General features: G+C 35.3%; 2 protein-coding genes across 2 annotated transcripts; both read right to left on the bottom strand.

Moving 5' to 3' along the window:
• LOC105172245 (GLABROUS1 enhancer-binding protein-like) lies at positions 27,797–29,375 on the bottom strand. The gene has a single exon (XM_020697218.1). It carries the CDS (start codon positions 28,846–28,848, stop codon positions 27,985–27,987), a length of 864 nt encoding a protein of 287 aa, XP_020552877.1. The 5' UTR covers positions 28,849–29,375; the 3' UTR covers positions 27,797–27,984.
• On the bottom strand, positions 32,238–46,266 carry LOC105172201 (cytochrome P450 734A1). The gene is made up of 7 exons (XM_011093563.2): positions 45,809–46,266; positions 44,986–45,185; positions 42,459–43,001; positions 42,039–42,189; positions 40,040–40,222; positions 38,808–38,950; positions 32,238–32,835 (listed from the first exon to the last, which is right to left on the bottom strand). Exons 1-7 carry the CDS (start codon positions 46,143–46,145, stop codon positions 32,701–32,703), a joined length of 1,692 nt encoding a protein of 563 aa, XP_011091865.1. The 5' UTR covers positions 46,146–46,266; the 3' UTR covers positions 32,238–32,700.

Raw genomic sequence — 72,089 nt, 5'->3', positions numbered from 1 at the left:
TTTAGATTATAAATTAAAAAATTATATATTATTTAATTTTTTTTTAAATATTTCATAGATCTTTTTTGCTATAGATTATTTATTTTATCCACCTTTAAAATAATTATATTTTTTTCAAATATTTATTTTATTTTTTTAAAAAATTTCAACAAGAATATAATAGTTATGTTTGTTTCACGTTTAGGGGCTAATAATTAAAGATAACCGTAATTATATAAAATTTTAAGGGAGATAGTTGTAATTTATCCATTAGATTATGTTATTTAGTTTCTGGATCATATATTTATGCGAAATTTAAAATTTATAATAACAAATATTTTCGGGTTGTATCTGAAGCGATTGACTGGAAATAGTGGATTTTAAATCTTTAATAATAAATTATTTAGATAATTTTAAATTCAAAAATATATTCTTTTTTTTTTTTAAATTCTTCTTTCAAATTCATTTATAATATATATTTGGACAATTACACGTTATAAATACTTTCAAATTTTTAAACTTTTATTTTGTGCTTTAAATTTTTATTTAACACGATATTATATTTGTATGGAATAATATTCAATCTGAATGAAGAATTTAAAAAATAAATAAATTCAAATGTCTCCGTACTAAATATATTTGAAATTCATCGCGATTTCATAAAATATTATTCAAAATAAAAGATCAAGAATTAAAAATTTCTTATAATATGAAATTATTCGAACTTTTTCAAAAAAGAAAAAAATATTATTACAAATTCAAAATTCATAATTTTAAATTTATGAATTCAAATATAAGATTAATAATTTGGAAAAGATAAGATAAAAAGTTGTTGAATGTTGTTGATCAAATTCAAGTAACCTACTACACTTATTTTGTTGAGAGTAGGGCCATTATTTCCTTCATCAATAATGCTTCTCCCTATAGCATTGGCGCCCATAGAAAGAGCATGACAAAGTTGTTGGTGTGTCAAGTTTGGTAAATTCTTATAAAAAAAAATTGGATTGTTTATGGGGTGAATAGCTATTTATCCTCTGTCATATTAAAAATGAGCATATTATATTTCTATAAAAAGAATATAGCAATTTACCCCATTGTACTTTTTAAAATGAAGCAATTTACCTCCTTATACAAAGAGGTAAATTGCTTCATTTTAAAAAAAATATAGGGAGGTAAGTTGTTATATTTTAAAAAATACTAAAAAGGTAAATCACTATTTATTTTTTCATAAGGGGGTAATTTGCTCATTTGCGATATCATAAGGGGGTTGCTTGCATTTTTCCCATTAATTATGTAATATGTATTAATTGATCATTTCATTAAATAGTTTTTTTTGTTGTCGATGACACAAAGTTTAATTGACGAAGTTGAGGTCCCATGACTTTAAGGTCATGGATTCGAAGACATAGTTATGTGGTGATATTAATTATTATAATTGATTTATTCAATAAATAATAGATTATTGCTTTTATTATATATATATGTGTGTATAGTTCCCTCATTATGTAATTAAATTCTATAATACCTTATAGGAATTAGATTTCCCTAATATTTAGTTTAGGAGTTGGAAATAGTTAGGGATGATAATGGGTTGAATCTGAGGTGAGTTTGTCAAAAATCAGGACCCGACCCGCTAAAAAAGTATTTGGAGCCAGGACATGACTCAATTTAGAATTTTTAAAAATTAAAAGAATTATATTTTTAAGAAATAATTCTACTATAAATTTATAAATATGGGACAATAGTGTATTACTGAAAGACTAAAAAAGAATTATAAATTTATATATGCATGTTTTGGATTTTAAAATATTACGACTTTCAAATATATATTACTTATATATACATTAAAATTATAAACCATTTTATGTAATTAAATTTGATTTGTAAATGTATCATTTTTACGTCATATATGTAAGTATAAATCAGACACATATTTTTCCATGTCTGTTATAAATATATAAAAAAAATAGAAAAAATGTAAGGAGTCCCTTATGATATTGTAAATGAGCAAATTGTCCTTTTTATAAAAAAATAATAACAACTTACCTCCATGTGTTTCTTAAAACATAATAATTTACCTCCCTATATTTTTTATAATGAATCAATTTACCTCCCTGTATAGGGAGGTATAAGCAATTTAACTCCTTAAATAAACAGAGAGGTAAATTGATTTATTTTAAAAAATATAAATAGGTAAATTGCTATTTCTTTTTTCATACGGTGATAATTTACAACATCACAGGGGGATAAATTACTATTCCCTTTAAAAAAAATATAACACAAAACAGGATTTGAGTCATGTCCGAATCCAAAATATAAAAATACAAGATCCGCTACAGAATTTGATGTTGAGTTCAAAACACGCTTCATTCTTAACATGAGCCCATTGTTGCCCCTAAAAAGAATCAAACAAGTTATGGGATGATTAGAGGAGGGAGATTAATGTTTTCAGAACCAGTTCGGAGAATGAGTCGATCAAGTTACTAGATCATTGATCTGATAGGTCGAACCGAATTTAAAAAACTAGTTAACTCGGTCATACTATATAAATGTATATAGTATTATATAAACACATAATATATTAATCGATTAAGCTAAAAGGCAAAATGCATTTAAATAAGAAAATTTATAAGATTTTGAAATAAATCCATTCAATTAATAATAATAATAATAATAATTTCTAAACAAATTTTAGCAAAAAATACGAAAAAATAATTCAAAAATTTATAAAAAATAATTTATAACAATATTATATAATATCTTATAATTTATTCTCCATAACTATTAAAAAATATTAAGTATTTAACTATGATAAAAATTATCACTAAACTTTGTTAAAACATAAAAAATAAAAAACTAAAAAGCTAACAATTAAAAATAATGACATAATGAATCACTGGGTTAATTATTTTTTATTAATAAAAAATAAATAAATTATATAAATATAATTTAAATAAAAAGTATAATATTAATTCACGGTATAAATGTACGTATAATAGTAAATATCATTTACCTGATCCGTCCGCATCTTATCCAATATATCTCTTATCACTCGGATGGCTCATACTGTTCTGGTAAACGTGTTCTCACAATTTCAAGTAGTACCATACGGTGTTGCTGGGAGCCAGATTGTTGTCTGTTTGGACTTGACCCATACGTAGTCGTCCCGCACCAAGTCCTGGACAAAGTAGAGTAATTCGTGACCACGCCCAAATTTGTACGAATAATATAAATATGTGTTATTAATTAATATTCATAACAAAAAAATTGTGTATATGTTAATAATTAAATTTTACCTGCAACAATTGCAGCTTTGCCTTTTGTGCTACCATTGCATAATTCACGATGTAAAAATGCCAGCATAGCACTCCCCCAACTATAATTCCTGGCCGTTTCTATATTCTCTAATTTTGAAAGATGTAGAAATGATATTAGGTTACTGATAAATTCAGGCACATTATCACACCCAATAGGAGCAATGCAACTGCACGGGCGTACTGGACGACGATTTCTTGGGGAGTGTTATGAGTAATTTCGACCGCGCTAAATATGATAATTGCCTGCATTTGCAATTTAGAATCCTTGAACGCATTTGCATTCAGGCTAAAGCCTAAATAAGTCAAGCAATATTCCCACTATTGTTGTGTTGTTAGGTCGAAATCAACTCCTGTCATTGGCTCACCATCTATTGGGAGTGCCCACATTATTTAATTATCTTGTAGTGTTTCGGATCGCCACCTCTCCTCCAATGCAGTGATGAGATGACAATTTAATTGAAGGCGTCCGCACCTGTAGACGCTATAAAATTCTATTTGGTGTAGGATTTATTGTACATGTACGAAAAGATTATGTTGTTGAAAATGGGTCCAAAAAGTACCATCCGCATATCGCACCTTTAGTACGGCATCTAGGTCATTTTCAGGAATATCATCGGATCTGTGTTGAACTTGTTGGGACAACACAGTTCGATCCGTGGACCGTAGATTGCTTCTCAATTCATTTGTATGAAAAATTAATTTGTCTAATCCTACACGAGATATTTGTAAGAATATAACGTGATAAACTCTTACGAATGAAAGTGTATGAAAGTAAAATGAAAGAACGAAGTGAAAGTGAGTAAAATGAAAGGATGAAGTGAAAGTACAGTAAAGAATGCCTCGTTTTATAGACAAATAATACTGGATTTATTTAAATTTAAAGTGATAATGATGTGTCACATTGATTGACCCATTAGTCTTTATGGCCTGGCCTCTGGCCACCGCCAGCCTTGTTTAATTTCAAGGCTGACGATGTGTTAGCCTTTTTTAAGAAAAAAACTTGTCGTGGTTTCAAACCACGACATGATAATTTTTTTATCCGTGGTTTAAAACCACAACTCGTGGTATTAATATTATACTTTTTATTTACATTATATTTATATAATTTATTTAATTTTTATTAATAAAAAAATAATTAACCCATGAATCACTCCTCACCACACATTTGAAATAGATCTTTATCTCCCCCACCAAACTTCTTCTTTTACCCCCACCACACATCTCCGTCTTCCCCAAGTTCCTATTTCCTAAACCCTCATAGCTCTCCTCAATCTCCAACCAACACGACACAGCTGTCGGTCTCCATAACTCAGGCATCTCGCTCAAGAACATGGGGTCCAAAGCTGAACAGAGGCACTTTCGTCTCCCCCTCCTCCTACTTCTTCTTATTTTTTCTAAACCGAGTTAATCGGGTCCGATTTGACGAGTTTGAACTGGTCCTCACTGGGTTTGTATCTTCATTGACGACGTGAATTGTCGGACAACAAAGACATAGGTTTAATTAAGAGTTGGTGATGGGACCCACAAAAGTAGGTGATAAGGTTGGTGAAACACATTTGTATACAATGGTGTGGAGGTAGCAGGATGCGATGTGGGCCCCACCTTTATGTTTTCCATTTTGGGCCAACACCCTTGAATAAGATACCTCATGCATTTAAAGTTGTACCAACTATGTATGTTGGGAAACTTGAATATGGGACCATAATTAATTACATTTATTTCACATTCTATATGTGTGTAACTTTTATAAATATTATTTAAAATAAAATATTTAGAAAAATAATAAATTAATATTAAATTTATTGAAAATTGTGATAAAAAAAGAAAATAAAAAAATTATAACTGTCAAAAGATAATGGGAATGAGAAACAAGATGAATTCTTTTTTTAAAAAAATATATTAAGTATAAAAAAAATGGAGAGATATCAAGAAGTTTTCTACCTTAATATATAGTATAAATTAGTGGTGAGTAGCAGAATGGATGTGTAAAAATATCCTAAAAAATATAAATAATTAAATATATTTTACTAAAAATTTGGTGTATGTATTTACTTGATTGAATTTTTAATGGACGAAGAAAAAAATATAATATTAAAAGAAATAATTATATTTACAAACTACTTATGCTTTGTTGGGGATGGCAAAATAGGTTAAGGCCTATGGGTTCAACCCAATCCAACTCAACTAGTTTTGGATTGGGTTCGATTGGTTATATTTTAAATGGGTTGATATGGATTGGAGTTAAATAAAATTATTTTGTTTGATTTGATATGAGTTTTAATGGGTTCAATCCATGAACTAAAATAATAAAAAACGTATGAGTTGATATGAGTTTTAATGGGTTCAATCCATGAACTAAAATAATAAAAAACTAAAGGAATCCACTGTTTTCTCTTTCCTCATGTACACACACTCTCACATCTCTCTTACACACAATTCTTTTTTTTCTCACACACACACAAATAAGAAGAAATTATTTAAATAATACAAAATAATTTTTTTATAAAAATTGGTGTTGTTTAAAAAAAATTATGAAATTAGGCAGAACTGCCATTTATTATTATTATTATTTTCTTTGAGTTTTTGTAATTGCATGCACAAATTCAGAGCTGCAATTTGAAATAATAGTTCTGAATATTCATTATTTTTAAAGTTTTTAAAGTAGAAAAATATATATATATATATATATATACTATATAAAAAGTTCATTTTTACTTATAAATAGCAGTTACTTATACCGTGTAAGTAATCGTTATTTGTGGGTAAAAATATGCCTTTTTTTTTTTGGTATGGTATAGATTTAAAAAATTGATATCGCGGTATAAGTAATGAGCTATTTTTATTTATATATATTTTATTTTTGAATTTTCTATATATTTAATTTTATATTCAATACTTTATCAATTTTATACTAAAAATTGACCATATATTATAATTAGTACTCAATATCATACATTTTATTTTGGATAATAATAAATTATGGAGCTTTTATTTAACATTTAATCTTTATACAAAAATAAATTTAATCAACAATTTGGTAAATTATAATATTTTTTATAATTAAAATTATTATTTAATATGTCACATATAAAATTTATATTATGTTTTAATATATGTTTGTATTACGTTATACTTTTTTTAAATTGACAAGTAATTCACTTATGATTTTTTTTTATCTATTTATGAATTTTATATTTATATCAAGATACATACTATGCATTATGCAATCTATTTTGTTATTTATAAACTTATATTAAAATTTAATAATTTTATGAATTAACCTAAAAATAATGATAATAATAATAATGGTTGAACACTTTTAGTTATTTTAATTATTATTTTATTATCTATATAAAATGAGATCAAAAAGTTTAATCAATAATTACTATATTTTCAAATTCGGACACCCGATACATACTAAATTTAAATTTATACAAGACTGTGTCAATTAGATCTTATAGGCGGTATGATTTAAAATCACATGGCTTGATTCAAGGATACATTGTCTTGAATTATTACTCATATGTTTCGACTTTCGAGTACGATATCTCGACATCTGTATATCTAATACAATATCTCGAGATATCGTATGTCACAATCTACAAAATTTAGGGTGTTTTGGTCATTTGGTGTTTTGACAACACTATCGTCAAGTACCTCTTTGTTCCTGTGATTTTTTGTGGTCTTGGTACTCATTCACTCTTGGACGGTTCACTTTTCTAGTATCTTTCCTCTTGGTTGGGTTTTGGGTTAGTGTTTTTGGTGTGTTTTATGCCATGAATGGGGCAATCCGTTTGATGGATTCGACCCTCTCGTTAGCAGAGGAAGAGGAGGAGGGTATTTTGTTCTGTAAGGGCTTTAGGCAGACGATGCTTCCCAGCATGCTTATACTATGGTGAGGAGATTACTCACTCACAGATTGATTAAAGCACTGTCGCATACACGTATTCACCTCATTCATCTGGTGAGGGGTAGGGATCAAATGAGTCGAGCTTGGCCAAAAATCTTAGCTCGAGCTCCGCGAGCTGGAAAAAGTAGGCTCGAGCTCGATCAACACGAGTCAAGCTCAAGCTCCAAACCATGTTGAGTCAAGCTTGAGCTTGAGCTCAATTAATTTTTTTTTTCTGAAATATCTGAATTGAAAAAAAATATGGACTATTGTACCATTTGGAATATATTATTCAAACATCTAAATAAGAACCAGGAAGAAAATATTCAGAAGAAGACCAAAAGAAGCAATACGATGAAAGAAAATTGTCAAGCATGAAAAATCATTCGATCTAATTATTTAATGTAAAGTAACCTGTAGCACCCCCTACTCGCTACATCTAATTATCACTGTTTCATCATTTTTTTTAATTAGAACTCATTCTATAAGTAATTCTCTTTCAACCCGTAAAATAAATTCTAATTTATCGGGATAATATATATCACAAAAGGTAATAGATACCGCCAAAAGTTTATATTTACCCTCACTAGATGTCCTCATGTACATAACCTCAAGGAAAATCATACCACAATTTAAAACACAAATCCTGATAAAAGATCAGAATATTTAACAACCCTACAACCAAAAACTCCGGCTTCAGATGTTCCGACTGACCCACCTAATAAAGACCACGCCATGGCTCGAAGTCCGATGTGGCTAGTCAATGTGCCTATCTCCTGAAAAGTACGTGGCAATGAGCTGCCTACTCAATAAGTATAACTAATCAGCCTCTATATATATATACAAAGGCAATGATTCACGTATATACAGTCACATCGACAATAGTCATTCATCATATAGCAACATCAGATATAAGCAGTAATACATACTCAGAATTATAAATCAATCCATGACATAATATATGGCGTTATCGTTTATTAGCTAAGGGCCCCACTTACTCTAGTTGGAGTACATAAGTCAATGGTTTCACCGGCCATCATCATCTCATCATCATATCATATACAACACAAGATACTCGTTGTATGTGATATCCCCACATTCTTTTACTTCAACTGTGTAGCAATATCAGCACAGGACATCACAACAAACATGGTATCCCACACCACCCCAGTGTGTAGCTAGCAGCACAGGATATTCCCCGCTGTCCGGAATACCCCGGTACCCTACGCGCCATGGTACCTAGCTTAATTCATATATTTTTCATATCACATTATCAATCACATCATCATCAATCACATTATCATAAACCATTGATTGTGTTCCCAACTAGGTAAGTATCATTTTTTATTTCAATTCACGATCATCATTCTATTCTTTATAATAATTACTTCCTCAATAATAACTCCCAATTTGATTTCATACGACAATCAATTATACGATCACGTCATCATACCATTCTCACGTCCAACTATTACAAATACATATGACACATAGTAGCAATTCCACTAATTTAAGGTAATCTAACAAATAATTCACAACTAATTATATAAACAATCGATATACGAAAGCCACACATAATAATATAAAGCCAAGTCCACGTTCGCATCCAAGAAATCAATATATATAATATATACAATACTACACATATAGATATATAGATAAATCCAATTAGCTATATTTACCTTATATCCCAAAATGCTTCGATTTTACGAGGGACTGGTCAACCCTCTACTTTGTCGTCACGTCCTATAATAGAATATTATACGTATAATTAATATAGAATATCATAAATTCTAAATAAAATATTATATAATGTTCGTACATTCTCCACCAATCTTTTAATATTCTATTTATATTAAAGTCCAAATCCCTGTTCTATTTTATTTTAGATAACTACACTTTCTAAACTTCTCAAACATATATTTAATTTATCAACTAATTCATAAGAATTCATTTAATCAAACCCCTTATATATTTATAACTGTCATTTTAATAACATCCCAAAATTGTATTATTGTTGAAACCTCATTTTCCCTCTTTAATAACATAATATTTCTTAAATATAATTTTTCGAGACATTTCTATGAATTTTCTACCAATTTATCGTTGCTATATAATTTAATTAAGCAACAATACATAGAATTACATATTTGATTAATCATTCCGATGGAATTGTGTAAATTAGCTATAATAATAATTAAATTTAACAAATCTAATATTTTAATTACCCAACCATATCATTTTTATAGTAAATGTGATATTTAATTCAACACTAATTTAAATAGCCAAACTCGTAAAATATTTCGATTAAATAGTACATCGCTCAGTATAATCAATATTTAATAAACGAACTAATTAAATAATATAATTATATAAATTAATAAAAATTAAAACATAAATCCTTACCTTTCTGTTTCTTCTTCGCCCGCGGTGAGGAATTGCAATTTTTTTTTTTCTGAAGTAGTAATTGTATTATGTAAAGTATATCTTACATATATATGTCATGAGAGAGAGGAGAGAGATGTGGGGTGGGCGGTGGCCCCCACTCTCACCGTCTCCCTCTTTTCTCACCATAAATATATATATTTATATATTATTATATGTATATATTTATGTATTATATATAATACTATTATTATTTTATTTATTTAATTAAATTTTTCTCAAAATATCGACTACGTCCTTTCTAATTTTCTTAATTAATATAATTTGCCTCCAAATATTATAACGAACTTCAATTTAATCCGTTCAAGTTTTATTATATCCCAAATTCAATCTATAATTTATTTACTAATTAAATTTAAATTTTTAATAATTACCAATTAGTGTCCCAATTACGTGAAAAATTTTACGGACGTCACAATTCTCCCCTCATAAAAATTTCGTCCCGAAATTTAACTAACTTGCCCGTTCGATAAAATAAATAGGGATACTTCTCTGTCATATGCTTCTCAATCTCTCAAGTAGCCTCTCTCGGGGAATGATGACTCCATCTCACTTTTACCATCGGTATATCTTTATTTCTCAATTTCCTTACGTCTCTATGCAAAATCTCTGTTGGCTCCTCGACATATGTCAATTCCTCAGAAATCTTTATCTTCGGCTCACGAATAATGTGGCTAGGATCAGATCGATAACTTCGCAGCATCGAAACATGGAAACATCATGTATTTGTGACAACTCTGCTGGTAATGCTAGTCGATACACTAGTGGTCCGATTCTTTCAATAATTCATACGGCCCAATATATCTCGGACTCAACTTCCCTTGCCTGCCAAACCTCAGAATTCCCCTCCAAGAAGATATTTTCAGAAAAACCTTATCACCTACATCATACGCCATCTCCCTTCGGTGTTGATCAACATAACTTTTTTGTCGATCTTGTGCTGCATTCAGACACTTCTTAACTACTTGTATCTTTTCCACTGTTTCCTACACCAATTTAGGACCTTCTAGTTGTCTTAATCCTTCTATATCCCAACAAATTGAACTGCGACATCTTCTTCCATATAAAGCTTCATATGGGGCCATACCGATACTAGAGTGAAAACGTTATTATATGCAAACTCCATTAGAGGTAAATGATCATCCCAGTTGCCCTTAAACTCCATTGTACAAGCTCTCATCATATCTTCTAGGGTTTGAATTGTTCTTTCTGACTGGCCATCTGTTTGAGGATGAAATGTAGTACTGAAATGTGATTTTGTGCCTAATGCTCTTTGTAAACTTTCCCAAAAGCGTGAGGTAAATCGGGGATCTCTATCTGACACAATCGATACAGACACTCCATGTAATATCACTATCTCAGAAATGTATAATCCAGCTAACTTATCTAGTGAATCAGTTATTCGTACCGGCAAGAAATGAGCAAATTTTGTCAATCTATCCACAATTACCCAAATAGCGTCGTGCTTTCTGACTGTACGTGGTAACCCCACGACAAAATCCATAGTGATCCTCCCACTTCCATTCTGGTATTGATAGAGGTCGCAGTTTACCTGCTGGTGCCTGATGTTCTGCCTTTACTTGCTGACATGTTATACATCTAACCACAAATTCAGCCACATCCTTCTTCATTGTCTTAAATTTCAGTACAGTTTTATTGTACCAGGGTGCATCGCATATGGCGCATTATGAGCTTCTCGCAAAATTGCTTCGCGCTACCTATCCGTATCAGGTACACAAACTCGTCCCCCATTCACTATTATTCCATCAACTCTTATTGAAAAATTTATTTTCTTACCATGTCTTATTCTTTCCAACATTCATAATAAGAAAGGATCTCGAGTCTGCGCTTCTTTGATCTGATCCATGAAGTCTGGCTTAAGTTGCAAGGCTGCCAATAAACCCGCTACCTGATCAACCTCCAATTCTGTATTCATAGACCTCATCTCCAGTAGCAATGTCAGATTGTGACTCCTCAGATTGGCTAATGCACTTGAACTCTTTCTACTCAAGGCATCTGCTACCACGTTCGCTTTCCCTAGATGAAAGTCAATAGTGCAATTATAATCCTTCAGTAATTCTATCCATTTTCTTTGCCTCAAATTCAATTCCTTTTGCGTAAAGATATATTTCAAACTTTTATGGTTAGTAAGGATTTGAAATTTTTCTCCATACAAATAATGTCTCCAGATCTTCAGTGCATGCACAATTGTGGCTAACTCCAAGTCATGTGTGGGATAATTTAACTCATGGTTCCTCAATTGGTGGGATGCATAAGCAATTACCTTTCCGTTTTGCATCAACATACATCCCAAACCCTGTTTAGAAGCATATGTATACACTATATATCCACCGCTACCAGACGGCAAAACCAAAATCGAATTGGAAGTCAGTCTCTTCTTCAACTCATCAAAACTTATTGACATTGTTCCGTCCTCTGAAATTCTACCCCCTTTCTGAGCAACTTGGTTAGAGGACCGACAATTATAGAAAAACCCTCAATAAATCTTCTATAATATCCAACTAAACCTAAGAAGTTTTGGACTTCAGTGACATTCTTTGGCACTCTCCATTCCATAATAACCTTTACTTTTGAAGGGTCAGACATAACCCCATCACCAGATACTACATGCCTAAGAAAAATCACCTGATTCACCCAAAATTCACACTTGCTTAAGTTAGCATATAACTCACTCTCTTACAAAATCTGTAATAACATATAAAGGGCTTTTTGACTTGTTTTGTGTCTTCCTTTTGCCATTTCTCACCTTAAAAAATAAGTATTAAATTTTGTCATATTAGATCTAAATTAAAATATTTAATTCTATTTAATTTATTTAATATTAAATATTAAATTAATTTATATTTAAATTCAAATAATTTTATAATTATTAATTATTAAATCTAAAATTATTTTTAATTAATTAAAATATATATTTAATTACAATAATTATTATTAATTAGCCAAAATATTTAATTATTATAATTATTTAAAATATTCGTAATTAACTAAATATATTTTTATTAATATAATTAAAATTAATTAAAAATTTGAAAAAAAAAAGAAAATCTGCTATTTCGCCCCTTTTTCGCCGGAACCTTGTTTCTAAGGTTTCAGCGTTGTCCGGATGAATTTACGACGGCCAATGGTACCATTAGAATCCTCTCTTCAAGACGAATATTTTCATATCTTTAATTTGAGTTTTCGTCAATCATAAAGAGTGGGCTCAAGTAACGATTGCTGAATATATTTGCCGTTGATTCATCTCCGTCTCGTCGAATCTTGATCTTAGACCACTACCATCATAATCGTCTTTTCAAGATGATTCTAACGAGACCAACCTCACTTAATTTGATAAAATATTTATGGAGATATGATGATTTTAACAAAATCTCGTCGCCGGCGATGAGATTTTGGGGGGGAAGCCGGGGTTAAGTGGGTGGGAGTGGGGGCGCAGCAGGGGGGTAAAGGGGTGGGTGAGGGGATTATTTTTTTTTAATATATAATAATATTATATTTTAAAAATTTTAAATTATTTATATATAATATAAGTTAAATAATTTGTTGAATCTAAGCCTTTTATGTTTTTAAAATCTAACGGTTGAGATTAATTGATTAGATCTAACAATCAATATTTGAGAAAAAAAGATCCAACGGTCATTAAAATAAAAAATAATATATATTAATTAAGGGTATAACGGTCATTTTTTAAAAACATCGTTAGTTGGATTTAACGGAAAGGGGGCGATTGAGTTGAGTCATACAAAACACATGGGAATTTAACGGAAAGGGGGCGATTGAGTTGAGTCATACAAAACACATGGGAGCTTTTAGCCTATTCTCATAATAGGAGGATTTTTTTTTTTGTAGACTTTTTAAAACACAGGGGGATTTTATGCATTTTGTCCTAATTTTATTGATTGTATTCTATTAAATTAATTCTTAAAATAAAGAAAAATTGAAAAACGTTATTTAAGATATGCATTCTAAATGCAAAGCAGAAAATAAGTAGATTATTGCAATATTATTTGGAATTAAGACTTGAATTTTTAGTCGTTAACTTCTCCCACTATTTCTACAAAATCCCACCATTTTCAAGTAGAGTTTTGGAAAATCCTTTCCTAGTGGGCTTGGGATCCATAAGAACAATTTACTATGCCCCACTTTTACAATTCACATGGAAAAAGCCTTGTGGGAGGCAATGATGCCATTCTCATTCCATGAGATTCCAAAGATATTTTGCCTCACCTCTTCCCGAGGACTCCAAGAGAATCATGCTACTCGATGTTAAGCCCGAACTATCAACCAAATCACACCTTAGTTGTCACCCCCCACGACTCATGAGATAGGAAAACAACGAGCGTTTTCTTATTTTTCATAACAATAATGCAACTTGCTTTTTATTCCAAATGTGCCACGACTCGTGAAATCACATTTGGATAGCTGTAGCTTCCTCTGATATTGTTATGGATGGAAGGCCTGAATAGATGGAAATGCCATTTCGATCCAAGTCCATTATGGTCTTAATATTTAATTAGTGTTGAGCTCAATTCATCAATCAAATCTCACCCCCATGACTCGTGAGACAGGAAAATAGTGAGCATGTTCCTTTGTTCATAATAATGGTGCAGCTTGTCTCTAGTTCAAATATGCTATGACTCGTGAGACCACACTTGGGTAGTGGTAGCTTCCTCACCACATTATTGTGTATGAAAACCTTGGACAGATCAAATCATTTTGATTGAAGTCTATTATGGGCCCTAACACTGTAACTTGGTCCAACCAAGTGAGAGTTAATTTTGAGTTGTTTGACTGGGACCTCATCACATAATTGTATTGCATGCATAAACATCAAATGCTAATGCAATACATAAATAAATCGTTGCATGTAATGCAGTTAAGCACGCCCCTATGTGATGATCACGAGCACAACCTATGCGGCCCATTAAGCCCGCAATGAGTCTATAGTCAGTCTAAGGTGGCTTTATGCTATTACAAAATATTTTGTCCATCAACATATAGATGGGCCCTGTAATATCTTCGTGGCCACCTTCTCCATGGGCCTCCTCTTCCGTGGACCTTCTTTCTCCATGGGTTTGCTTAAAAATAAAACCACACCAAAATTTCTATACTACTCGTATTATAATTAAAAAAGAAACCCCGATCAGATTCGGGGGGAGTACATATGGAGGGAGATAGCAAACCTTATTTTTCAAGGCTAAAAACGAGAGGGAGAGAGAAGATAGCATTCCAACCATAAGCATAAACATACAAAAGGTCGTAGGCTTCGTGATCATCCATCTATACATTTTGAAGTATACATCCCATGTAATACAACAATCCATAAAATAAATCATATGAAGAAAACACAAGTTCGTAATTTGCAATTAAAGGATGGTCGAAAATATATGCATCAATGCACATAATAAATCTAATCAATTATGCTATTTTTATTGTTAGGAAAAAATCCAATTTTATCCAAAAATTAAAAATCAGCATAATTAATTATGAAGAAAAATTCCAAAAAGTTAAATTTTCGAAAAACGGTATCGTTGACGCCTGCGCTGCAGCGCGAGCGCGCGCTCTGGCCCCTCTGCTAGCATGCACTAGCCTGCGCGCAGGCCTCCGCCCTCGCTTGCTGTCCCCTGCACTTTCTGTTGCCTGCGCACATACCTTGCCAACTGCGCAGGCAGTGCGAACACCAGCTCAGGTTGCGCGCAGGCTCCCCTACCTGCACGCGCGCCTGGCTATGCGTCGGCAGTAGACTATTTGCTGCTATTTTTCTTCTCCTTTTTTTTTGTGTTCAATTTGGAACAACAAAATAAATTATAAACCCAAAAAAATTCCTAATTTTTCATATTCTTTAATTATCCATAAATTGCAAAAAACAAATTTTTCATATTCTTTAATTATCCATAAATTGAAAAAAACAAACGAGCCATTTTCATCATATTACCAAAAAATGAAAGTGATAAAACATGCTTCAAAAGTCGTAAAAGCACGTTAATCACATAACCATCAGCACCTACATCGGACTGGGTTCTAATACCACTTGAAGGATCGCGTGGTATGGCCCGGGAACATGCTATGGAAGCAATAATAAAATGCGTAATAACGAAAAATTAAATGCAAAATTAGACGAATCCAAGGGGTGTACCCTTGGAGTTTCCGAACGTTCAATATAGTAAAATAAAAACAAATATGGGGCTGATGTAAAATCCATAGGAATAAAAAAAAAAAACATGGGTGAAAAATGATACCTTCGTTTTTCACGGTAGCTTGAAATTTTCTTCACTTGAGGCTCCAATGAGCAGCCTGTTTTTCGATTATAATTATTTTCCAAACAATTATATTTCATATATATATATATATACATATCGTTTGATAATTAAGAATGTTTCTGAATACATTCTATTATCTACAAGGCATATTTCGCTTTATTCCAAATAAAGAGATCCCCAAAATGGCTAGAATTACACTTTCAAAAAATACTTTGCTAGCCATTTATTTCCTTCCATGAAATTTTTCACGGGCTCAAAATAATGGGCTTGACCGATTTTTACCCTTAAAAATACAAGCCCAATGAATTTATTTTATTTAAATCCAATTTAATAAAAAATATCCAATTTTATTGAGCCTACTTTGTATTTAATCTAATTAAATACATAAGGCCAAATTATCTTTAATATTTAATAAGATCCAACTTATTAAATTAAAAGGACAGACCCAAATTAAATTAATGCCATTAATTTATTCTTGGGCTCTTTTCCATCCAATGGATCTCTCTTTGTAAGTAATTCAATTACTTGTGGAATTAAATTTAAATTAATTCTTTGTTTTTTTTCGGTGATTTGTGTGTGACTCTTTATATTCACCTGTCAACTAGACTTGGGCTAGTGTCTAACACTATTATTAATTAATTCTAATTTAATTAATAATTCTTGATTAACCCTTAATCAAGAAAGCCCGTTACTATGGATGGCAGTCTAACAATGGTCCATGGCACTAGAGATTAAGTGAATCACTTGAAAGGCACCGCGAGGTACGAGTGGATTGGCCTGGGAACGCGCAAGGGGAAGCGGCGATAATAAATTTTGTAAATTAAAACAGAAACGTAATAAAATCATAATTCCAAGGGGTGTACCCTTGGAGTTCCCAGGCATTCGAAGTAGTTAAAAATAAACAACAATAAAATTAAACGGAGCTAATGGTTGAAAGAAAACGAGAGGTACAAAATTGTAATAAGCCTTTATTAAATAATAAGTTCAACTTGTTAAAATAATAGGGCAAGCCCAATATAAGTTAATCCAATCAATTTATCCTTAGGCTTATCCATCCAATGGATCCCTCTCATATATATGTAATTCAATTACTTACGGAATTAATTCCTAATTAATTTCTCGTCCCTTTTCGGTATTTGTGTATGCCTCTTTAGGTTCACCTTTCAGCTAGACTTGGGCTAGTGTCCAACACTATTATTAATTAAATCTCATTTAATTAATTATTCTTGATCAACCCTTGATCAAGAAAGCCCGTCACCATGGGTAGCCGTCTAGCAACAGTCCATGGCACTAGAGGCTAGGCGAAAATTCATGTGAACTTTTAGGCTCCGTCTACCGTTTTTCGGCCTTGGTCTAGGGTATGGAATTGGGCGTCGGTTCCCATCCTAGATTAGGCATCTATGCTTAATACTTGAGATCACATTACGCTAAATTGCTCAACATAGGAACCTCTTCTTCCTATTCGATCAGTGACTGTGGCTACAGCTTTATAAAGCGTAGACGCATCTATAAGTGCATAGGAGATACCTTGGTCGCGTTTTGACAGGGGACAGATCATCTTCTTAGCACTCACTGTCCTCACAACATGTTTTGACTGCACTGGACAAGGTATATAATGACTATGTCTGGGACACGATCAACTCTCACAGAAATCCAAGATACAGTCATCGCATGTACGTGACTGCCGTGATTCCTCAAGTTTGAGGACTACTCCCGTACTATTTGAGCCAAGGACTCAAGTCATACCGACAAAGCCTCTAAGGCTTCTATATGACGATCCCCGCAAGTCAGTTCAGTAGATTCGAAACCTAGCCAATTGATCCATTAAGATCACATAGACGTCCCACGTATATCGTTAATGAAACACGACACTCATTAAATGAATGCGACTCTTAGTGCAAGTCTCCATAGGACACTTAGATGCACATTCTCGAAGTCTTCGACTTGGAACATTTCAGACCCAATCCAAAACAGTTGGTTTCATGACCGCCATCCAATGCACAGTCTAACTGTTGCACGATTGTTCAAGGTGGTTTGTGAGCTTTGTTGTGATGTTTGAAAGAAATGCAAACATAAATGTAATGAGCACAACAAATGAAATACCAATAGCAAATATTTATTTTATTCACTGAATAATATTACATAAAATCGAGTTATTATCAGAGTAGATCACAAGCATGCCAATCCAATTGGCTTTCATATCACCTATTCTAAAATTACTTTGTGAAAATTTAGGCTCTCGCGTCCATACGAGTATAGTCCTTCCGTCTATCGTCTCCCGACCATAGTTTAGGGCATGGAATTAGGTGTCGGATGACTAGGCATCTATGCTTAATACTTGAAATTGCATTACACCAAGTTTCTTGACATAAAAACCTCATTTTCCTATTCGATCAATGACTGTGGTCACAAATTCATAAAGCGTGAAGGCATCTCCAAGTGCATAGGAGATACCTTTGTCACATACTGACAGGGGACGAATCCTCTTCTTGGAACTCACCGTCCTCACTACATACTCTGACTGCACTGGATAAGGCTTATGATGATCATGTCTGTGGCACAATCACTTCTCACACATATCTAAGATACAATTATCGTATGTACGTGATTGCCCGATTCCTCAAGTCTGAGAACTACTCGGGTAATATCGAAGTTGAGGACCCAAGTCATACCAACCAAGCCTCCAAGGCTTCCATATGATGATTACCGCAAGTCAGTGAAGTCAGTTGACTACCTTGTCAACTAACCCACTGAAATTGCATAGACGTCCAACATCTGTCGCCGATGAAAAGCGGCACTCATCCAATGAATGCAATACTTAGTGCAAGTCTCAGTAGGACTCTCGATGCCTAGTCTCGAGGTCGTCGACCTGGAACATTTCAGACCAACCCTCAAAAGTTGGTTTCACAGCTGCCATCTAATGCGCAACCCAACTACATGGGTTTTTAAGTGGTCCGTGGGCATCTATTATGACATTAAAGCAGCACTTAATGTAATTTGGTAAGCACAACAGATACATGAGCTAAAGACGAATACAAAAATATTATTTAAGCAAAGATTGCATGAATGGTTCTCAAAACGCCAATCTAATTGACTTTTGGTCACCTATTCCAATAGCATATTGACATTAGTAAGATTATGTGGGTTTCTCTTGGTGATTCATGGGATTCTATGGTGAACTTGAGGCTCCAAAACGGGAATTCTCATGGGATCTATTGAGGTGCCTAAAGCGGAGATATATAGAACCGCGGCTAGTGTGTGGGGGTTTTAGCTCTATATTATTTTCTCATGAAAAGGACAGTCTCACGCTTATTCCAAATTGGTTGATGTGTGATTTTCAAACTTTTATTGCTGAGTTACAACTTTATAATTTTGGCTTTCTGGGAGTTATTACATAATATAAGAATCGGGACACCCGTTTACAGTTATGAGTCGATTGGTCACAAATTTTTAGTGACGAAGGTGCTTTCCTGAAGCTCAAGTGAGACACCTTCAAACTACCTATTCTGATCACTCTCCTTTGTTAATTGATGTATTTCCTATTTCGGATCACAACATCATAAGCGAAGTCATCCGTGGATGTTTGAGGCTTTTTGGATAAAAAAGAGGACTACTGATGGGTGTCCAATCCACCAAAAATAATTTCTACGAATACTTTTATAGAAGTGTAAGTAGGATCGAATCCACAGGGGATTGGTTTTAAATTAATTCCTTCAAAAATAAAAATAATTGGGGGTTTTTGATTGTGAAAAATAATAAAAATAAAAACTAAATTAAATTAAGGAGCTAATAAAATTAGAAGATATAAATATAAGAGAAGAGTATTCCAGTTAAAGACAGGATCATGCTTAATTTCATTGTCGATCATAGATGCAAAGATAACAATCATTCATGATAGATAAATTGGTTATGGTCATTGGTACTACCTAACGACCTCACATTTTCTTACCTTGTGGATAGTCAAGGAACATCCGTTGACTAAATACCTAATCAATAAACAACCTTGGGAACATTCTCAAGATTTAATTTACCGACATCATTAAGAACTAGAAAGACTCAATTCTAACCATTAAATTTCTACGAGGATTTATTTAAGTTAGATTGTGCATTCCCCACAACTTAATCGAAAACTTCTACATTATTAATTATGGTATGTTACCACTAGTTATTGATCCAAACAAACAATTATGGATTTGCAAGTTCAATTGGCTAGGCAAATATTCTTGACAATGAATGATGGTACCTATCATTCATAAATTAGATTAATAAAAGCACAAAGAACAACACAAATATCAATATGAATGAACGTAGAAAGCATGAATTAGATCTCACAACTCATTGGAACTAAACATTCACCGAGTCTTTAACCAGAATTAAAAGATCTAACCCAGCATGCTAATAGAAGAACAAATAAAAGAGAAGAGAAAATAATAGAAAAATGCAAAGAAAATCTCCCAAGAATGAGAGATTAAAGATTCAAAGATGTTCATATGGTGAACTACATCATATACATATATATATATATTAACTAGTTACCTAATTTTACGAAGATTAAAAAGGTAGATTCTTAATTGAACTAAAGACTAAAGGAAATAAAATTATTATCTTAATTAAACTCCTCCAGTGAAAGGTGTTTCGCATTCATAAAAAAGGTAGTCCAAGCAGCTCCAAATTCTTGAAAAAATTTGAGTTTGAGTCTTTCCTTTTCCAGACGAAAATTTGTCAGTTAGGCGTGGGCACGCTTAGTTGTTTCTTCAAATCTGTCCAAATTTTCATCTTGGTTCTTTTCTTTATTTTTCTTTCCATTTTTCTTAATATACTAATGCTGCAAAATAATATTTAATTAGGACCATTTTGGTCACAAATAGGTCAAAATATCACATGAGATAAGCACAAAATGCGATCCTATCAAATATCCCCCCACTTAACCCTTTGCTCGTCCTCGATGCAAAGAAATAGAGATAGAAAAGGTTCAAGAATTTCATTTCAAACTTCATGGATTGTAGACGAAAGTACCCAATCAAAAATCGAGTTAAGTGTTCAAAGAATGGTACACTACATGATAAAAGACAACTCAACAAGCTTCAAACAAGTTTTCACAAGATGATTTTCATAAAAAATTGAGCATGGAAAACAAGTGGACTATGCTCTCATATCTCCCAATTTCTCAAGTGTTTTTGATTAAGTATTTCGCTCAAATGCTTGCTATGAGAATTGCTTAACCATAGACTTGATTATACACCAAAATCTCCACCACTTATAAATATGCACACACTTGAATCAAGAGGTCTTATATTTTGGTTGTAACAGGGCTTTGGTTTAGGGGTAGGAAGAATTAGGAAAAATGAGGTGAAAATCCAAGGAACTAAATTAGAACACCAAGTAATAGATGTAAAAATCCAAACTTCTCAAAATTGATTTATCTCATGCTCTAATTTCATGTCCCACTTTCCTCGTCTTGAACTATGCCTTTCTATTAAAGAGAGAGTATTCTTTTCTTCTTTTTTGTTTTCTTGCTTTTCTCGATTTTTTTCTTTTTTTTTATTTTTTTTCGAAGGCATTTTTGTCTTTATTTTCTTTTTGTCATTTTTTCTCTCTCTTTTTTTTTTTTTTTTTGTCTATTTTGCATTAAGGCATAGAACAAGATTGTCACATGACATGTTAGCTCATAAACCTCCTTTACAATAATTGAGATATCTCCACACTTAATGTCAAAGCACATACTTAGAATATATCTTTGTTTCCTTGATGCTCTACTAGTCTTTGGAAGGGCCAAAGAAGGGTAATAAAAAGATAGTGGAGTTTGTTTATACTTGAGGTTTTATAACAAGGAATTAAGGCTTATAAGGCTCAAATGGACTTACTAAGGGGAATTGCATGTGGCTGGTCTTTTAAGCCAAAGGAGTTTTTATCCTCGTGCCTTTATCATTTTTAAGTATATGCATAGAGATGTGACCTCGATATGGTTCAAAGCAAGTTCTAGGAAGACAATATCATGAAGCATTGTCTCCCAAGACAAGAAAAATTGTAGATTTTCATGAGTGTATAGGCTCAAAATTCGTCTCTAGGTAGGTTATGTCCACAAATTTTCCACATTTAATTTTCAAAAATCAAATCACCACTTTGCAAAAACAATTTCTTCACTGTAAGTTGTCAAAAATCATTAGATGTACTCTTATCACACATCACCAAATTATTACTTGATTAGCCTAAGTCTTTGATCATAAAGATAGCATGAGGACAAAAAGAAATTGAGTTCTCATAATCACTCAACAAACATGGAGAGGTAGGAAGCATCAATAAAAAAAAATCGTTTTTCAATATGGCAAAAGGAGTTCATTCTTTCCAAGACATGAATAGTCCAACAACTAATCCACCAGGACTCATTTTCTATCAAAACAAGCATCAAAACACCCTCTCCCCACTTAATTCCACATTATCCCCAATGTGGCAAACATGCATATCTAGGACGATAAAATAAGAGAAAAGGAGAAAGAGAACGTCCCTTAGTGATCCGGGGGTAAGTGGTGGAACTGCAGGAGCTCGAGAATTGTGAGCCGAGAATGAGATGGAGAGTCTCTTGTAGATGCTCATACCTTTTGATATATTAGTTAGCTGAGTTAGGCGTCGGGATGCCTAACTGTAGGGTTGATGCACGTTCACCTTGACCTACAAAAGTCGATTTTAGTACTATCACAACACTCATAAGAAGTTAGATGAGAGAAAAAAAATAATTGAGAAAAATAAAAGGACATGGGTTGCCTCCCAAGAAGCTTCTTTTCTTTAACGACTTCGGCTAGACATTGTTGTGGCTCAACTCAAATGACTTGGACACTCTAAATCCACTTCTTCTATATGATGCACCCGGTGATGGTGTGGATTTAGGAGAGCTTAGCAATCCATGGATGACTTCTTCCTTGAACTTATTTTGTCATGGAAGACTTTGTTCTTGTAAGTTCTTAGACTCGAGGTGAGGCTTTTGTTGATTATCATCTTAAATACTCCCTCACCATCAAACATAACATTTTCTTGCACCAAAGGGTCAATAAAATCAATGAGAAAAACAGAATGCACATCATTAGAATATTGCATGGCACCACCAGTGTTAAAACTCATAACCTCATTATCAAATTCCATAGAGAGAATTCTAGCATCAACATCAATTTTGGTTTTTGAGATTTTAAGGAATGGTCTTCCTAGAAAGATGGATGTGGAATTTGGAGAATTATTCCCCGTCATATCAAGCATATAAAAATCAGCAGGAAAAACCAATTCATTAACTTGTACAAGTACATCCTCAAGAACTCCTTTAGGGTAAACTATGGAACAATCAGCAAGTTGGAGCATAATCCTCGTTTCTTTCAATGGGCCAGTATTCAAAGATTCACAGATAGTAAGAGGTATAATATTGATTGAAGCACCTAAATTACACATGGCTTTTTCTATTCCGATCTTTCCAATTTTACTAGGGATAGAAAATGTACCCGGATCATTGCATTTAGGAGGTAGTTTTCTTTGAAGAATGGCGGATCCATTTTCTCCCATACTTACCCTTTCATTACCTCTCAATTTGGATTTGTTGGTGCACAACTCATTGAGAAACTTTGCATAGCGAGATATTTGTTTAATTACATCAAGCAAGAAAATATTTACCTCAACTTTGAGTAAAGTTTCAAGGATCTCCTTCTCCTCTTCCTCCTTTATGGACTTGGCAAATCTCTCCAGGAAGAGAGGTTTGGGCACGAATACCTTGGGACTGTCCTCGCTGACTTGGTTGAATTTTTCAGCTTGTTTTGGAGGAATTTTGCGTGGATGCTCTGTTTTGTCCTATTCTACGTGCCCATACACAACTAAATTTTCGTCCTCTGTTTTGCCTTGTTATGCGTGCCCACACCTAGTGCTATTTTCGAGTTGTAGCTCTTTTTCACTTCACAAGGTAATAGACTAATATTTTGTTTAGGATTAACGATAGTTTGGGAGGGAAACTTACCTTGAGACTCCAAACAACTGACAGATAATGCCAACTGACTCATTTGGGATTCCAAATTTTGTATGCTCAAGCGGATTTCTTATTGGAATTGTTAGGTGCTCAAGGCGAGTGTTTTCACGATATCCTCTAGGGGCATACCACTATTGGGATTGATTTGAGGTGGTGGTGGTTGTTGGTGTGGAACCCTTTGAAAGTTTTGAGGTTGATTGTCAAACCTCAAATTCGGGTGATCTCTCCATCCAGTGTTATAGGTATTGGAAAAGTGGTAATCTCTCCTTTTGTTGTTGCCCGGAAAATCCACCGACGGTGTCAGCATGTTCAGTTGATTCTTTGTGAAGTGTAGGACAAGCGTTAGTGCAATGTCCCAAAGATGTACATATCCCACAAGCCTTGACTTGTTGAATACTTCCCCCTAGAAACTTTTCAACAAGAGAAGTAAGTTTATCTAAACGTTCATCAATAGAAGTACTTACCTCGTTTACCTTTCGTGGGGGGTTGTCATTTCTACTACCAAATTGCTGATTATTAGCTGCCATGGTTGTGATTAGTTTGCGTGCTTTGGTGGGAGTTTTGTCATACAAAGCACCTCCACTAGCCGCATCCACCAAGCTTCCATCTGCCTCAGACAACCTTCATAAAAATATTGAATTAGAAGATGGTTGGGAATTTGGTGATAAGGGCAACTCCCCAACAATTGCTTGGATCTCCCCCAATACTCAAAGAAATTTCCACCGGAGAATTATCGTATTCCACTTATTTCCTTCCGGATCTTTGTAGTCCTTGAAACGGGGAAGTAGTTCTCAAGAAATTATTTCTTGAGCTCATTCCAACTAACAATAGATCTGAAGGTAAGAAGTAGAGCCAATCTTTTGCTTTGTCGCCTAATGAGAATGGAAAGACTCTTCGCTTGACTTGTTCTTCGACCTGCCGGAACACACCACATGAAATTCTTTGAGATGTTTGTGCAGGTCTTCACTTGCAAGGCCACGAAAAGTAGAAAGTAAGTGAGTGAAATCGAATTTAAGTTCAAAATCAACATCTAAAGTAGGATATTCAATGCAGAGACGTTATTGATTTAAGTAAAGGGAAGTCATCTCTTTGATCATTCATTCCAGATTTTGGGCCATGACTTCGTCTTCAGAGTCGCTAGACGTGGGCATGTCTAACTTAGAATCTGCTGCTAGTTTAGAGGAAGTAGAAGCCTCTTCCTTGTGTTACTTGGTTCCTTTTCGGAGTCTACGAACAGTCTTCTCGATCTCTAGGTCAAATTCACGTCCACCTATATGAGAAGAACGTGGGATAAGAACCAAGTAACAAGAATAAGTAATCAAAAGAAATTAATTTAAACACATCAATCCCCGGAAACATCATCAAAATTTGACGGGTGTCGAATCCATCAAAAATAATTCCTACAAATACTTTTGTAGAAGTGTGAGTAGAGTCGAATCCACAGGGATTGATTTTAAATTAATTCCTTCAAAAGTAAAAATAATTGGGGGGTTTTTTATTGTGAAGGAATAAAAATACCTAAACAATGGTATGAAAAGTTTGATCATACTTTAAAAACTAATGGATACAAAACAAATGTATCAGATACATGTGTATACTCAAAAATGTTTGGGACAGAATGTGTTATTATATGCCTATATGTTCATGATATGCTGATTTTTGGCAGCAACATAGAAATAATTGAGGAAACCAAAAGATTCTTATCAGCACGATTTGACATGAAAGATCTAGGAGAAGCTAATGTAATCTTAACCATTAAAATTAGAAAAACTGAAAATGGGTTCTTTCTTTGGCAGTCACACTATATAAAGAAAATGTTGGACAAGTTCGGTGGTCAAGATGGGATACCAGTCAAAACACCTTATGAGCCGAGTGTGTGTCTCAAAAAGAATAAAGGCGATAATGTGTTACAAGCTGAGTATGCAAAAATCATAGGGAGCGTCATGTTTCTCATGAACTACATTAGACCTGACATAGCTTACGCTGTGAGTAGACTAAGTCGATATATCCATAATCCTAATAATGAACACTGGAATGTACTACGTCGCTTGTTGAGATGTCTAAAGGGGACTATAAACTTGAGATTGCACTTTAATAAATTTCCTGCAGTGTTAGAAAGATTTTGTGATGCAAATTAGGTTACCGATAATGATGAAGTAAGATCAACTAGTGGATTTGTTTTTACTTTGGGTGGGGGAGCTATTTCCTGGAAATCTGCAAAACAAACTTGTATAGCTCGCTCTACTATGGAATTCGAATTTATATCTCTTGAATTAGCAGGTCAAGAAGTAGAGTGGCTGAGAAACTTATTGGGAGATGTGCCCTTGTGGAGGTCAACTGTGCCAGTATCTCTGCACTGTGACTCCCAATCTGCTATTGGAATTGCCAAGAACTATGCTTAAAATAGAAAAAGGAGACACATTCGTATCAGACATGAAGTAGCAAAAGAACTCCTAAAGAATGGGATAATCTCTTTGGATTATGTGAGATTCCAGAGGAATTTGGTAGATCCTCTCACGAAAGGACTTACCAGGAGAATTATCTTTGAGGCTACGAGAGCAATGGGGCTAAAACCCCTTGATTGATGAAATATGATATTGACCATATAAATCTATACCCCTTTGTTTGGATGGTCCTAATAAAGACTTGATGGATAACCATGACTTTGTTCAGGAAGCTAGCCTCATAGCTCAGTTGTTGAGTGGTCTATAGACTTGATGAAACTATTTGGATGAGTGTGGAGGTGGGCCGCCTTCTATGAAAGAAAAATGAAAGTTCTTTTTAGAACACTCATTAGAACCCAAGGTATAAGCGCAAGAATAGCGCTCGAAACTTCATTGCAGAACAACGAATACTAAGGAATTCATACGTGATTGTGGGGGTCTCAATTTGAGCTATCGAAAGTTCAAGAGTCATATCACTCTCGTTAGCCGAATTGATTGCCTCACTTCACTATGCATTAATTCAATCGAAAGTATTAATGCTTAAGTATATTTCTTCCTTCATTCAAAAATTATATTCTTCATCTACATTAGTAATTTGTGGAGGATTGTTGGGAATGACTAATGCCTTTTCCTTGTTGCAAATAGAGAATATAAACAACTTTTCTCCTATATATATTAAACCATCTTGCTACCTTTGGAATGAGAAGTGTGGGTAGGTGGATTTTGGAAGAATCACCACATGTGGGCGCCCGCCCATCCCGTCTCGATCCCGACGGGACTGGGCACGCGCTTTTATATATATTTTTTGAAAAAATTACATTTGAATCCTTCATTTCTCATGTTTTTGGACTCCTAAGTGACCAAGTCTTCTCATTTGCCCTCATTAGCCGAGTTTTTTGCTTCTGTTGAATAATAAATCCGTTGGTAACCTTTTTTATGGCTGGTGTAGAGTCCATGGTTGTCCAGCAACCAAGTTGTGCGTCTATAAATAGACTCAACTCCATGCATTTGAAACACTAAAAGAATTCGAGAGCCTCTTCTCTTCTATCTGCTTTCTTTCTTTTCTCTCTTGAGTGTTGTTTTGTTCGCTGTTACAAGCTTTCTTCTACGAGTGCACGTGTAATAGCGTTATAGCTATGTTAACCTTGGGGAGCAATCGATTTATACTATCTGCACCACTGTAGTATCGAAATTTAGTTTTCAATGCAGTAATTTTCCATGGCACAATCTTTTATTTTTCTAACAACGTGTTCTTAGTAGATTGGGTTTAGCTCCATATTTCATTGATTTAATAATGTTGTGTTTCATTTATGAAGTTCTCTTTTATTTTGAATGGAATCGGTTCGATTTCTTGAGTCCAAGTTGAGGGATTCGGTAGGGGATCCTATTTCCCAGTTCCTATTTATCATATGTGCAGAAGCTCTTAGCCATATGTTGCAAATGGTTGAGGAAACAGGGGCTATTCAAAAGGTGGCGCATGATGCTCCTCGAATTCCGCACTTGCTTTTTTTTTTTTACCCAAAATCTAGAATTAGCTTAACAATCCATCCATAGCATAGACACAAATTACCCAAAATCCTACAGTTATAACACTGCCAAGGCATTAATATGACATAACCTGTCTACAGCTTCAGTGACCCCCGGACTTCACAGCATCCAGAATAAGCTTTGCCTGTGCAGTCTTCACCTCCAACTGCCTCAGGTTGACCTCCATCTCCTCGACTCTCAGCTTCTTCCATTCTTTTTCCCCCTCGAGCCCTTTTCCGCTTTCAAAATACTCTGCCCCAATCCTCAGAATCCTCTCCTCCACAGTCACACCACCAGAATTCACTCGCTTGGCTGGCAACAACCTCTCCGGATCACTATTCACAACCTCCACACTCTTCACATCCTTAGCTTCCTCATTTTCAACCGTGTTAGGCCTCTTGCTTGGATTCTTCCTCAGTGCACTACCGTTCCCCATCACTTTTTCAACCCCATTTTCTTTCCCACTCTCATTCCCCCAAATTTTCTTGGACAACTCGTAAGCTTTCTGCTCATGTGGCTTCGAGAAGGTCCTATCCTTACCCTCCTTCTCTTTGCACTTATTGTTCTCATACTTCTTCCTCAACCTCCTAATCTTATCCTGTAATTGAGTCCTAGTCACGTCCACATGCAAATTCTTCTTAATAAAATCATGAAAAGCACTCAAGTCAGCAACCGGATCGAACTTCTTCTTGATCACATAATCTATCATCCCTTGCAAAATCACAATCTCGTCATCCTCACTCCAAAGCCTCTGGAAAAGCAATTTCTTCGAATCATCAGTAGACTTTTTCTCGCAAGTGTCGGGCTCGGCCTTTTTCTTCCACTTCTTAGCATCCTTAGTCTCCGTTTCTTTCTCTTCGGCAGGGCGTTTTGTGGCGGTGGATTTAGCAGGAGTTACGAGATCCGAAGCAATGGGCTTGGATCTGAGCTTCCTAGCGCCGTCATTGGATTTCTGTTCATTTTCCATGGGCTTGGATGCTATGGGCTTGACGTTCGGGTCTGGTTCGTCGGACTCTGACTCCGATTCAGATCCAGACTCCTCCTCATCAGAGGATGAAGGCAGTTGCGGTTGGGGTTGAGAGGAGGACTGAGGTTGGGCTTTCTTGGGAGTTGCCTATGTTGAGGATGAGCGCTTTTTGCTAACTTGCGCTAGATCGGGTTCGGAGTCGGAATCCTGCGAGCCAGCGTCTTTAGAAGTAGCTTCGTCATCTTCTTCCTCCCCTGATTCCGTTTCGGATTCCACGGGCTTCTTGGGTTCCCAATTCTTAGCCATCTTTCGAGACACACTTGCTTTTTTGTTGATGATTCCATTATCTATTGTAAGGCATATGATGAATCATTTCTAAATGTGCGTATTCTTTTAGAAATGTGAACTTTTAGAAATCTCAGATGATGTTTAGCTCAAATGTTTCCTTTGATGTTCGTGACTACTTGGTAATTTGAATGTGCAGATTGGGGATCGATTGGAGAAATCCTTGGAGTTTATTATTATGGTTTTTTGTTTACTACTTCCGCTAGTATATTCTCGGGTCGTATCACACATTCCTTTTAATGTGTTCTTTTTATTTTTCAAAATTTGAAAATGAAATTAAATATAAAACTTTGTACAAACATGAACCAAAATTTCATATTTAGAATAATTAACTTCAATATATGCAAATATTAACTGAACATGCAATATCAATATGAACAAGTCTATCATAATGATGAGGACAATAATATATAAATACTTCAAAGTAAAATTAAGTTAAAATAGAGAGAATTAAAAATATAATTTTGAAGTTAACTACTTAAGAACTAAGAAATCACGACCTTAGGTTGTATGAAAATTTTAGTTTACTATTAAAATAGTTTTGGCAAATCAAGACAAATAATGCATGTGATATATGTAAAATAAATTTAAATAACTAGCATGTAGAAGTCACATCACTTGACGTTGTTCTAAGATCGTTATGGCCTTCCTCCATGCAGGTACTATCGGCTCACCACCACCCCAATATAAAACCCACGAAGGCCTCAATTGATGTTTCTATTGTGAGCACGTTCACAAGAAGACTAGAGAACTAGACCTTATCAAGTTGCCTAAAAGTATGTAATAAGAATAATAAGAATGTGAGAATTGAGATGCAAGAGTGAGTTGTGTGTGTTCCTGATCTTGGGGACTTGCTATTTATAGTGTTAGGATAGAAGATGTAACGCTCCAAATTAAAATAAAAATGATGATCATTAGTGGGGTGTTACAATATAAAAAGGGGTGATACACAATTCAATTTTAAAAAATAAAAATTAAAATATTATTTTGAAGTTTAAAACTTGAAATTGTAATAGTTTTTTCTACTTCTAAAAATTCGTTTAAACTCTTAATTTGCGCTAAGTAAGAATACATGTGTGCTTTTTTTCTATTGGAATATATTATGGTTTCTAATCTTCCAAATGATCCACATGAAGTGCAAGTTGTTTAATGCAAGATGAATCTTATGTATATATATGTGCGTAGAAGTTTCTTGCATTTGGAGAAAAGGTGAGATATTGTTTCATCTTGCTCAATACAGATTGTACAAATGGGATTACTAATACATTTTTTGAAAAATTGCATAAAACCCCCATATTTTAGAAATTCGATTACAAATTTTCATATTAAAAATATATACAAAAATCTTCTGTAATATCTGAAATGTTGCTAGTGCTCATCTTCCGTCAATTGTCCTTAACAAAATCAACTTTTTTCGTGGTTTGCCATTGTGTCCTTATTTTAGTAGCTATTGATGTTTCCTAATTAAAAATGAACGGCTTAAATTCCAAAAGACGTGAAACCTTTTGGTTGATCCATGTAGATCTCTTACTCGATGAAACCATTCAAAAAGGCCGTCCTAATATCCATCTGGCATATTTCATAGCCATTGCCACGGGCAAATAGGTTTTCTCAAAGTTGACCCCCAGTCGTTGTGTGTATCTTTTGCCATGAACCTAGACCTGAACGCAAGTAACCTCCTCGCTAGCTTCAAACTTATGTTTGTAGACCCATTTGCAACCACCTGGCTTAGCGCCTTTAGGTGGGTCCATGAGGGTCCAAACTTGATTCAAACCATCGAGTCTCTCTGTATGTTGTTAGATCATCGTCTAATTGGCTAGTCAACCCTAAGAATTCATACCTATTAGGATGTTGAGATATTCTAGTTGACCTATAGAGAACTAAAGCACTATTATTGGGAACCGTAGGTACAGATGGTGTTGCATTATCTTGATGAGGTAACTCACTTGACTCTTCAAGCAGTTCCTCTTCACAATGGCTATCTATGGGAAAATCCTTTTTTAAGTAATTTATAAAATATATTTTTGCATTATATATAAAATAAAGATATTATAATATATAATTATATTTAATTAACCGGGGTGGGGGGGACCGATCCATTTTGTTTTGTTCTTTTTTTATATATTATTTGTTGTATTTTTGTTTTGTAAATTTTAATATATTGAAATAATCTAATTTAGTATATTTTATGTCTAAATATATTATATTAAAAGAATTAAATTTTATTACTGTAATTTATATAAATAATATAATTTCAAAATATATCCAACACAAAATTAAATTAAGTAATAATATTCTAAAAATAAAATCATGTATTAGTTTTAGAAACTTATTAATAATATTAGTTTTAAAAATTTGATAGTTCGTATGTAAAATATGTAGAGTAATTTAATTTGACGTAATAATATTTCTTATATATAAATATTGATGAATACTATTTTTAAGTATTTATCATACTTTTTTCACCAAAACATAAAAAACTATAAAGAATTAATCAAAAACAATATTTGATAGGAACAATTTTTTCTATTCAAAGAGGATAAAGGTTGAAAATACATCAAAAAATTATCCCATTCACATGTCCAGCTCGTGTAGATAACTCTACACTTTTTTGGACGGAAAGGACTTTTTTACGGTGTTTATAATTACGCAGATTTTTTCTTTTTTTGCTATTTAATTAACACAAATAAATATTTAGTAATTTTTCTATAACACAGGAGTGTAATACGCAATTCTCCCTACAGTTTTGGTTAATTATTTATCCAGCGTATTAAGAGCATTATGTGAGACTGAAAGAGGAGATTTGAGGCCCTTTTACCGCAGACCAGTGTTGCCTGAGCAGTTTGGCCCCTTTCCTCTTTGGTTTTCCAACTCCGCTCTTCTCAATGTTAAATGCAGAATTTTCAACTCTTGCCTTTTTGATGCCTTACTTTCTATGTTTGTTCTGACTATAATTTATGAAGATTAAATTATCTAAAAGGAAAAAATATGAAAGCATTCAAAAGAATCTCCAATAAGAAAATTCCCTGAGTAGGATCCAAGAAATGCATCAAAAGCAAACAGATAAGTTCATCGTCATATATACATATCATACAACTCCAGAGTAAGCAAATGTTTTGAGTAGCACAACAACTTGACCGTTCATTACTGGGGATAAACAGGTCATTGACAAATTATTTCCTTAACAGAACAGGTAGATTTTAATCACAAGCTATGACAACTCTCGCCAGAGAGAAAAAAGGGAGTCATTAACAACAGTCACAACGGGGATGAAACAAGAGGCTCCAAGAGAGTGGTCTAGCGCTTCAAAAACTACTCTACAATATTATAATAGCATGAAGACGGCGCCAGTGCCACATAAAAAACATTGAAGGAAAAAACATGGGGAGCGGAAATATACCCACGTACTATCCTCCACATTGAGCACAACGAGAGCCCCAAAAATTGAAATCTGTTGTTGTTTGAGATTCAAGAGTCGTGGCTCCTTCATTTATTTGTCATTCGAAATTAAATAGACACGGCTTCTTCATTTATTCCATTGTTCCTTTTTGCAAAAACTATCTGGGGACTTGGAAGAAGCTTAAGAACACAGTTATTCATCATATGTTTTGGGTTGCTTTCAGATCCTGGCAGGAGCCTTACCTGCAGTGATAAGTTAAACATGTGAAGTCCCGCTTGGGTTTTACGTAACGAGGCAGATTAACTTATAAAAACCAAAGCAGAAACTCTTGGATTCTAAGGCAAGGCAAGAAAAAGCAGGGCCATAGAGTAGAAACAAAAGCTTAAGGGAGTTTATGCATTAGCTTTAATCACTTTTCAACTTTAGGACTTCAAACGATCAACTTTTGAAAATTTGGAGTATCAGCTTCAGGTTTCGAAACTCTAGAAAAAAGTACCCTTGACCCAAAAGCTAGAAACACCCCTAATTGCTTTCGATTTTCGGTAATCCAATATGATTTTTGCGTATTTTTCCCTCCTTGTAGTAATGATTATTAACAAATAAGCTTACATTTGTCTTTATCAATTAAGTTCTTCAAATCACTTTTGCAAACAGCCACCGTCTACTTTTCTCTACTTCTCACTATTTTTAACAAAATCTCCAACTTCTGGTTCTACAAATTTCAACATTTTATACATATTATCACTTCTCCAAAAGCAAAAACTTCTATAAACACTACCTGAAACCAAAACAAGGAATAGTTTAAAAAATAAGTTGCTTCCATAGTTAAAGGCGCACGGCGAGCCACAACGCAAAGCTGCCCTGGAGCCATGGTGCACGGTGCATGGCGCGGCGTGCGGACTTCTAAATTACGGTGCAAATTTGCATAAATAAATTATATATTCATATATTAATATATCTTTTAACTTCAATATTACACAAACAATTAAATATAGATATTAGAAATTATATTAATCATTATATCATATAATAAATGTGTAAAACAACTAGTAATGGTTTTTCTCTTTTCTTCTGTTTCTTTTTCAAAATTTTTCTTTCACATCATTCTGTAATTTTTTTTGAAAAAAAATAAGTTAAAAGGTTTAAAGAAACCCTACATTTCTCAGTTACTTTCTTTTAAATATTTATTCCCTTTTTCTTTTCTTTTCTCCTTGTGTAAAACCCTAGTTCTCCTCATTCTCTGAAACCTTAGTTTTGGGCAGCAGCTGCCGGCGCCGGCGCCGGAACCCTAGCGTGGCACAGCTTTCGCGAGCGTACTCTGCCCCTGTAGCGCCCTCTGCCACTACTGCGTCTTTGAAAAAAACTGGGTTTCGCCCAGAGGCTTGCAGAAGGCGCGCCTCTGAGCCTCGCAGAAAGGCACGCCTTTCCACAGCCATGACAAAGCCCAGCGCCATTTTTTGAAAATGGGGCTGGGCTTGCGCCTTATGCGCCTTGCACCATGGCGTGCTATTAATAACTATGGTTGCTTGATTAGGCAGTACTGTTTATTCTTCAAAAGTTATGTATGGGAAACTCAAGATTACTAATAGAATCTGTTACAGGAGAATCTAATAAAGAAAACAGTCTCATTAGGCCCAAGAGTTCCATTTGGAGCACTTGTCCCCCTAGAAAATTCAAGCACTCTGGTACCAGTCAAAGAAAAACTTACCCATAGCATAAGCAGAAACACAATTCAAGTACAGCATTACTATAAATGCATTGAACAAGTAGTTAGTAGTCAGAGTGCACCAGGATTTGACAAGGATTTGAGGAGCAAACTTGTGGGCATCTACTGGAGACAGTTATAGCCAACGTTTAGAGATGTACGCACCCAAGTACAATCGTGCAAAGAGAGTATGACATTTTCAAAATTTCTCTCCCATTTCCACACTGTTCTTTTCTTTTTGTCCTTGTTAATTATAAAACTTTTGAGGAAAAGAAAAAATTACAGAACATTGTAAAAATAAAACATCAGATTTTACTGTAAATTGTGGATACAGTCCATGCTTTCTAAAAACAAAAAGGCGGTAACAAAGATACGCTTTTTAAACCAAAGAAAGAAAAAGGGAAAAGTCAGCATGTTCCCTGACTTGCCTTACAACGACTAGACTAGTTGCCGAAAGAAGTTAGAGACAACCCTGTTGCAGATTTATATTAAAAAAGAAGGAAAGAAAGAGGGTTATAGGAGGAGGTAAAGCTGCTAGCAAATAATTCAGAAACTCCTGACCTTAGAAATAATCTGTCCTTCAGGTACCAAGAGTTTAAAGAATTGCATGAAGAATAATATTATGAGAATTAAAAAAATTACTAAGTTCAGCTTCAAAATATTTGGGGCAAAAAATAACCAGAAAATATTTGGTGAAGAACACCATCACAGATACACCAAAATATGTTCGGCCACTGGAAAATATAAAAAGTAAAGAGAAGACTGTTTAGAGTTGTAGAGAGAAAGGGCAAATTGATCTGGGGAGGATGGATTAGGGAGCTGCTGAATGAGATCACAAGCAGCATCCACTCCTCTTTCAACCAATCTTCTCTTATCTTTTCTATTTTTTTTTTTTTCAAAATCCAATCACAAACTGACATCTAGTCATCAACCAAGTCAACAACTATTATAATCACTGTAAGCTGTGGTGTACTGACCTGACACCTTTCTTTTCTCTTTCCTTCAATCAATTTTCCATGCTTAAAGGCCACTGCTCTGATGCAACTCAGTACATATGGTGATCTTTTCACTTTTTTTCCAACAAGTGCTAAGAGTCGCTAATGATTTGATTTTCCAGATATAAAATAATAATTATAATAAATTTAGAAAGCATGGATAATTCATTAATTTCTTAGGAATACAAATATACACATAGAAATTTTGGACAAAATCTTTTACTTTCAGTGTTCCATAGTTTCTTTTTCCTGAAAAATTACACAATCAACAATCAAGGACGGGCCACCTGCCCCATAGGGATCCTATACTTTGTAAATCAATACTCAATTTGCCCTTTAATATAATTTTTAATACACTCAACAATAAACTCGTTTTTTTTTTTCAAGACTAAATTTGACCAAGGAAATATAGAAGTAACCTGAAGGTAAACTTGAGATTTACTTTTAACTTTGTATTTACATGGTTAGAAATGTATCCAAGGGACTTAGGCAATCAAAGCTTCAGCAGAAAGGGAGTGTTTGCAAGAGTTTGAAAAAGCACTTTTCAGCTTTTGTCTCCAAAAAAGCACTTTTGAGGTGTTTGCGATGCAGCTACAGCTTGTATCTTCTTAAACTGTTAAGAAAATCACTTCTAGGCCAAACGCCCAAGTGCTTCTAGCTACTTTGACCTTTTTGTAAATAAATCCAATTTCCTTTTTACTACTTAACCCTCACTATAATAATTTTAATTCAAGTTTATTATTTTTAATTTATTTTTAAAATTGCATATTTAAAGTTGATATTGAAATTTTCAAATAATTTGAATAATTTAACAGTAATCAAATTTACACTTTCACATATATAATATTTTAGAATTTTTGTATTTTGTTTGTTATATTATCTAATTATATTGTTCCTATATCAATAAAAAATATAAATTAAATGGCTATGATTAATTAATAAAACTTTTTTTTTTTTTTTTTTTGCATTCATGCAAGTTTCGTTATTGTATATGAATCAACAATGATATTACTTAATGGATGTATTATTAAATTAAACATTCAATTTTCTATGAATATTTTTAATAAATCAAATATGAAATATACTAATCGAAATAAAATTCTTTTTTTTTTTGAAAAAACAATTATTATTGACAAATACAGGGGTGGCAGACGAGTCAAGCCGGCTCAATTTTGAGCTCGACCTTGAGCTTAATTTCCTCTGTGCATAAGCTCGCGAGCTTTTTCCTTTTATTTATTTATTTTTATGTATTTTTATTTTTAATATTTTTATATATTTAATTTCATATTCAATACTTTATCAATTATACTCAAAATTAACCATATATTATAATTATTAATTAAGTTTTAGATAATAATAAACTGTGGTACTTTTATTTATACATTTAATCTTTATACAAAAACAAGCTTAATTAATAATTTAGTAAGTTTAATATTTATTTAAAATAATTATTTAATATAAACATGCAAATTTTATATATTATATTTTAATATCTATTTGTAATCTCTTATACTTTTTAAAATTGACAAGTCCCTAAGAATTAAGTTATGATTTTTTATGTATATTTGTGAGTTTTATATTTATATCAAGATATATAGTGTGCAATCTATTTTATTACTTATAAATTTATATCACAATTTGGTGATTCCCATAAATTGATCTATAGATCATCATCATCATAATAATAATAATAATAATAGTAGTAGTAGTAATAGTAATAATGATGATGGTGGTGGTGGTTGAACAATTTTAATTATTGTTATTGTTATTTTGTTAGATATAATGAGATCAATTACTATTTTGTACTTTGATTTAAAAAAATTCGTCTCTTAAATTTCTTTTGTATATAATAAGATCAACAACTTTTAAAATATAACTTATGTATAGTTCTTTTTATTAATACTAATAACTATACAAAATTATATACAAGTATTTTGATAATTTGATGTATATATATTTTCTAAACTTTCACGAATTATATTACTACTAAACTAATTAGTAATTTAGATTTATAACAATAAATTAAAATATTATACCATATGTTTAGTATTTTTTATAATTAATATAATAATATTTACTGTTATTTATTTATAACAATATAATTTTATTAAAAAAATATACAACCCAACAATTTTATTAGAAAAAACATAGTGTATCATTCTCTTTTTCTCTTTCATTCTCACAACTCTAAATTTTAAAACCCCAATTTCTTCTCTACTCTCATTTCTCTAAATTCTAAAACACCAATTTTTTTTCCACTCTTTTTTTCTTTCTCCCCCTTCCGAGATCTAAATCCCTTATTTCTTCCCACTCTTTTTTTTTCTTTCCCCCGACCATATTTACATCCTAAAATGCAACCCTAGCCCCAAATCAACAATTGCAAATCCCAATCCATCTACCACAGTGACGAGGAAGGCGATTGTTGTTGTGTCGGCCAAGCAAGAAGCTCGAATAGGTTTGGGGAAGGCTGGTGGAGTGGCTGAAAGAAATTTGGGGAAGAAAGTCGACCGTTTGGAGAGAGTTTTAGACAGAAAATTTTGTTAGTTGATTTTCACAAACACTTCCTAAGTTGCAGAATATACAAGAATCTGCATACTCCTCACATACTTGAATAACTGCAGAAAGTATCTGTGGAATTATCTGACTAAGTTGTAGAATATACAACAAACTGCATGGTCTTTACATACTTGAATAACTGAGACATTTCCTCAACTACTTAAAAAATTGCACCACAGCCAAACACAAAATATAAGTCAATCTCTAACAGAACTTTCTAAGAATCAATCAAAGCTAAAAGAAACAACTTTTCCAGTTCTTTCCAGCTTCAGAAGATAGGGGTCAAGAAGAATGTTTCATAGTTTTACTCAATTGCAGGCTGTACAAGTCAATTCTAATACAAACTTATCCAGTTCAAAGGATGGGCTTGGTTTTCCTACTCTTTAGCATGCCTGGGGAAATTAGCACTTATACTGAAAAATATGCAGAAATATGCGGACAACTGATTTCCAGTCAGCCGTTAGGTTCCCACTACCCCGCCAAAAAAAGGGGAAAAAAAGATTCACAAAAGCAACAAATGATACTCTTATCAAAAGCTTTCATCTGCTCAGCTTGTGGAAAGCTATAACTTGGTGTGCCTTTTGCATGTGCGTGTGACATGGGGACACAGATACATTACTTGCAAAGACAGACATAGAACACAGAAAATATTCAGGGAAGTTTTATATTAGAAGCATCTGATTTACACCTAAACCCTAAACTTAGAAAGTAACCCACCGAGTCCCAACTTTTGTCAGATATATCCAACTTCCATGTCCGATATTCAATCCTAATTTTAACTTTTCTTCTAATTTTTGGACATAGCAACTGCATGCCCAATGCATATAGAGTTGTGTTCAAAAGGTATCCATGTTCAGATTGTTTTCACACTGACTATGCTATTTTTCTAGGACTGCTCATGATCATGGGCAAAATATAAACTGGATAACAGGAAGAAACACAGGATAAGAGTATGAACCTCATAGTGTCCAATGAGAGCAGCAAACAATGATGAAATTCCAAGGACAGTTAACTTTTGTCCAATACAGGCGCGTGCACCAGATCCAAAAGGAAGAAATGCTCCACATTCATTTGGCTCTTTTATAATACAGGAATTGCATCCTGTTGCAAGAGAAATCATCAATAACAACTTAAATCTAACACATAGATTTATAGTACAAGTAGGAGGGCATGCATATTACATAAAATAAGCAGCATAACGAATTGCCCAACAGAACTCCCAAGTAGGATTGTCTCAACAATCTTCCATGTCAAAACAGACAGAAAAGGTTAGATTCGCAAGTCAGTTCCAGTACTTGGCTGTTGAAATGTGGATTCCCTTCGCTGGTCCTTTAGGTCCCAGCAAGAAGGCACTAATCTAAATGCTACCATGTGATTTAGCTTTTTGTAGAACAAAGAAGCAAGGCAGTTTATCAACTTGTTTTCTTTAGCTTATAACTGAAATTTTCTTTCTTTTTTTCCTGATAAGACTAGCTTATATCTGCATGTCTCTACTTTACCTTGATACCATCTAAAGTTTGAGTGTGAATAACCACATATGAACAATCATACATTCAGAAGGACTAATTTTTTTTTTTATGAAAGGTGGTGACTGAGAATTGGGATTGGTACTACTAAGCGGATGAGGAAAGAGATAAAGTGTTTTTTTGGGGTCATCATGTATAACTGCCAACTAGGGATCATCAAAAGTATATGGGAATAGAGAGACTTGAGGATGAAATTTGGCTGAAAACATATCATGGATGCCCAATGAGCAATATGCTTTCCTCGTATATCTGAGAGAAGGGAAAAGACTAATATATGTTCTTTTAACATATATGTAAGTAGATAGGAAAATCACACTTATGCTGGTACAACTCTAGTTAAAAACGTAGGAATTTCAGTGACATTCCATCCAGGCCACCAGAAAACCAGCAAAGTAAAGTTGAACATCGTTAGTGATAAGAAAACAAAATTTTATTTCCATCAGCATGAACTGAATAGACAAATTTGACCTCCATCTTGTTAAAATAAAATTGGATCAGTCTTCTTCATTTGTTCTTATCCTGACTTTAAATCACTAGTTATGTTTACTTATTTTCATTTATTACCGGAAGAGACTGTAAAACATGCCAAAGTAAACTTAATTAACAGCATCGACTTCAGAGGGATGTATGCTTTACATTAAAAATCACATGTAGACAACAATACCTGTCAACAACTCCTTTTGGTTGGAAATAAATCTGCCACTGCCATCAGTCCTTGAAAGAAAACGAAATGGATTGAACTTGCCAGCATCGTTCCCCCAATTTGAACAGTCCGTCTGAACCAACTGAACAGGCACAACGATAATCGCAGCAGCAGGTATCACCATACCATTTTTGAGTTTCAAATCTTCAATAAGCACAAACACAAGAAGAAATTAGTCACTGCACCCGAAAGAAATATTTTATATGCAGTTATTCTGGAAAGCTTAAGTTTTATGTATCTAGAATACGGAGTAGTGAGTCCAAGAGATCCTTGGATGCTACTTCAAGCATGAATAGACCACAATCCAACAGTGCACCGTAAAAAAGTATATAAATAAATAAAATAAATCAAGTGCTTAATCAGGTGATGAAAAGCAACTGAGCTGAAAATTTGTTATCATAAATCATATGCTTATAAAAATTCCGTAATTAATAACCCCATGTCACCTCCTACAGTCAACTTGAATGAATTCAGTTGTTTCATTGAATGTCTACCCTTATGCATTCATAATATTAGTTAGAACTTTTAAAGCATGCAGTACAAATTTTGCTCATAGCATATACAAAGGCTCAGCTGACTAAACTACTTCAAATCAATCTTCCCAATAACAAAAATAAATGGAATATATGCCATTCTACAAGGTTCGTAACGGGGAAAAAAATCTCAAAACTTCTCTGACACTACAAAAGGGGATCAGCTTAAAGCCTTAAACCACATAGAGGATGGGGTGATTATGTGTGCTCAAATAGAAACACATATATTCGTGAGCTAATGCCCTCCTTCCTTTGTCTTCTCAAATTACCTACATTAGACATTGGCACTAGTTCCAGAGTTGATTGACGCTCATCACAGCATCATAGAACCAGCAACGTTCCACCTATTAATTGCAAGGCTGGATCAATCTTCTCTTCTCATTTTAAAGTTTACTCTACTGAAAATTTTGATTCAACTCGTGGACTTGCAGATTAGTGTCCTTTTAAGTGGGTGATATAGTTCAATGGCTGGGACCTTGATGTCCATCATCTGCCAAACCTCACAAATTCGCTGAATAAAGATTCAAATTGGACTCGCATGGGAAAAGCCTTGGCGATGAAACAGATAATGACCAGGATACTGACAGAAGAGAAACTCATTACTTTTCACTTTTGCCTTAGCCATTAATTTTAGTCATACTGGTACTTGCTTTCAGTATTTAATATACAGCCTTAAGTTCCAGCAGCTCTTAATTTTATCTACACGTCATGGGCCACAAACAAGTTGGTGAATAAAAAAATATGTGGATGAAGACCATTTACACGGGTTCCTTCAGAGTAAATTTGATAAGTGGAGTAGCATATTTTAATGATAACTCCAGCATAAATTATCTAAATAAGGATCCATTTGCACTACATGTAGACAATCTATTTTAGCAACTCTTCATCCACATCCAACTATTGTTAGAACATAATAACTGCCATATTACCCTAACCAGTCACACTACCTAGAAAATGGTAGGCTATAACAGGATGACACTGAACCTATTGACATTCGGGAAATTTAATTATAGTTAAATGTATTCCAGAAAGTTCTCAAAACAAGTATAAAATTTCATCTGGAACCAGAGTCTTTGTGCAACAGCTTCTTCTTCACCCACATAAAAAGAGCAAAAGCAGCTTTTATGTAACTTGTAATATTTTAAAGAGTTTTTACTAAAAATGGAAAGATATTTTCTTTATAACCAAGACAGCAGTGCAAAGTCTGTAACTGTGCAGCCAACAATAATCAATGCAGAAATGTATCAAAAGCCCATAAATAAATCTTTCTTCTCCTTAAGAATTTGAGTGAATAACAAGATAAATGCAGGTATATCGTGCCAAAAACTTGTTCACTGACAAAGCAAGAAGATTTACAGAAGGAAGCTAAAGCAACATGTCAATTATGATGGGTGATTAAAACAAAAAAAAAAAGAAAAAAAAATTACCATGCCGGAGAGAGCATCTTTGCAGTAGAGGTCCAGCTGGAAGAAGACGAACTGATTCATATACAGTTGCCATGAGATTGGGCATTATATCTACATTCTGTTGATCTGGCCTTCTCCCAGTTTTTTGGGCCATAACTATTTCTGAGTGAATCTGTAAAAATCACATTCATTAAACAAAAATATCCCCATTGATATGGAATTGGTCCACTGGAATTTAATTATCAGAGAAAATTCTTAAAATGATAATACTCATTAAAGCCTAAATTGGATACTTTATGTAGTTAAAAAATCCAAGGCGAAAGTAAAACTAGGCTTCAGAATGGATTAATCATGTATTAGAATTACACGAGAAATCTACTAAGAATTCATGCCACAAAATTATAAATTTCATTTTAAATGAATAATTAAAAACAGAAGCACCTTATCCTGTATGTCCAAATGTGACACAAGCCTTGTCAAGATATTAGCAATAAGTGAACCCATAGTCAGAGACCCATGAAACATCAAACTTATTATTTCTCCACATGGTTCACATCGCACGTCACCATGGCCATCGAAATCCAATAAAAACTCCGACTTGCTGTCTTGTCTGCATTCTTGGATAAGCTCCCGGGTTAAGGATTTCACCTTAGTACATGAATCCTGATACTTCCAAAACTCCTGTTTCCAGAAAGGAGCAACACCATAGGATGCCCAAAAACACGCATCCTTAGCACTCTTCATTAGCAGCTCCTCATAGAGAGTTGCCTTAGGCCAAGTCAAAAATACATCTCCAAATATTGTGGCTCCCAGGATGGTAAAAGCTAGATGCTGAGAAAGCATTTCACAGTCCATACCTCCTTCGCGCATTGTAATCTGAGCTCTCTCTATGACGCAATCCAATACTTTCCCAGGAATCAATCTTGCTCTCTCAAGCAATTTACCCCCGAGTTTCAGTTCCAATGACTTCCGTTGATGTTCTACCTGCAGAAAATAGGTGAAATATGCATTTTTGCACAATTAGTATGGCACGAGTATAGATACTTTCAGTTGTTTTCAGTACTGAAAACAGGCCTGGTGCTTTATAGTTGCAGACCAGAATATCAACCATTATATTGTGTGGAGTTGGGGAAAAAACAATATTAAAGATCAAATTAGGAGAATACTAAGGTTATCACAAATTACTTCTAATGATATTTGCATCATCTGGCGATGAGTTAAGCCAAAATTGGCAAAAGGGGGCATCACCTGGCAACGAATTAAGACAAAATTGGCAAAAGAGTAAGATTGATCATTGCTACTCGGATGCCATCCAAGTAGGAGATAGGACCCTACCTTATTGCACAAGCACATACATCTAAACCTCCGTAGTCCATAGACCCAATAGAAGTAGGGGCCTCTAGCACTAGGTGATCCTTCAGATGGCCTTGATCATGGATGCAAAGTGACATGCGCAAGTCACTTTAGAGTAGAGATTAGACAATTTCAACAAAGTTTGTGCACTACAAAATAAGCTTGTACAATCCAAGTGGTACACAAATATGAGCCCATTGCCTACTACAAGCAATTGTCATCCCAAGCATTATGTCACTTAAAATATAATAATCTTCACAGTCTCTCTTTCAGATTAAAAATTACCCTTCATCATCAACGGTTAATTTCATTATCTTACATAAATCAAGCCTAATTAATAATACCACATACTTCTAAGTGATCAGAAGAGACAAAAAAACCTAAATTCTTGGGTCTTGGCCAGTTGTATTAGTTTCATTAAGGGTCAGTAAGATATATAACAAGACATTAGGAGACCACTGGTTGGTCACAGAAATAAGGCCAAACCAGCATTACTGATTTATCACCATATACTAATTACCTATTTACATTCTATTGGCAAAACTAATAAAGGTACACCAGAGCCATGGCAACAACTATAACAAAGCATAAGCTAATAACTTTTAGCTAGCAAACTTTTGCATGGTTAAATCAATAAACAAGTATCAGAATAAAATCTATAGTTACAGAACTCAAAAGATCCAGAGCAATCAAACTGCACTTCAGAGAAGCTCGAGCACACCAACTCTTTATTCAGAAATTCAAACTAGAGGAAAAAGAAACTCATAAATAGTGGGAAAATGGCATTTATCAACCCCCGTCCCACCCACCCAGTTGTGTTTGTGAGAGAATCAGAGGGAGGTAGAGGCAAGTGACAGGAAGGTGGGAAAGCGAAATTTTCACGGTTTGTCTCACTAAAATATTGGACCCAGACAGACCAGCCCGACCTGACAAATCAAATAGGTAGGTCGGTTCGCCAATTAGTCCATAAGCGGCCAAGGTCAAACCAAATGACCCCCCCAAAACAGCTTATTTTACAAAACTGGTTAAACCACAATCCAAAGGTAAAGTGATGGAGTCATTGATTATGGAAACCAACCAGTTCTTGACTTTTTTTAGACGTCCACAAAGTGACAAAATTTAGGATGAGGACAAAGACCTCTTACATTTTTGGTTGACAACAAATTTACAAAGATGCCACCAAAGGGATCCAAATCAAGGTTTCTTTTTCTCGCTCTCTGTTAGTCATCATGTTTCAATATACATCCTCTTCCACAGGGAGAGGGGGTGAGGCGTCCCTACATCTGCATCATATCAGCTTTTCTACCACAAGAAAGCACCCAGATGTCCTCAAGTAGGATTCACTTATTAGATAATTTCGGATTCCATAACTATAAAGATGTTTATCAGAACATGCTAGGAAACATACTCATGCAATTTGGCATGTAAAAACAGTATTCCACTTTATATTAGATATATTCAAGATTGAACTGTCAAGTGAGTATTCATTGCAATGAATTAACTAAAGTGTAACCTGATAATCTCACAAAATAACATCAAAAAGAGAGTTTGAACACAAAATTTAACAAGGAATTGAAATGAAAGAAGAGCAAGAAGGAGTGGGGACACAGCAAACCTTGTCAAAAGACGAGACAAAAAAGCTTGATTTTCCAAAAGCTAGATGAAAAGCCCTCCCTGTCAAAGGCGACTTATCCTCAGCCTTTGTAAGTACCTCGTTGATAAGTTCAGTATCCTTTATTGAGACCAGAAGCCGATTAGGACCTAGCCAGAGTCTCACAGCCCCTCCATATTTCTCGTGACACTTGTACAGGATATCTGAAAGCAGAAAAGCATAATAGCCCATCATAAGAATTTTTAAAACTTCATATCCAAAAACATTTAAGCAAAGTGAAAACCACTCCAGTGTATAGTCAAACTATACTACAGCCTCATCCCATTGTTACCATTCCCAAAACTAGCAACAGTTGCACAAACTACTATGGTTTGAGGGGCGCAGATTATCAGATTTTTACAATATTGTCTTTGAGTCTTGGTTTTAAAAAGCTCTAAATACGTACAAAACCTTATTTCGCAGTAACTATTCGATTTTAAACTTTATGGTCAAACTTTCCAATTTTGCATAAAACCCACAATTTATTGAAATGAATAGAATTGAGAAAACGGCTAAGAACCCAGATCTAGACAGATACAATTTTAGGACTCGGACTAAGTATCGACTAATTATGATGTTTCTTAATTATCCCATCCAGAAAGCATAAAGTCCTCCGGAACTATACTTCCTTCTTTACTTGTACAGATATTAGCTCATGCTATACTTTCAGTACCACTAATTCCATCGCACTTTATAATGCGAAATGTACTCCCAGAAACAAGAAAACTACAAAAGCAGGAACAGAAAAAGTAATCGAACAGAACAGAGAAACCATGAAGCGACAGACCAGTTAGATTGGACCGCGAGATGAGATGGCAGTGGCCGTAAACGGAAGGGGAAGGCGGCCCAGGTATGGCGCGGGCTTTGGCCCAAAACTCGAAAACCTTTGCTAATTTCCCGAGCAAAAAGGCAGTGACAGTAATCAGAGAGAGCCATAGGAAGGCATTGATCTCGCGTTCAAGGCAGGATCCCATATTTGCCAAGCATCGATTCCACGGTTCGAAGAGAGAGAAAGAGAAAGGAAGAGAGAAGGTAGACTGTACAGTTGGGGATTTTGACATTTTTGCTGGAACATGTGCATCTACATCTATATTTATATTTATATTACATAAAAATCTATACATTCATGTGTTCTACTGTACTGTATCTGCTTATATATATTTAAGTAGACGATGATTGGTGCTCCACTTTTCCTCCGTTGACTGCAAATCAATTAACAAGAATACATCTTTCCTGGCCGACTCTTGACGCTATTCTCAGAGACTCAGACCAATTAGTTGTAGGTAGACACTTGAAATGATTGAAAAAAATAAGATCAGAGTTTGAAGTCCGCATTTGGAGATGTGACAAGTGTTTTGATATTACTTTTGACAAATTTAAAAACTTTTGGAAACGGATGAGTATTTTGTATTATTATTTTTGGGGTAAAATCATTGTAACTGTTATAAATTTAGAGAAATTCTAAATTTATTAGCCTATCATTCTTAATAGAATATAAAGTAAAATATATGTATTTCTCCAACAAACTTTCTTTGTCATTCTCTCCAAAAACTATTTACAAATGAAATATATGCTGGTATTTATAGACCACCAAAAATATGGTTACAAATACACCATAAATCATTATAATTACAAATCATAATGGGGGATACAAAAGGGTATAACATAATGGGTATTAAAAATAAATATGAAGAGGTGTATGCATTCATATATATACATAATATATATAATACTCCCCCTTGAATGCATACCTCTTTATCATATACATCCTGCCTCGTTAAAAACCTTGCCTTGCATACCTCTTTATCATATACATCCTGCCTCGTTAAAAACCTTGCCTGGAAAAACTCAATGGGATAAAAATCAAGGCTAAGGAAAAGAGTACAGTTGTATAATCTCCCCCTCAATTGAAACTGATATCTTTTAGGTGTCGTATGCCAATATTACGTACGAGTTGTTTGAACACCTTTGTTGGTAATGCCTTCGTAAACAAATCTGCTAAGTTCTAACTTGATGAAATTTGTTAAACATCAACTTTGCCTTCCACTTGAAGCTCGTGAGTGGAGAAAAATTTTGGTAATATGTGCTTGGTTCTATCGCCTTTAATATAACCATCCTTGATTTGGGCGATGCACGCCGCATTGTCTTCATATATTACTGTGGGACTTTTCTCGATTGATTGCAGTCCACATGATTCATACACATAATGTATTAGTGATCTAAGTCATACACATTCACGCCCAGCCTCGTATAATGCAATTAATTCTGCATTATTTGATGAGGTGGCTACCAAAGTCTGTTTGGTTGAACGCCATGAAATAGCAGTTCCACCATACATGAATACATATCCAGATTGAGATATAGCTTTATGTGGATCAGATAAATACCCCGCATCTGAATAACCAACTAATTTGGTTGTTTTGGCATCATCATACCTTTCAAAATATAGTCCCATGTCACTTGTTCCACGTAAATAACATAGAACGTGTTTAACACCATTCTAGTGTCTCTTTGTTGGTGTTGAACTATATCCTGCTAGTAGATTAACTGAAAATGCTATATCTGATCGGGTATTATTAGCAAGATACATCAATGCACCAATTGCACTGAGATATCGTATGCCAATATTACGTACGAGTTGTTTGAACACCTTTGTTGGTAATGCCTTCGTAAACAAATCTGCTAAGTTCTAACTTGATGAAATTTGTTAAACATCAACTTTGCCTTCCACTTGAAGCTCGTGAGTGGAGAAAAATTTTGGTAATATGTGCTTGGTTCTATCGCCTTTAATATAACCATCCTTGATTTGGGCGATGCACGCCGCATTGTCTTCATATATTACTGTGGGACTTTTCTCGATTGATTGCAGTCCACATGATTCATACACATAATGTATTAGTGATCTAAGTCATACACATCACGCCCAGCAATGCAATTAATTCTGCATGATTTGATGAGGTGGCTACCAAAGTCTGTTTGGTTGAACGCCATGAAATAGCAGTTCCACCATACATGAATACATATCCAGATTGAGATATAGCTTTATGTGGATCAGATAAATACCCCGCATCTGAATAACCAACTAATTTGGTTGTTTTGGCATCATCATGCCTTTCAAAATATAGTCCCATGTCACTTGTTCCACGTAAATAACGTAGAACGTGTTTAACACCATTCCAGTGTCTCTTTGTTGGTGTTGAACTATATCCTGCTAGTAGATTAACTGAAAATGCTATATCTGATCGGGTATTATTAGCAAGATACATCAATGCACCAATTGCACTGAGATATGGTACTTCTGGACCCAAAATCTCATCGTTATGTGCTGGAGGACGAAACGGATCTTTATTAATATCAAGCGATCGAACTATCATAGGTGTACTCAATGGATGAGCTTTGTCCATATGAAAACGCTTAAGGACTTTTTCTATATAGTTCGATTGATGAATGAAAATTCCACCCTTAGTATGTTCGAACTGCAGGCCGAGACAATACTTTGTAGTGCCTAAATCTTTCATCTCAAACTCACTTTTTAAGTAATCAGTTGCTTGTCGAATCTCTTCAAGAGATCCAATAATATTCAAATCATCAACATACACAGCTATGATTACAAATCCCGACTCTGTCCTCTTTATGAATAAACATTGACTTATTTGATTATGGCAAAATTCTTTTTTTATTAAGTACTCAGTAAGACGATTGTACCACATACGTCCTGATTGTTTAAGTCCGTACAAGGACCTTTTCAATTTGATGGAGTACATATGACGAGACTTTGACTGTAATACTTCAGGCAATTTTAATCCTTCAGGGATTCTCATATAGATATATGTATCCAATGACCCATACAGATATGCAGTTACCACATCCATGAGCTGCATTTGTAGTTGTTCAATTACTGGCGATTGAACTACCATAGGTGTACTCAATGGATGAGCTTTGTCCATATGAAAACGCTTAAGGACTTTTTCTATATAGTTCGATTGATGAATGAAAATTCCACCCTTAGTATATTCGAACTGCAGGCCAAGACAATACTTTGTAGTGCCTAAATCTTTCATCTCAAACTCACTTTTTAAGTAATCAGTTGCTTGTCGAATCTCTTCAAGAGATCCAATAATATTCAAATCATCAACATACACAGCTATGATTACAAATCCCGACTCTGTCCTCTTTATGAATAAACATTGACTTATTTGATTATGGCAAAATTCTTTTTTTATTAAGTACTCAGTAAGACGATTGTACCACATACGTCCTGATTGTTTAAGTCCGTACAAGGACCTTTTCAATTTGATGGAGTACATATGACGAGACTTTGACTGTAATGCTTCAGGCAATTTTAATCCTTCAGGGATTCTCATATAGATATCTGTATCCAATGACCCATACAGATATGCAGTTACCACATCCATGAGCTGCATTTGTAGTTGTTCAATTACTGATAAACTGATTAAAAATCTAAGTGTGGTAGCATCCACTACAGGTGAATATGTTTCAGTAAAATCAATTTCGGGCTTTTGAGTAAAGCCTTGGGCCACAAGTCTAGCTTTGTACCTTACAACTTCATTTCGTTCATTTCTCTTGCGTATGAACACCCACTTATAGCCAACAGGTTTGACACCTTTTGGTGCTGGAGTTATAGGTCCAAATACTTCTCGCTTATTTAGTGAGTCTAGCTCATCTTGTATGGCCTTTTTCCAACTTTTCCAATCATTTCGATGTCTACATTCCTCCATAGTTTGAGGATCATTTTCATCTTCATCCATGATTTGGACAGCTACAGAATAGGCAAAAATATCATTCATTTCAATTTCTTTACGATACCAACCTAAACTGTTATGAGCATAATTAATAGACATCTCATAACTGTCCTCGAGATCTTGCTCATTACTTTTAAAGTCTTCAGATAAAACCGTTTCAGGGATTTTATCCTTAGAGACACTAGTGGTCACATTCATATCGTGATTAACTGAGACGATATGTTCCTTTCTCTTTCGAGGATTTGCATCTTTAGAGCCAAGTGGTCTACCACGCTTCCGGCGTATTTGTGACTCAGATGCATTTGATTTATTAAGAATCGCTTCAGGGACTTCTAAACGAGCTGGAACATTTTCAGCCAGAATATGTGATTTTATGACCTTTTTGGTATCTATCAACGCTTCTGGTAGCCTATTTGCAACACTTTGCAAATGTATGATCCGTTGAACTTCAAGTTCACTATCATTTGTCCGTGGATCCATAAAAGACATAGATGTTGCATTCCATGCAATATCTTTCCTTTTAATCTCCTTATCTACTCCCCCTAATGCCGGGAATACTGTCTCATTAAATTGACAATCCAAGTACCTAGCAGTGAATTGATCACCGGTCATTGGTTCAAGGTACTTAATAATTAAGGGAGATTCAAAACCAACATATATTCCCAGTCTCCGTTATGGCCCCATTTTAGTTCGTTGAGGAGGGGGTATCGGGACATACACCGCACAACCAAACACCTTTAAATTAGATATATTTGGTTCTCTTCCAGAGACCAATTGTAATGGAAAAAATTTATGGTAAGCGGTAGGTCTGAGACGAATTAGAGCCGATGCATGCAAAATTGCATGCCCCCATGCCGATGAAGGCAATTTTGACCTCATCAATAAGGGTCTAGCTATTAATTGTAATCGCTTAATTAACGACTCTGCCAGGCCGTTTTGAGTATGTACATGAGCAACTGGATGCTCTACAACTATCCCAATTGATTGACAATAATCATTGAAGGATTTAGAAGTAAATTCTCCCGCATTATCTAGCGGTATCCTATTAATAGGATAATCAGGAAAATGAGCCCTCAATTTAATAATTTGGGCTAACATCTTGCTAAAGCAACATTTCGTGTTGACAACAAGCTTATATGTGACCAACGTGTTGATGCGTTAATCAACACCATAAAGTATTTAAATGGCCCACATGACGATGTTATTGGCCCGCATATGTCTCCTTGAATTCGTTCAAGAAACATAGGAGATTCTACATTCACTTTTGTCATAGATGGCTTTGTAATTAGTTTTCCAAGAGAACAAGCCGAACATATGAAATCGCTTTTAACAAGGAACTTCAGGTCCTTTAATGGGTGTCCATATGAATTTTCAATGATCCTATACATCATTGTTTTACCTGGGTGACCAAGTCTATCATGCCACAAAGTAAAAATACTTTGATCAACTAACTTCGGGTTACTGATACTATGTGTTTCAACGGAGCTTATCAATGTGCCATATAAACCAGAACTATATGATCTCATTCTTTCTAAAACTTACTTCTGGCCAGTTTTATATGTTGTAAGGTACAGATATTCGATACCATTTTCATTCATGATTTCAATATGAAAACCATTTTGTCGAATATCCTTGAAACTCAATAAGTTCCTTTGTGATTTACTCGAATATAAGGCATCATTGATATGTAATCTTGTTCCTTCAGGTAACAAGATTGTAGCTCTTCCGGAGCCTTCAATAAGATTACTAACTCCTGAAATAGTACTCACATTTGTTCTTGTCATTAACAAACTTGAGAAAAATTTCTTGTTTCTCAAAATTGTATGTGTAGTGGCACTATCAACAAGACAATGTTCCTTGTCATTGAGATTTGTAATGGCTTGATCCATTCTATATAAATGAAATAGACATATAATAAGTAAAAGAAACACTTCATTCATAAAATATAAAAACATTACAAGATTAAAGAAATACCCTATCAATGAAAGTAAACGTAACTGAATAATAGAAACATACTAATGACATATGAGATAAATCTAATCAACAAGCATGTCAAAATCCTCAGTAATGTCACCAAACTGTAAGGGCAGCTCCGGAAGATTTTTGTCATCATTTTCAAAAGACTGGAAAAAATCTGATGCATCCATGTGGGTATTGTTTGAGATTCCAGCCTCAACAAGATTAGTCTCGACATCTTTACCCTTTGCTTTCACAGAAGTCTGGTATAATTTGACCAAATGTTGTGCCGTACGACAGGTACGGGACCAATGTCCAGACATCCCACATCTATAGCAAAGATCTGCATTTGTTGTTTTCTCTTGTTGATTCTTTGCCTTGTTCACATTGTTCTTCTGAATATTGGGATTAATCCATGTATTACCACGACCATTACCGCGACCACGACCACGACTATAAGAATGGCCCCGTGGTGAGCCATGGTAACGACCACGCGCCTTTCATGAAGAAGTAGCATTTGATTCAGGCAATGCTGCTGAAATTTCAGGAAGTGGCTTGGAACCAGTCGGTCGGATGTGATGGTTATTCAACAAAAGCTGATTATTTTCTTCTGCAACAAGCATGCATGAAATCAACTCTGAATAGATTTTGAACCCACGTTCCCTGTACTGCTGCTGGAGTACAAGGTTGGATGCATGAAAAGTAGAAAATATTTTTTCTAACATTTGTTCATCCGTCGCATCTTCTCCACATAACCTCAACTTTGATACAATTCGAAATATTTCAGAATTATATTCAGCAATCGTTTTGAAATCTTGCAGTCGCAATTGTATCCACTCATATCTTGCACGTGGTAAGATTACAGTCTTTTGATGGTCAAATCGATCCTTTAAACTCTTCCAGAGTTGAAAAGGACTTTTGATTGTTAAATATTGAGACTTCAGGCTCTCATGAAGATGATGGCGAAGCAAAATCATTGCTTTAGCACAGTCTTGCTCAGAAGCAACAATATTTTCTTTTATTGTTTCTCCCAATTTGCTACTTGCCAAATGTAGTTCGGCATCAAGAACCCATGATAGGTAGTTTTTTCCAGAAACATCAAGAGCAACGAAATCCAATTTTGTGAGATTGGCCATTAAGCTACAACAAGTTTAATATGCACTTTTAGCATAATATTCAACATATACATAAAACTAAAATAATATGTATTACATATGATATAAAGTAAAAATGACATGAAACATTACCAACATTAAGTTACATATAAGTTACCATGTAATTAGTATGAATTATTATGACATGCATACATGAAATTAAATATATTTAAGTTTGGCTTAACCCTTATAATGTTACAAATAGCAATTAAATGGTATTCATGCCAAAATTATTTTCTTAACAAATAAATTTTGTTGTATATACTAGCAAAACATGTAAAATACATACATGGGCATATGAAACAAAACTATGTTATCAAAAAATTATCACAAATCAAATAAATAAACGAAGAAGCATCGGGCTTCTTGATCAAGCCATTATCTCAAAACACTTCAGGTGGTGAGAAAATTAAACATATACTTATCATCGCTTCAGGGATGATATTGCACATAATTGGTACAAAATATTTCACCTACTACTGGAGATGATTTTAACTCATTACTTACTTCGGGAAGTAATGAAATTTTATAGAACATATCCACTTCAGGGGATAAAAATCAAGAATTATATGCCTACTTCTGGAGGCAATATCACATCCACTTCAGGGGATGAAATCGAGAATTAATATATATATATATATGTCTACTTCAGGAGACATTGAAATATATAATGATATTGTAGAGGTAAACAAACAAAGAATAAAAATTATACTAATAAAATTAACATTTTACCTTGATCGATCGTAACGTAACGTCGTGCTGATAACGTGTTATAAACTTAGAGAAATTCTAAGTTTATTAGCCTATCACTCTTAATAGAATATAAAGTAAAATATATGTATTTCTCCAACAAACTTTCTTTGTTATTCTCTCCAAAAACTATTTACAAATGAACTACATGGTGGTATTTATAGACCACCAAAAATGTGGTTACAAATACACCATAAATCATTATAATTACAAATCATAATGGGGGATACAAAAGGGTATAACATAATGGGTATTAAAAATGAATATGAAGATGTGTAAGCATTCATATATATACATAATATATATAATAGTAGCTTTAATAGTGGTTGCAAAAGTGTTGAAGAAAAAAAAAATAATAATAATTACACTCTCCACCCCTAAAGTTTGATGTAATTACACGTAAATTTTTATAATTTGAGAAATTACATTTAGCACCTTTGAAGTTTACTTCTGTCTAACAAATAAGTGTATCTGTCAGTCAAAATCACTGTATTTGTTGATAAAAACAAAAAACAAAATCTATATTAACTCTTAATGCGTTAATGCATGAGAAGGTATATTTGCATTGTTATAAGGGTAGTTTAGTCAGAAAAAAAATATTTGACCTGTAATAAGTCAGTAATCAATCAATTAAGGGTAAATATCAATTTTCATTCAGTATTTTTGTTAATATCAACAAATTCAGTTAATTTGGATTAATAGAGGGACTTATCTGTTAGACGAAGCAAACCTCAAGGGTGCTAGATGTAATTTTTTTAATACCTTCATCCACTTTTCCGCAAATAGAGGAAACGTGCAGAGCCCTATCGGAAGAATACAGGTTTATTTTTTCATACTAACGGCACTTCCAAACACCTTCACAAGACCCTTTTAACGTCTCTCACACCTCTCTTCCTCTCTAAATCACCTCTCTCACTCTCTAAACACTTCTCATAAACTTTCTAAACATCCTCTAAGCACTCCACAAGCACATTATCAAGTGTTATTGCACTTTTCACCGACTTTATCACCACATCTCAATTTTAATTATATTTTTAAAATTTTGACTTTATTCCATATCAAATCCAATACTAACTTGGGCGTCGGAATGCTGACGCCTTTTTTTCAAGTTCCTCCCTTCAGGATTTGCATCCGCTTCGACCTAAGCCTAGAACAATTGTCCATATTCATTGGACCCGTGCATTTTTTGAACGCATCATTGGCACCATCTGTAGAAACTTTGAGTTAAAGACATGGGTAATGATGGAGATGCTTATCAACTCTGCAAATAAGCAAAAGGTTGTGGAGGAACCTGGCAATGTCCAGTAGGACGATGGTCCTTGAACCCCCCAGACCTATTGACTCGTTGACTGAGCCTCCACACCATAGTCTCTCCTTAGACACCTCCTTGGGGGGGGCTCCCCTCAAGACTCCTATGGACCATACAACAGATACTCACACGGCTATACGGGAGAAAATGGCGGCACTAGTTCTAACCTGCACAGTAGCTCCATTAGACGTGGATACCCCTAAGGAAGAAAGTCAAAGGGTATCCCTTGCCCTTGCACCGCCGGTAGCAAGAGACTAGGGACCCCCCTCGCAAATCCAGCAGGATGTCACTCCCTAGTGGCTCACATGTCTGGAATGCCTACAGAAAGGCATTCAAGACGTCCAATACCAAATTGTGGGAACTCCCTCGAAGGAGCAGTAGGGTATCCCATTTAGTGAAGAAATCATGGCAGACGAACTTCCCCTCAACTGCAAGGAGCCCAACCTGCCAGAGTACGACAGAACCACGGATCCACAGAAACACCTCTCCTACTTTAAGAATATCGCCCTTCTCTAGTGTTACAGTGCTGGGTTTAAGTTTCGTGTGTTTGTAACCACTTTCACATGGTCAGCCTAATAGTGGTTCAATCAATTGCCCTCGGGATCCATCCGATCATTCAGAGAATTTTGCTCTCTATTTCTCCATCAATTTGCCAGCAGTAAACAATGTCAAAAAACACTCATGAGCCTTTTCTCTTTAGAACAAAGAGAAGGAGAATCACTGCTGGAGTATCTTCAACGCTTTAATTTAGCAGCACTAGAGGTATCTACTGCAACATCTAATACACTAACTTGTGCTTTTACACAATGATTATAAGATGGGGATTTCTTCAAGTCCTTAACTAAGAAGACCCCTAGCAATTTCTACAATCTCCTAGCACTAGCTGAACAATATATTAACTTGGAGGAGGCTAGGGAGTACAAGAATGTTGTCCTTGGTGAAAATGCAAGGAACAAGATGGTGAGGACCTACCCACCCAAACGCTTTCTTAGAATAAGCCCTGCCCCGAGGCAGGCATCCCCCTAAAAAAAAAAACCCTACACCTATACGGGCATCCTCCTCAGAAAATAAGCTTTGCCTCAAGGGGGCATCCCCCTTAGAAAATAAGTCTTGCCCCCAAGTAGGCATCTCCTTACCGAATAAATTTTCACTTACAATCCACCCTTAAGGAATATCTTTAATATTTTAACTTAATAGTTTTGGAGGTTTATTTTACTACTTTCTGTGAGTTAACATGTGCCTTCTTATAGAGATTTTACAAGAAAGGCATCCCTTGATAAAAAGTCATATCTTCCACACAAGCACATAGGCCCTTTTTCGAGCAGGCACTTAGGTCCTTCTTTAGAGGACTTGTAAGCTCTATTTCGTGCAGGCACTTAAGCCCTCTTTCGCGGAGGTATCTAAGCCCTGCTTCTGGCGGACACCTTATTCTTCCTCCGGTGAGGCTCCTAAGTCTTGCTCCAAGAAGAACATCCCCTCAAATAAACCCTCTTCCGAGGAGGCACAATAATTTTGCTCCGTGCAAGGCTATTCGTAATATATACATGTCTTTGTTATTTAACATTCTCTTGTAGAAAAATAAAGCTCTACATCGGAGTAGGCACAAAAAGCACTCGTTAAGCCCTCTCCATAGAGGCACCCTCATAAAAAGTCCTGCTCCATACAGGCACGAAGTAAGCTCTCATTTTATTCTAAGCATGCTTATGCTACAAATATTCTTTGTAGGAATTCGAAAAAAAAGAGAGAAAAAGAAGGTTCCTTCTTGGACTAACGTCTAGAGACGCCTACTCTAATAAGTATCGAAATCTCCACTTATTATAATGGGAGGACTATTGATGTGCATAAAAATAGGTTGTCCAAAAGTGGCCCAAGCAATCCAAAAAGAAGAAAAAAACGAGACGCCCGTAATATTTTAAGAGGCCCAAGAACACTTGATAGGTGACTTTGGGGGGCGTCCCCCAAAAAATAGATTGGCAAAGGGAGGAGGTTGAAGGCATCCCCCTACTCGGAACATGATTAAAGCCCAACAAATACTCGGCCCAAAAGGTCCACACATATGGCAATCCAATCTCCCATGTGGCATTCCACTCTCCTACGTGGCATCTCGTCAACCCCGAGGTCAACAACCATATTGGGCCAGATCAGACCTAGAAGGACCCCCCCCAGCGGTTGAGACTCCTCACAGGTGAGGGGTCTCCAAAGACAAAGTAAGTAAAGAAGAACTATGTAACAACTAGGAATCCTTCAAGGTGCCCCCAAAGCCTTGGACTCATTGGCAGCTTGGACTCCCTAGTGGTTAGGAGTTTTTGCTGATGAAGGGTCCTCACAATTTGGAGATAAACATTCAACAACAATATTAACAAAATATAAGAACAAATTATGGCTTATCCAAATGACCTTCATCCACTTTTCCCGCAAATGGAGGAAACGTGCACAGTTTTATCAGAAGAGGACACCCTCCCTATAAATAGAGGTTTACTTTTCCATACTGAGGGCACTTCCAGACACCTTAATGAGACCTTCTAATGTCTCTCACACCTCTCTTAAAATCTAAATCATCTCTCTCACTCTCTAAAAGCTTCTTAAACACTTTCTAAACATTTCCTAAGCACTCCACAAGCACATTATCAAGTGTTCTAACACTTTTCACTGACTTTATCACCATAATTCAATTACATTTATTATATTTTTACTTTATTTCATCTCAAATCCAATACTAACTTGGGCGTCGGAGTGCTAACGCCTTTTCTGCAGGTCTCCCCCTTTAGGATCGCATTCGCTTTGGTTTAAGCCTCGAATGATTGTCCATATCCATTTGACCCGTACATTTTCTAAATGCATTATATATAACTTTTATATAATTATATGTTAGGGGGTGTTGGGGGTATGGATAGGGGCTAGTGGACGTTGTTGGACCATCAGGGAGGAGCGGTGCTGGGTGAGGGCGGGCAATGTTGGGCGAGGGGCGATGCTAGATGGGGTGAAGTGGCGGTCGACGATGGTAGGTTTTGGGGGGTGGGAGGGAAAATATATGTATATATTGTATTAATTTTGTTATTTGACATTTATTTATACTAAATAAATTATCTTTGATGAAGATGAATGTTGATAGTGAGAAATGATACAAAATATATTATTTAATATTTGTTTAAAATATTATATATAGTTAATTTTTCTATAATGTATCTAATGCATGCAAAAAATGCAGGGGTCTAATCGAGTTTAGGTACGAGCTCGTCAACAGGCCTAATGTATGTAAGTCTAAGAAGGAAACCTCCAAAATAAATATTAGCATTCCGACACCTAAGTTAGTATGAAATATTAAAATAAAATATTGAAGGAAAGGGTAACATGAAGATAAAATAGTAAAAGTATAATGAAAATTCAGGAATAATAGTGTGTGTAGAAGATGAACTTTGCGGATTAGTGCTAGAAATTGTCCCACCTCTATGAGGGGGCCAAACCTGATTTTATAGCTAAAGTCCACTAGAGGTAAGGGAGACTGGCCTCCACAGATATCGGGTAGGTTGTTATCAACGGATAAACTTCCTGATCTTCTGATCTTGTTTAGTAGGAGGATTTTGAGGGAGTCCAGCCCAGCCAAGGGACTTCACCAGGGAGAGGGGTCCGTTCATCTCAAGATTCTGCCTTCCCAGGCCTTCTCAAAACGTCCTGCTCTCCACGGACTTCTTCGGTCAGGGGGAGGTGTTGGGATGTCCTCCTGAAACAACTCTTGGCTCCTTGGGCCTCCAGCCCACAAATCTTTCTCTTAGGCTTTCTAGGCTGAGAACTTGGCTTGGATCTAGGTTACCAATTTATAACCACATCATTCAACCCCCTTACCCCCTCCCCTCTCTAAGGAGGAGGCTTACTTGCTCTTTCTCAGAGTAGGAGACTCTTCACTCTTTCAGAGAAAGTTGCTTTTGTTAGGAACGTCCTTATCTTTCCCTGGGGAATTTGAAAAGGCCTGGCTTTTGGGCCTCGCACTCTGCCACTATCAGAATGGATTTGAGGCTGAGGCTTAATCTAGCCATCATTTATTGCTACAAGGGGGAGAGTCATTGGTAACCGCCCTTGTGCACGCCACATACCCTTGGTAACTGCCCAATGAAGTGCGGTTATTTGAGTTGAGAGAGGTTTAAGCACCTACCTCCCCTTACCTTTCTTCCTTAAAAAATTTTTCCCTCTTTTTTCCCCTCATGATCTAGAGAAAAACTCCTTCCTTAACATTTGTCAGTTCTTTCATTCCTATATGTTTCTTTCCCTTGCTCCTTCTTTCTCTTTCTATCTTTCTTTTTCTTTTAGTTGTGTGTCTTCTTTGTCAATGGTTTCTTCGGATGAATTTGTTGTTACTTTCGTATAGCCCTCAAGACGTTAAATGAAGCAACAATTAGAGTTCAAATTACAATATAATATTGTAATAAGCAATCAAATCGCCCGTCTCGTTGCTACTACGACACATATCTCATAAAAAAAGAGTTTATTGAATTGTTTAGGATACCAACCTTTGGTGCACTTCATTTGATGTAGCTGATTGAACATTCTCAAGAATGAACCTCGTTCCAAATTTGTGGTTGAAAATGGCTACAAGTTTCTCGGTGTAGATGGTGTACGACTATTATTCACAGTAGGAATACAAGTGTTTTTCCTCTAAAGTTGATCCACACCACCTATGAGGGAATTTCCTCTAACCCTATGTTAGTAGGTGTTAGAAGATTGTGGAATGGGAGAAGATGAGAGAACTCGTTTCTCTTTAAAAGAACAAGAGCAAGAGAGTAAAGTGAGAAGGAGATCAAGAGAGTATCCACTTGATTGTCACTTTTTCAGCAATGAACCCCCTTATTTATAGATCTCATTTTTGAAGGCAAAGTTTAAATTGTCTTCATCTTCTTCAAAGAGGAAGACAAGCTAAAACTATATTGTTATATTATAAACAAGTTCAATTTTGCTTCTTCTTCTCAAGAAGACAAATCCAATTTTATTCCTTCTTCTTAAGAGGACAAGTTCAACTTTGCTTCCTCTTCTCAAGAGAACAAGTTCACCTTTGCTTCTTTCTAAGAAGACAAAATTCAAGTTTACTTCCTCTTCTCAAGAATACAAGTTCAATTTTGCTTCTTTTTGTCAAGAGGACAAGTTCAACCTTGCTTTTTCTTCCTCAAGAATAGAAGTTCGACTTTGCTTCTTCCTAAAAAGACAAGTACAACTTTGCTTCTTCTCAAGAAGACAAATTCAACTTTAATTTTCTTATTAAGAAGACAAGTCCAACTTTGCTTCCTTTTCTCAAGAGACAAGTTCAATTTTGCTTCTTTTCAAGAAGACAAATGCAATTTGCTTCTTTTTCAGAAGACAAGTTCAACTTCGCTTCTTTTCCATAATTAATCAAATTAATTATTTCTAACAATTCCATCATGGATTTATGTGTGACTATTTAGGTTCACTATTCAACTAGACTTGGGCTTGTATCATATACAAGTTAATCGGCAATTAATTTGCTTAAATTAATTACATCCTATTATAACTCATCACCCTTCATTAACTTCTTAATTAGAGGGTACCCGTCACTATAGATTGCCACCTAGCAGTAGTCCACGACACTATAGAATAGGTAAATCTTCATGAACTTATAAGCTATATATGCCATATAGATACGCTCCCTTCATCAAGCAATCTCCTGATCAAAGTCCAGGTCATGGAATTCGTAATTGGTTCCCATCCTGGACTTTAGTATCTATGTATTTATTCTATTTGTGTGTCTCCTCAATCAACATAGGAAATCTCTTCTCACTATTTGATTGACAGATGTGGCCACGAACTTCTGCAGAGTACACAACTTAGAAAACATAGGAGACCATCATCTTATGATAGGCGATGGATCCTTTCTTGAAACACCAACCTCCATGCATGTTCTGACTACACTGATACAGGGCTTTTGGTAACCATGTATTTATGAGCCATGTCAGTCATGACCAAGATCCAATCGCCCTGTACACAAGGCTACTGTGGCTTCTCAAGTCAAAGGACTAATTCCTATACTATCGTAGCTAAGGAGTTCTAATCATACCAATCATGCCTTATTGGTTTTCATATGACAACTCCTGCGAGTCAGTTTAGTGAACTTGATAACTTCTTATCAAGCACCCACTAAAGTGTGCAGACGCCATACGTCTTTTTCTATGAAATGGGACAATCATCATATGAACACATCACTTAGTTCAAGTCTCCAAGGAATCATGGTCAATGCCCCGTCTCGATCGATTTATTGACTTGGAACATTTTTAGATAAAACCATAGAGGTCGAGTTCATAATTGCTATCCTATGTGTGACCTAACCCCATAGTATCATGTTCTAAAGGTTTCAACCAAATGTATACAAGTATTTTATAAAGATATTCTTAATATTAACCTTTTATTGAAAAGAGCATTTACAATAGTTTACAGTAAACCAATTAATTAGCTTGGCAGTCACCTATTCTAACATCTGTGAGATTTTTGGGAGAGAGATTGGATAGCGATGTTTTTCCCCATACTGATGAACGTCGTGAGTACTTGTAGAGCTACTGGGCAAGCCGTTTCCTGCACGTGAAAAACCTGAAGAGTTCCAAAGAGAGGTGGCTGAGATAACAGCGCCTTACCTCCAGTACGACTTTCAGGCCTATCATGAGCAGTTTGTGGTCAAGGATACCCCTTGCTAGAGAAGAAATTTCATCTTTAAATTTTGGTGCAGTGTTAGAGAGTGTCCTCGATCCTTCCTCTAGCATTCCTACTCCTTATGTAACTAATTTGCTCCTATGTTATTCTTGACAGCAAGTTTATGGGTCCTACTTACTCAATGTTATGAAAGATTTGCACAAGAGCGTCTTGATTATATCCTTGGGGAGATCGAGGTAAAAGTGAGGGGTACCCCTCATCAAGCTACCTTGGCAACTTCTATTATGTCCCAGGAGAAGGTCATTTAGAGCCGATGGAGGAGGATGCGCTTAGTGCCCCAGGAGACCTCAACTCTTTCTTGTCAGGTTGAGGAGAAGGCCCCAAGTGTGGAGTAGCTTGATTGATGATGTATTTTCTACTTTCCCTTACAAACAAATATTTTTCTTTCTTTGCTTGGCCCACTTTTTTCCCCCCAATGGATGGGGATGAGATAATTTTAATTTTCTGAAGTTGCTGATGCTTATTCTCCCCTTCTTCCCTCGGCTAGATTTTGGCCAGGGAAAATGTCGTAATGCTTCCTGCTTTTGCTTACTAATGTTTGAGGATCACCGCCTATTTGCTTGTTACATTGTAGGTATGCTTATTATTTATGCTTGAGTTGGTGCCTGCTATTTAGATTTTGACATGGGGGATTGCTGTTTTGCATGAACAATGGTGAGTGCATGATCTTTGGGATCCGGATAATGGTCCCATGATGTCACTTTCTTCGCACCTTTGAACTTGTTTTTTCAACTACCATCCATCTTAGAAAGCATTGTTAATTTCATGTCATTTTATTGTGAATAAATATTTGTTCAAAAGAAAGGGGCATATGAGGGCTTTTGATGGGAACACGAGGTCCCTAATTGCGGATGCCTATGTATTTTTTTATAAGGCTTACTCCTAGATAAGTTTGTGCCTTGCCCTTAGATTTCATTTGAAATATATAAAAATTTCATACCATTTCACTTGGAGGATGAACTTGACAAAAGATGGCCTTTTAACAAGTCGGTGTTTGAGAAGGATGTTCTTGGATTAGACATTGTTTTTTTTTTTTTTTTTATAAAGATACCCCTCTAGGGAATTTTATTTTGGATGAGTATGTCCTTTGGGAGGATTCTGATTTTGTATGAGGATGTCCTTCGGGTGGATATTATTCTTTGATGAAGATATTGTTTGGGAGGACACTGTTTTTTTAGAAGAATGCCCCTCTGTGGGGTGTTGAGTTTTTGAGTAGGATGTCCTAATCATGCATACAATTTCTTATGATTGTGAGCATTCCATGGACGAGTCACGGGACGTCCTTCTCCACTTTCAATTCATAGGTCCCTCGATCTATCACTCCCGTAATTTTGTATGGTCCTTCCCAATTGGGGTCCAATTTTTTTTTATTGAGGGTGTCTACTCTTGCAATACTAAGTCTCCAACTTGAATACCTCAAACTTTTAGCCTTCTATTGTGGTCACTGATAATTGTGTTTTTATATCATTGTACATGAAGGAATGCTTTCTCCGTCTATTAAGTCTAGATTTTTCTTGAGGAGTTCTATGTTGTTTTCTTCAGAAAAGTGTAATATCATGTGGGAGGGCATCCCTAGCTCAATAGAGATGATCGCTTCAGTCCCATACACCAGAGCGAAAGGACTCACCGTTGTGGAGCCCCTTGGGGTTGTTCAACATGCCCATAAAACACTAGTTAGTTCATCCACCAATTTCCTCCTACTTAGTCCTGTACTATTCGGGGAGTCGATAAGCTAATTCTTGTGGATGTTATTTGCCAGGTTGTCTCCCTAAACCGAAAGCAATTATAGATGCTATAACAAAATGTAAGAAAATATCTCGAGAAATCTATGAAGATAGAATTAGGTCTCAACAAGCAAATCGGTGTTTTACGACCAACCACAAGTTTCATGTTGGACGCAGTATGAATACTGGAAATTATGATCAAAATTCCGCTATCAACCGCCATCTACTTGAGAGATCCCTATTAAAACCTTTTTCAAATATAAAAGTTCAGTATCTTCTCACGAGTTAGTGAATGATGCAGGAGTATATACGATTAGTGACCTCCAGCTACTCGTTGGCCTAGGGGTGTGCCACTGAATTGGATTTCTGCTTGATGTGTAGACCCTCATACCACTCCTATAGTTTTTGACCTTGAAATTATTGACCATTCTATGAGATTATCTCTCGATAGAACCTGAAGCAACAAATCATATTTCTCCATATAAATATAATTACTTCTCCCTCCGTGATTCAAGCGAGTGGTTCCGCCTCCACCCACTTTGTGGAATAATTAATAGCCACCAGGAGGAATTTCCTCTATCTTGGGACTAGAGGGAAAGATCCCACTATGTCCATTCCTTATTGAGAGAAAGGGAATGGTGATAACATGATAGTGAGAGGCTTTGTTGGCCGGTGGATATGAGTGGAATGCTTTGAGCATCATTTGCATTTGCTCATCAATTATCGTGTATCCTGTTTCATGGTATGGCAGAAGTGTTCAACTCGTAAAGCTTTGTTGGGTAATATCCAAGTTCCAGCATGTTCCCCACAACACCCGCTATGTATCTCCTTCAGTACGTGTAGGCCCTCCTCATGAGATAAGCATCGAAGTAGGGGTGTGTGAAGGATTTCTGATATAGAACCCCTCCTTGCAATAAGAAATGAGAGGCTCGAGCTTTAAGTCTAGCGGCGTCCCATCTACTCTTCGGGAGGTGCCCCCTTCTAGCCATCTCACCACAAGTGTCCGCCAATCCTCTCTAAGGGATATGGCTTGGATGTTCAAAGGAGCCCGGGCTCCAGTAAATATTGTATGGTGATATGTCTGGTTTGACTGTCTTCCAAGCATTGGATAATTTGAAAAGGTAATCAGCCTTAATATTATCTTCCCTTGGAATTTGTATGAGTTGGGATCTCTCAGATTTTGCCTTCAGTTCCTCTATTTGTTGTAGGTACTACACCATGCTATATTCCTTTTCTTCATATGTTCTTTCTATCTATTTGACTATTAATTGAGAGTCTGAGTAGGTCACGAGGCGTTGGCCCCCGACTTCGTGAGCCATCTTCATGCCTATCACGAGGCTTCATACTTGACCTTATTATTAGAGAGAGCTAATGACTATACCTGCTCCACTTCCCTGTGTCGTAGCCGACCCGTCCACATGAGTAGCCAAACCTCCTTCTCAGGAGCCTCCTTTAGGGGTGGCCCCATTATCTCGAAGACGAAGTCAGCCAAACTTTGATAGTTGTACGTGGTAAGTAGAAAATGTCTACTCATTTAATTCGACTGAGAATGTTTCCTCCAAGGCCGGGCTCTTGTAGAACATGGCTTCTTGTCTTAAAACCCCGCATCACCGTTTTGGAGGGGTTTTCTACCTTGGACTCCTTCGTTTTCTCGCTACGTCCTTCTATCCTGGAAGTTTAGGCATCCTCCATGTTGATGTACTTCGTAGCACCGACTAAGAGGGCATCAAATCTTAGGGCGAGTTTCTCAGCCAATGATTCGAAGAAATCCCCTTCTAGAAGCCCTTAGGAGAAGGCACTAGCCTTCTCCTCTTGAGTGGCTAAAGGTATTTCTAAAGCTACGGTGTTGAATCGATAGTGATAGTTCTTTAGGGGATCCCCGTCCTTTTGACAAATTGCAAACAGGCTAAGCTCTTGTCACCCTATATTTCCTACAACTATCAAATTGATGTAAAACAAGGATCAGAATTTTTGGAAGCACCCGATTGCTCCTGCTGCTAGTTGGTTAAACTATAGTTGGGATCCTCTGGCAAAAGTGGTAATGAATACGCGACACTTGATCCTGTTGGTGTAATGATGCAAGAGAGTCGCATTCTCAAAATAAGATGGGTGTTCTTAGGACACTGACATGCCATCGTATTCCACAATAGCTGGAATCCTACAATTCGTTAGGACTTCATCCATTATAACTCCTTTGGTGAAAGGGACACCCTGCTGCTCTTCTAGAGGTGCTCCCATGACTTGGTATAGGACATCCTGGTGTCTCTTTTGAAGGCAATCCAAGAGAACGAGCCATTATGGAGGGACTCCTTTAGGGCATTGTGGCCCACATTTGGTAGGTCCTCAGTCATCGGGGCCATCAAGGGTGCTGGCGTCGCAACTAACATGTGTTCCCGCACAGCTGAAGCAATCATGCACTGTATGATCTCTAATAGTTTGGGGGCTAACACTCTTGATGAGGTGTCTGCGGAAGTGCTATTTCGCCAAGGTTCAGTTGAGGGAATAAAAGGCCTAAAGGGTCCAGCTATGGTTGGCTCCGCAGTGTGTGTAGAAGGTGAAATTTGGGAATGAGTGCTTAAAGATTGTCCCCCTCTATGAGGGAGCCAAACTTGATTTTATATCTAAAGTACCCCAGTGGTGAGAGAGACTGGCCTCCACTAGGCTGTTATCAATGGATAAACTTCTAGGCCTTCTAATCTTGTGTAGTTGGAGGATTTTGAGGGAGTTCAGCTCGGCCAAAGGACATCACCAAGGAGAGGGATCCTTTCATCACAGGAGTCTGCCTTCCTGGGCCTTCTCAAAACATCCTGCTCTCCATAGGCTTCTTCGTAGGGGTGAGGTGTTGAGCTGTCTTCCTGAAATGAGTCTGGGCTCCTTGGGCCTCCGGCCGACAAGTCTTTCTCTTGGGCTTTCTACGCTGAGAATTGGGCTCGACTGTGGGCTATCAATTTATGACCACATCAACATCATTTACTTTTATATCAAATAATTTACGTACTTAACTTTTATATAAATTATATTAACTTTTAATAGATGTATATAACATATTATATTTTAACAAAAGAAAAATTTAAAGTTGAAGAAAAATGTCAAGGGTATTTTGGGAAAGATCAAAGTAATCCACAATTCAACTTCAAATTATAGCAAAAAAATATTTATATCCATTATTTTATCAATAATAGTAAACATAAATTTGGGCTACTTAATATAATCACTTTTAACTCAATTTCAATAATTATCCTAAAGTTATTTATACCACTTAAATCCCATTATCCCAAACACATGGTTGACTTGATTAGATGAAGTGAGCTAAGAATTATCTCACAAGCAAGGACGCTGGAGTCGTTTCAGGAGGACAACCCCAAACGGAAGAAGCCCATGGAGAACTGGGCTTGATTCTAGGCTATCCATTTATAATCACATCAATATCATTTAACTTTTATATCAAATAATTTGTATACTCAAATTTTATATTGTGATACGCATTCATCTTATGATAATTTCATATTTAATCTAATAAGATAAACTATTTTCTTACTTGATAGATTTTATGTATACATCACATAATGACATACAACATCAAGTTTTTGTATTCTATTTTTGACTTTAGCATTTTATATGTATAGAGAAAGGAGAAAATTGCAGTTTCTAGTTGTTACAAAATTTAAAATACAAATCTACTGAAAGTTTAATGCTTATCCAATTATGTAGCTATAACTCTCTACTTTAGATGGCACTGATGACCCACCTTGTGATACTGATGATCCAATTTCGATAGTCGCTCTATGATTTATTCTCTGAAAAATATACGGCAAGGAATAAGTTGTTTACTTAATAAGTAGCTAACCAGTCTATATATACATATACATATTAAACAAGTCAACTATAATGCAATCACACCAACCAACAAATGTTCATCATATAACAATAGCAGATGTAAGAAATAACACATGTCGCAATCATAAATTAATCGACGACATAATATGTGACATTGTCATTTATTTTTCTTAGAGCCTGCTTACTTTAATTGGAGTACATCAGTCAATGGTTTGCCGACCATCATTATCTCAGTTAAGGTCATATCATATACAACATAGATAATCATTGTATGTGATATTTCCACACTATTCGAGTATGTAGCAATAACAACACATGACATACAAAAAATATGGCATCCCCACACCACCCTAATGTGTAGCTATCAATACAGGATATTTTTCGCTACCCGAAATACCTCGGTACCCAACAAAGAAAGTCCAAGTCAATATTTAATCCAGTTAAATATTCACAAGCTAAAAGTGCACTTAATTAATTAAATGAATTCAATCCACTTAATTAATTAATCCCAATCAAACATAACTTGTCCAACTAATTATTTCTAGTGCATTTCTAATTAATAAATCTAACCTACTAATTAGATGAGTCCATCTACTAATTAATTAATGAATTTATTCCATATATTAATTAGCTCAAGTCTCTTAAACTAATCTAATTAATTTAAAGGTCAAATTCAAAATTCAATTGACCTAATTAACTAAATTTTGGATCATCCATCTCAAGAACTACTCGACATGCATGATCTAATAATTTGTGCTCTCCAAGAATTAAATTAATTCTCCTCTTTCGAAATTAATCTCAAATTAATTCCGTCACTTCTCATTGATTTGTTTATAACTCTTTAGGTTCACTTTCAACTAGATTTGGGAGTGTGTGATCAACACAATTAATAAAAATATAATTTAATTAATTTTTTTTTATTAACCTATAACCATAAATAGGTCGTTACTATGGGTAATCATCTAGTAACAGTTCATGGCACTAAAGACTAGGTAAATAGTGGCGTGAACATTTAGGCTCCAAGTTCCACACGAGTATTATCCTACTTTCATCCATCTTCCAGCCTTAGTCTAGGGCATGGAATGGAGTGTTGGTTCTGAAAGAATCGGTATGACCCGGGAATGCGATGGAAGCGTGAAATAAAATTTAAAACCGGTTCAAAGGGGTGTTCCCTATAAAATTCTCGAGCGTTTGGTGTTTTTCAAAAGCATAATAATAACCATATACACATGCTAGACATGTGGCTAGAGGATGAAACAAAAAGTATAGAAACATAATACGAAACTTTACCTTTTGTTTCTTTGGAAAACTGCAACATGCGTTGTTCCCTTTATGTTCTCCCATTCCGTTCACTTGAGAATTCAAACTAGAATTCCTCTAAGTTGTCCGTTCCCTTTATGTTCTCCCATTCCGTTCACTTGAGAATTCAAACTAGAATTCCTCTAAGTTGTCCACACCACAAAATGAAAAAGGTAAAGTTCTTGTTCTATTGCTAGATAGAACAAAGAACAAGAAGAAAACAACTCCGAACACAACACTATTGTTTTTGTGCTTTTGGATTGTTTTGTGTTCTAAATTGAATACAATTCAAAATAGAACAAAAAAAGAATATTTTTTAGAGAAAATGGAGAGAAAATTTTGTGGATTTTTTTTGTGGTGGTTATGATGGATATGTGTGTAATTTTGTATATAACATACAACTGAATTCAAAATTCAATAACTACTAAGTTTGCCTCCAAGGAAACCTATACAACAATATTCATATAACCTCCAACCATGATGAAATAACTCCTCTATCAGGTTCATCATGGTGAGGAGTTTCAACTCCTTCTTAACTTGCTTCAACCACCCTCAAATGGGCTTGGACTTCAAATATGCACCGGGCCCGATTTAATCAAATTTAAATCAAGCCTAACCAAGTCCAATGATTCATTAATCAAATTAAATAAATTTAAGCTCAAATGCTAATTAATTGATCCAATCAATTAATTAAGCCAAACTTAATAAATTAATTCAATTAATTTAAAGGTGATAAGCTCAAAAATTAATTAATCCAATTAATTAATTCTTGAGCCATCCATCAAATGGATTGCTAAATAAATGGTTCAATCATTTATATATATATATTTTTTGAATTAATTTAATCCAATTAAATTAATTCATTTCTTCTTGAATTAATTCCAAGTTAATTCCACCAATTCCATAGTGATTTGTGTGTAACTCTTTAGGTTCACCCTCATCTATACTTGGTCTTGTATCCAACACAATGATTAATTAAATGCAATTTAATTAATTTATTTTTCATTAACCATTAATCGAAAATTTCCGTCACAATGGGTGGCCGTCTAGCAACGGTCCATTGCACTAGAGACTAGGTGAATATTGGCGTGAATATTTAGGCTCTCGAGTACTATACGGGTGTGGTCCTTCCATCATCCATCTCCCGATTTAAGTTTAGGACATGAAATTGGGCGTTGGTTCCCATCTTGGACTAGAGACTATGCTCGATAACTCGAGATGCATTTGCTCTATTGATTGATGTAGGAAACCATTCCCTACTCAACCAATCGTTGTGGCCATAGACTCTAAGAGCACGAACTATCTTAGAGCGCATAGGACACTCGATTGTCATATACTAAGAGGTGACGGATTCTATCTTGGAACCCATATCCTCACTACATATTCTGATTGCACTGAACAAGACCAGTAATGACCACATCCAAGATACGATCATCTTTTGTCAAATCCAAGATACAACCATCACATGTACGCAATTACCATGGTCCCTCAAGTCCAAGGACTAATCCCGTACTATTGGAGCCAGGAAGATCTAGTCATACCAACCAAGCCTCCAAAGCTTCCATATGACGACTTCCTGCGAGTCAGTTCAGTCGGCTTGACAACCTTGTCAACCACCCACTAACATTGCATAGAAGTCCAACGTCTGTTGCCGATGAAACATGACACTCATCCAATGAATGCAATTTTAGTGCAAGTCTCAATAGGACTCTCGATGTCCAGTCTCGAGGTCCTCGACTTGGAACGTTTCAAACCTAACATTCAGAAGTTGGTTTAATGGCCACCATCCAATGTGCAACCCAAATACATAGGTTGTAGAATTTGGTTTGTGGGCTTTGTTGTGATGTTAAGCCTATAAACATAATTAGTGAGCATAACAAATACAATTGCCAGATAATGAATACTCACCTTATTCATAAATAATGTTACAATTACACCAAAATTGTCAGAACAGATTACATAAAGGCCAATCCAATTGGCTTTTTGGTCACCTATTCTAATAGGTTCCCATCATTGACTAAGTATTTATGCTTCATACTCGAGATGCATTTACTCTACTGATCATAGGAAATCCCTTCCCACTCAATCAATCGCTATGGTATGGACTTAAAGAGCGCAAATCATTTTAGAGCACATAAGATATCTCGTTGTTCCAATACTAACAGGAGATAGATCATTTCTTGGAATCCGCCATCCTTGCTATATCTTGAATTGCACTGGACAAGGCTTATCATAATCATATATCACGATACAGTCACCGCTCGCCAGATCCAAGATATGGTCTTCGCATGTACACAACTACTAATATTCCTCAAGTCCGTAGATTAATCCTGTACTATTTTAATTGGGAATTTCAGTCATACTGACCAAGCTCTCAAGACATCCATATGACGATTCTCGGGAATCAGTTCAATTAGTCGACTGTCTTACCAACTAACTACTAAAATTGCATAGAAAACCTACATCTCCTGTTGGCGAAACATGGTTGCAATACCTAGTGCAAGTTCTATAAGACACTTGATGCCACGTCTCAAAATCCTCAACTTGGAACATTTGAGATAGGTCCTTAGAAGTTGGTTTCATTGCTGCCAAACCTATGCGTAGCATAACTCCACGGGTTTAACCTTAGGCTTGTAGATATTTTGTTGTAATACTGAAACACCGTTCAATGTAAGTGGTAAGCAAAACAAAGTACAATCCAGTATGATGAACTCCACTACATTAATCATTTTAATAATATTTTGATAAATATTGTCGAATAGAAAACAACCAATCAAATTAGCTTTTAGCTCATCTATTCCAACAATCTCCCACTTTACCATTAAGCCAATTACCCATGTTGCCCAGAGTTTTCTAAGTATGGGCAATCTACAATATCAGCTCGATCTCGTAAGTTCACTATATTTTTTCCTGGAGCTACACGGTCCAACTGTATGCCTCCTTCACCATTGCTACCTGCAGAAGTGGTTATCTAAGAATTTCTCGTGGATCTTCTAATGAGACTTCGAGCCCAAAAGCTTTTACCCTAGCCTTGTCGTTTAGCTCCAAGGCTATAAGCCATGCTAAGCACTACATACATTCAACGGATGCGGTTTTTCAATCTAAACCATTTTTGAAGAACGACTTACAAAAGTGGTCATACATTCGACTTTTATGATGGGACAACTACTTGCAATCCCTTCAAGCTAACACGCTCACCACCAAGTCCAGATGTACCTATACTTTGAGGACTTATTCATTATTCACATGAGTTTGGAAGCTAATACCTCTTAGCCTTTTAGAATCAACTCTCCACAAATTGTGTGTGTCAAAAATAGTTCTTTAATCCTTATTTAGGTATTAAAAACTGCTCTTGACAGCTGTCTATCGCCTTATGGGCGTATTCCCGATATTTATTATATGTCATGCCCAAAGCACACATAACATCAGGTCTTACACCCGAAAATACTTTTATGCTGCCTATGGTAAAGACGTAGGGGATGTTAAAGATATCTGAGTTTTCTCATCAGTCTGACGTGACTGAACTTTGAACAACCTAAGCTTTCTCAGCAGTCTAATACGACTGAAT

This window comes from Sesamum indicum, linkage group LG10, assembly GCF_000512975.1.
Source record: "Sesamum indicum cultivar Zhongzhi No. 13 linkage group LG10, S_indicum_v1.0, whole genome shotgun sequence".
Taxonomy (NCBI): domain Eukaryota; kingdom Viridiplantae; phylum Streptophyta; class Magnoliopsida; order Lamiales; family Pedaliaceae; genus Sesamum; species Sesamum indicum.
The sequence above is the reverse complement of the archived record's forward strand: the minus strand, read 5'-3'. Positions and strand labels throughout refer to the sequence as shown.

Excerpts from the sequence above, each read along its gene's own strand:
- LOC105172245 (XM_020697218.1), bottom strand. The coding sequence starts at position 28,848 with ATGGAAAATGAACAGAAATCCAATGACGGCGCTAGGAAGCTCAGATCC.
- LOC105172201 (XM_011093563.2), bottom strand. The coding sequence starts at position 46,145 with ATGTATAGATTTTTATGTAATATAAATATAAATATAGATGTAGATGCA. Across the intron at positions 43,002-44,985 it reads TTGTCTCGTCTTTTGACAAG|GTAGAACATCAACGGAAGTC; the intron begins GTTTGCTGTGTC and ends TATTTTCTGCAG. Across the intron at positions 42,190-42,458 it reads ATTTGGACATACAGGATAAG|ATTCACTCAGAAATAGTTAT; the intron begins GTGCTTCTGTTT and ends TGATTTTTACAG.